This window comes from Puntigrus tetrazona, unplaced genomic scaffold (genome assembly GCF_018831695.1).
Source record: "Puntigrus tetrazona isolate hp1 unplaced genomic scaffold, ASM1883169v1 S000001182, whole genome shotgun sequence".
NCBI lineage: Eukaryota > Metazoa > Chordata > Actinopteri > Cypriniformes > Cyprinidae > Puntigrus > Puntigrus tetrazona.
In genome coordinates, this window is record NW_025048768.1 from 122,249 (window position 1) to 194,337 (window position 72,089).

Genomic DNA, 72,089 nt, shown 5'->3' on the forward strand with positions numbered 1-72,089 from the left:
TCGTCCAATGTTTACTGGGAGCCAGAGCACCTGACATCTTGGCAAATTTAAAAGTGCTGGCTAATGCTAAACGCATATTCATTAAGGTTGTTATTCACGTTGGCGCTGACTTTCAACTTCGCCAATCGTAGATCACTAAAAATAACATTAAAGAAGTGTGTGAACTCATAATTACGAGGTCTGTAATATAATACTGTTATATAATCTGGTCCCCTCCCTGCTTACCAGGGTGACGAGATACACAGCAGACTGTTGTCTCTCAATGGCTGGATGTCTAGGTGGTGCCTGCATAATAACATAGGTTTCATAGACAATTGGATGAGTTACTGGGGTCTTCATCCCTCCTGGGGTGGTGCCGCTCTTCTCTCTGGAAATCCGGCAAATAGTCTTAGAGTTCGTACTTGATTTACTGGGGCCCAGGCCAGGAAGCAGACAAACTGGCTAAATAGACTGTCTGTTAGCTGCATCACATCCCAGAAGGTGGTTAATTCTCAGCACATAAAGGCTATTTTACCTAGATATCACCCTAAAGAGACTGAAAATATAGAAAACCAAACCAAATTAAGAGCAACCATTTAATTGATGTTCAACAAATAAAAACTGTTTATAATACAAGGAAGCAAATTATTTTTTATAAATGTTTTGGTCAACGATAATAACCTAGATTTGCTTTGTTTGATAGACACCTGTCTAAAACCAGACAAATACATTACTTTAAATGAGTCTATCCCCCAAGACTACTGCTATAAAAATGAGCCATGCCCAAATGGTAAGGGGGAGGTGTTGCTATAATTTATAGCAATATTTTCAGTACTTCTCAGAGGGCAGGCTTTAAGTATAACACTTTTGAAGTTATGGTGCTGCATATAACATTATCTAGAAAACTTCTGAAGTAATTAATTGTTGGTGCTTTTAATATTCATGTTCGTAATGAAAAAGATGCATTAGGATCAGCATTCTTAGAGCTTCATATAGCTAAATCCGTAAACTTTTTTACAAGTACCATCACTTCCAGTACAAAAGACTGCTTTGTAAGTAATTTTCCTGATTTATCTCAATTCCTTAGCATATCCAATAGTGCAGAAAAACTTGATGATGTAACAGAAACTATGTACTCTCTCATTTCTAGCACTTTAGATACATTTGCTCCTTTATGCTTAAGAAAGATAAAATAAAACAATCTGACTCTGTAGTATAATGAGCACACTCGCACCTTAAAGAGAGCAGACCAGAAAATTAGATATTTTGTATATCCTATTGGGAAGTACTCTATTGTACAGAAAAGCATTAAAAACTGCTAGATCTGATTTTTATCTCTTTTAGAAGAAAACAAGCAAAATCCCTGGAAGTGTCTAAATAAACAAAAAATGAAGCATCAACAAGTGCTGAAATTCCTTAAGATCATAGCAGTATTGACTTTATGAACTATTTTACTTCCAAGATCGATACTATTAGAGATACAATTGTAACCATGCAGCCATCAGCTGCAGTATCACATGAGATATTGTTCTCTATTATAGAAGAGGAAGAATTGTACAACTTAAATCATATAAACCAACAACATGTATGTTAGACCCTATTCCATCTTAACTATTAAAAGAGCTGCTTCCAGAAGTCATAGATCCTCTCTTGGCTATTATTAATTCATCGATCTCGAATCTCCTTTTCTGTCAAAGATACTAGAAAACGTATGCAACCTCATAACTATATTCCTTCTTAGAGAAAAAATGGTATCTGTGAGGACTTCCAGTCAGGATTTAGACAATACCATAGTGCTGAGACTGCTCTCATTAGAGTTAAAATGACCTACTTCTATCATTTGATCATGGCTGGATCTCTTTATTAGTGCCATTGGAACGAAGTTATGTGTTCGACACTATTGACCACAACATTTTCTTAAATAGACTAGAAAACTATGTTAGCATTAGTGGAAGTGTCTTAGCATGGTACTTATCTGATTACCATCAGTTAATAGCAGTAAATGAGGAGGTATCATATCAATCACAATGAAATATGGAGTACCTCAAGGCTCAGTACTAGGGCCACAATCTGACATTTTGCGCTTAAAATTGAACTTGAAATTATGCGCTGGTCATCCGGCCAGACTGAGACAGTTTTTTTTTCTCCATTCTGTCATGGATGGAGTTTTGGTACCTTGCCACCGCCACCTCTATCTTGCTTAGTTGGGGACACTTACTTTCTAATGTGTGTCAGATCAAATGAACTTAATACGTAACCATCCCAACACCCTGGGTGCCAGGCTTAAGAGGAAAGTCAGTTGCCATGCTCAGTTCCTGCATCAACCTCAGCTCAGAACCACCCATGTGCAGCCTCATGCCGGGAAGGCGGCATGGACTGCAGCACTGTAAGCTTTGGCAAAAGCTGACAACAGCTTACAGGATTTAGTCGGCAGGCGCGGACAATTCCTCCTGGTGGCAGCGTTTTTGCAGGGATGAATGCACTGCAATTGCATGCTCCACCTGGGGAACGTCAACATGAGAAGTAAGGAGTGAAGAGTTTAAAACGTGAACGGCAACCAAGGACTCTAAGAAGGAAAAACTGAAGAAACCGCACAGATCCATGCACCTCTGGGAAGAAATGCACTAGGATGGACCATGGCTGAGAGTAATGACAAGAGCCCAGACACCTATCATCCAGTCTTGAGCGCTCAAGAGATGGTGGAGAATTCACCTCCAACCAGATGTTCTTGGTGGCCCAAAGGTGCATGACCGTCAACTCAGCCTCTGACACTTGACTAAGCAGGCAAGATTGGGGGCAGTTTCGCATTTTGTCAGCCGAAGACGACAATAGCCCTTTCTCTGATGCAACGATAGACATCTTATCTTCTTCTGGATCCCTAAAAGACACACTGGGTCTGTTATGGACCGCATCAGATCTTGGGAGTTTTATGGTGCAGCGCTGGGAGGGTCGGAAGTCCAAGGGCATTGGCCCGGCGGAACATTTCTGGCCATGATCCTGAGGTCTCCTTGCCACTAGCCAGTGGAGCTGTGGATTCTTTACGATCCGTCAAACTGGGCGGGTAGCAAGCGAAGTCAGCGTCATAATAAATAAGAGCCGTGACCTTAGCAAAGACATGGACATGTGCTCACAATGTTGGCACAAGCCATCCACAAATGCATAATTTCTGAGCCCTATCATACACCCAGCGCAATGCAAAGACTGGTTCAACGCAAGTGTTTTTGATAGTTTCAGTCTAACGCAATTATCATTTTCACGCCCTGTACCACATTTTTTAAATAGCAAATGCTCCTGCACCCATCTGTTCGCCTATGGGCGTTTTTGTTTGAACATTTTTGGACCATGTACCTGGTGTGCCAGCATTTTTTTACATAATTAAATTGGCAAAAGTGGATTCAGTCACAACTTAAATGCACCTGCGTGTGCTTCAGACCATGCACTTAGTTAAAATGGGAACAAAATTTGTTGGTGATTTGAAATGTTTAATTTATGTGTTCAGCAAGCAGTTTTTGAGTTTTCAGGATTTCCCATTTAAATAGGACTTCGATGGCCAAGATAGCTGCCTAAAGGCACTGGAAATATGGCCATTCCCTAAAAGCGACTTTGGTAGAACACATGCCATAAGAAAATAACATCTAAGAAGTTAAGAATGACATGAGGGTGGGCAAATGACCAAATTCCATTTTTGGGTAAAGTATCTGTCCCTTTAAGTTCTTTGATAAATCATACTTTGTGCAATGAAATTGTACTGCATTCTGCTGGAATGGAAACTCTGCCATCAAACCTCATGCTATTCAGTGAAGAAATTATTTTCGGTTTGACTGGTTCACAACCCAGCCAAAAAGGACAAAAGGAGTACAGCCATGCATCCTCCTCCTCCGGCTTTGATTCCCTAAAGCCATAGCGCTGAAGCATCAAACTGTCAAGCCAACAAATAACTATTCAAAGCTGAAGACAAGCATTCTCAGAACAAAATCATCACAACAAGCAGAGTAATTGAGTTTGGAGAAAAGCACCTTCAGCTGAGTACACTGTGATTAGTCTCTGACATTTAAAGCCTGATTTAGAAGCGAGAACGATCGCTGCACAAAGGGGATAACCTCATCCTCAGCCAGAGATAGACGGGGTTGACGCAAGAGACAGCACGACTAACAAGTGCTCTTGGTAGAAAAGACGAGGTTACAGTCCAGTGTTTTCACTGCTATGACCTCATACACGGTTTTGGTGAATAAATTTACTGTGGAATTTCACTATGATGAATTGTGGCTGCAGACAGAATTGCATTTGCAGAAAATTGCATTCCCAGTCTACACTGTTTTAGCAGTCCAATTCATTAAAAGAATTGTGTACATTACTGGTCAGATATTTACAATAATTACATTTTTTGTTTAGATTAAAATAAAATGTTAAATGAATTACCAACAATAAAAAATTACCTTGTGCCAAGTTTAAAAAAATAGTTTTCATTGACGTAGAAAATATTGTTTTTATGACTCAACTTAAAAAAAATTATCATTACCCTAAATGTTTTAATTGTTTGAATGAAACATTTTTTCCCAGTACATCTAGACAACTGATTTTAGTAGATATTAAAATGGCATTTATTCCTGAATTCGTGAATTTTTAGCACGTGATTCTTTAGAAATTATTCTAATATGCTGATTTGTGGCAACAATAAACATTTCTCATATCAATGCCAAAAACAACCTGGCTGCTTAATATTTGTGGAAAATCATAATACACTACGATTCAAAAGTTTGGTGAAAAAAGAGAGAAAAACCCAAAAATGTATATTCAACAAGGATAATAAATTGATCAAAAGTGATTGTAAAGTCTTGAATGCTACAATATTACTTTTTCACATAAATCAATAAATCATTTGATGAATTACTTCATTTTATTTACTAATTTATCAGTTTTAATTATTTCTGATTACCACCTGCTCACAGTAAAGAAAATGCATTTAGAAAGATGGGATATTTACGGTAAAAAACTATGAAAATGAATCGAACTATGTATGGTGCACAAATAGTGCTTGATTAAACTGGATCGCGGGTGATTAGTTAATATGCTGCAGATGTTACTGTATGCAAAGGTGATGCAACTATTCAGTGAATTCGGCCCAAAGTCTCAAAGAAACTGAAACTATAATTATTCATCCTTGGTGCATATTGCTTGGGCTATCTTAAATAATTCTACGCTCTTCTCGAATGCTCTTTTAATGTGTCCATCATAAGAGTTATTTAACTGATCTTTGATCATTAAACTTTTTTTAATCTAAGAAGAAACATCTTAAAATATCTGAAAACTTTAAACTGATGTTGGCTTGCAGAGAATTACCTTAAAGTACCAGTCAAATTTTTACAGGCCTATGCAAATGAAACAATTCTGAACAGAAACTGGAAAAAACAGTTCTACTTTTATGTCTACACAAAGTTTTAAGAATATCTTGATCAGGGGAAATACATGAGCATAGGCCAGAAGAAGGCATGATTAGAAATAAAATACTTTACATTATGTAATAACGCACAGTAATTAAATACATTTACATTATAATAACCAATATCAATTTTTATTATATTTTTAATATAGTTATATATAAGTATTGTGCTCTTACGTTTAGAATGATTTAAATTGCTGTTTAAGAATACAAGAACAATCATGTTTAAATGTAACCCTAACCAGCAGTGCATGGGTTCTTGAAATTCTTTACAACACATAATGCAAAGCATTGAGTCTTTGGTTTGACAAAAAAAGATGTCCATTCAGCACTCTTGTAACACTAAAACACTTTCTCTTTGAAACAGAGCACGAAAACACCTTCATTATCTGAGACGAGTGGCCACAGGAGAATCTGACCTGAAAACCACACGCTTATTTTTTGAGCATTACATTTATTCAGTTTTTCACAAAACATTTCCTGCATCACAATGATGCACATTTGCATTAAATTCCGCTATTATAGAATCTCTTATGACATTCTGATCCCTTTTAATGGCTCGGGATTTTTTATTTTTTTGCCCTTTTCATTATTACAGGTCTTAATAAAAAAAAAGCTCAGAAAAAGTGCAAAAAGTTACACACCACAGTTAGGCTTGCATCATGTCCTAGGATTTTGACCCATAAGATTTTACTGTCAACGGCTTCGGTCATAGAAAAAACAATATTACTTTTCCCATGTTTTCACGTAGTTCACATGTGATTTTAACATTCAATTGTCACATGATTCAAAATGTGTCATTTTTCTTTTCCATAAAAAAATCCATAAAAAGCGAAACGCCACAGAAACTACTGTAAGCAAGTAACAAAATGTTGTTACTTGCTCTTTCTCATAGTTGCAGCTGGATATAGGACAAAGAGTAGCTTATATTTCATCATCCTTGCTAGGACACTGTGTTAGGAGTACAAGTGAGGTTTACCTTCCTCGCTATCACTAATAACAAGAAATGGCCCAGAGCTGATTTGTATTTTAACACATCTGGCAATTCATTCTACGCTGCACCCTACAAAACACTCATCTTCTTCCTCAATCCAAGAATCTGTTGCACTATTTGAAAACTGCGGCACACAATCAACATCCACCTGAAGCAAATCTGCCAGGAAGAATGGGCCAAAAATCCTAACTGAACAGCTTTTTGTTCGCATGATAAGAAGACTGTGGATTTAGGTGCAAAAGTAAGATGAGAAATGGGAAGAGTTTGGACATACAGAAAATGGCAAATAAAGATGCGATTTAGAAAATATTGCAGCAGCAAGTTCATACGAGATCACAGCGTTTGGTCTTCAGACGAAATCGTTTCAAATGCTTGGACATTTTGTCCAGAAGTAATATTTTAATAAAGGAATCAGTAAAGAGAATCTCAGCTCAACATTCTCACTAATAAAAATTAATGAAAGGAAAGAAAGAGATGGATATAGAGAGATCAAAGGTTCTGATGTAGCCTGCATGAGGCCAGTAATAGAGTCCAGCACGCAGTGGGAGAGAGCGTCCAATCATCAGATTCCAGACTGAACGAATGCTAGAGGGACGACTCATCCCGCTATATATCGCCTGCATTACCCCACTGAATAGAACATTCACATATTTATGAATGTCATCTGCAAAGCTCCGTTATGACAGTTAGATATCATCAATCATGACAGCCCTGAATCCTTTTAGCAATATCCTGTAGCCTTCAGATGATTTCCTAAAACGGGCTGGGGTTTGGCCGCAAAACCACTGTATCAAAAATTGACAGTTGTTCCTTCGGTCACAATTGAATATGACAGTCCCTGTATCATATTTTGAAAAATATTCAGAAGTATCAAATAAAAAGCAATGCTAAAATATGTCCTAGATTTTTTATTTGATGCTGCTAAAAGAATGTTATATTATGTATTTGGTGTAATGCAATGTGTTTATGTTTAAAAAATTATTTTCCACATATTACAGATTATTTTTTCTCTTCCAAGCCCTGCCTTCTGAAACAGGTCAATTTGTACAAAGCTCATTGTTCTAAAAAAGCAAGCTGTACTCTGATTGGCCAGCTATCCAATGTGTTGCGATTGACCGAATACCTCAAGTGTTTGGCGGGAATGTTACGCCCCTTATCATAGCATGATGCTGCATGCCTTGTAAACAAAACGCCATGTCTGCATTCGTGATTGGAGAAAAGACGAGCGACAACAGCACTACCGCTCAATGCACAAAACTCGCATTCAAATAGTACATAGCAGCTTATTTTAATAAGAAAACGTAACTTACTTAAAGGTTGTGAGTCAGAAGTGCCAAACAGCTCGAACTGCCCCATAGCCTCTGAGCATGGCCAGCATAGGCTGCTCAGATTCAGGAAATGTGCAGAAGACACTCCGATATTTGTGTTGAACTGTTCTGGAAGTGTCGTAAATCCAATTTAACCACTGATTTCTAGTTGTGTCCTCTTTTGGAAGCACAAAGAAAGTAGTTTCACTTTCACAACGACAGCTAGAGTAATAGCTCCGCCTTTTTTCTTTGCGTTAACATTTGGTGTTATGTTATGACGGTGTTTAAACGAGACATGGTTTTTATATTAAATATCTCTTTGTTTTTGAGACTTTAGTGTTTGAAACTTAACAGATATTGTTTATGCGCCAAGAGCTTGTAACACTCTAAAGAGAAAAACTATTTGAAATCCCATCAGATGACCCTTTAAGCAGAAATTTAGTAGAAGTCTTACAATAGTCTGTGTCCACCTCTAACTCATTCCAATGCGGTTTGCAAAGGATTTTTGTCGATATGCAAATGCTGGAAATTAATTCAGACCTCTCTAAGGCCAGAAAAATACTTTAAGAAAGTAGATGGATGCTAAAATGAGAATATGGTGATTAAACAAATAATCATATGTAAATTAAATACAAATAAAAAATAAATAATAACTGAAGTTAGCTGCTATTAAAACAGCATATTATACTAACATCATTTTTGCTATCATATTTGTCACAACTTCAAAATAAAACAATACTATTATTTCCAATTCCTATTCAAATATGGGGGTAATTATATAGAGAGATGGATTATGGCAGCAGATGTCAAATTTACAGTCACTGTCTATGCAGCTCTATTAAAAACTGCATTGCAGCTTTGTTAACTAGCTTCCTGTAAAATAATGCCAGGTAAAATAACTCAGATGTTTAACGATATAAATGCTTCAAATGAATGAGAATTTGTACATTATTAATGTTACTGAATGATAAATAAAGGTCATTTCACACCAAAAGAGATGCACAAAAGTGAATTAAACACAAATTAATGTTTCTTTCACAAACAGAGTGAAATGAATACGTGTCAGGCAATGTAAATTCATGTCTATAATTCTAATACTAAAAGAGAAGCAAGTTCAACTATCTTATTAATATATGTGGTCACTTAAAAAATGAGATTAAATCAATAAAGTATGATTTAATTATTTTGCTAATTATTATAGTACTGCAGGTTTGCATAAAATTCTGTATTTGCATTTCCTTTAGTTTTTTTCACATTTTCTTTTGTGTGTGTGTGTGTGTGTGCAAGTGGAAAGAATAATAAGCACTGTTGCAACAAACAGCATCTGTCTGGACTGTATATTTCAGAAGCATACACATTTATTATGAATACATTTTACTACAGTTTTCTCTTAAAATTACTCTACATAGGATAATGCATTAACTTCAGTAAATCACATTATCACTATTATTTTAATAAAAACAAATAAACAAAAAGAGAAAAAGATTTAAATGGAAAAGCTGTGGTTTGGGGTGAAAGATTTAGCCTCTAAATCAAACACATATTTCAGTTGATAACGGGTTTCAGTACGCATACTGTTAAACCCTCATCCTGCTGTTTTCCAACCATTTTCTCATCTACACTTTCCAACAACAAATACATTCTTACCTGATGAATAATTTCAGCCACTGGAAGTTGGTCCACATACGTCAAAGATTCGATTTGCATATCGCCACTACCAGACCTGAGGAAAAAAAAAAACAACATAATAGATAACAGTTTTAACAGTAGACAAAACAAGACCTTATTTCAATGTAACGTATTCAGACTTGGCCTGCGGTAAAAACTAAACAAATGACTTGTTTTGTGTTCCATAAAATTTAAGCACCCTCTAATCTAGCTACATTACTATGCAGTGGGCTGAAGAAGCCAAAGTCTCACCACCATCAAACCATCCTCTGCAATTGCCTACAGTCTGTTAGTTTGAGTGGTGGGATGATGTTTTGCCCCTCGTGTAGGCCAGCAAAGCTCAGGACCAGACGAAAGAGTCTGCTTCAGCCCGCTGTCTGCAACTTCATACATGAGTGGCTACTGAAATTAAATTCAGTATGCAGCTCTCAATTCCACACAACAACTGACTGAGACCGAGAGTGATCTGGGTGGAAGGTATCAAAACAAAAACAAATTGTCTCTGATAATGAATGGAGGGACGTAAAGAGAATGTGGTAGAAAACTCCCATGTAATCCCATTGGACTGCATATTTATGGTACCTGTAATTTGTCTTTGAATAATATGCATCTCTATATTTCGGTCAAGAAAACATGCGATCAGACCAACACAAATAAAGCTAAACATTTAAAATATCCGTTGGGTGACGTGGGGTGATGATTGACAGGTAATTTTAGAGGTGTCTTTGCTATTCACTGAACAAACAGCAAACAAACTGAAAAGTGTTTGCATGAAGAATGAGGACCGGAGGTTAACAAAATGATTCAAGTGCAGCTATGTGTTGAGAGCGGAGGCAATTGGTAATCCATAGTGGAGCACAGCATTTCAGACGGCAAATCATTCTTGTATTTCAATGAGTGGCCTGGGCAGCCAATTCACAGCTCACCGGGATGAGGCTTTTTTTTGTTAGTTGACAAAATGGCCTGTCATTCTAGCCATGTGTATAGCATAGGCACATTGCACCACTTTTGGTCTCAGTTCAAATGGCTAGACTTGAATTACTGCAAAACGGAAAAAGCAACAAGAGCAGAGCTAGATTATTTACTGTGAGCCTGTCGGCTAGAACATCTGCACTCGAGCAATGGAACAGCAATAAAAACACTGCAGTAGCAATGTAACATTGTTTTTTCACTTTAATACTGACAAGTAATAATATAACTGCATTTTTTAAATGTTCTTTTTCAGAAAAATATTGTGAGTGGTGTTTATGCATGCTAAACTCGACATTGTCAGAAATAACTGGTTTTTAGCATGCTGCTATGCATTAGATTTTAGGCATTTTGGATTGAACAGTGGTTTCTTACTTGGCCGAGTCAAACGAGCCTACCTTCTTTATGAAATTATGATCTCAAGATGCATACCAGTATGCCAGATTCAAACCTTAATGAGAATCTCTTTAACAAGCTGTCCAGTTCAATATGTATTTCATGTATGCAATTACACCTTAAAACAAAGTGTTACCCAATTAGGGTCACTGGAGGTTGCAGAGTATATGTAGAGTTTCTGCTCAACTTCATTGTTGTTATTGCAACACTGCATTTAAATAAAGGCCCAGACAAATCAAAGCGATCACACATTGCCTGCTTTTAGCCAGAAAGTTGTGTGTCATCAGACTGCAAAGACTACATTGATTGGCCTGTGTGAACAGAAATCCTCTCCATGCCAGCATGTGGCAGTAGTCTGTATTTATTTATTATAGAACATCCTTATTCCTTGGTCACCAAGTAAGTTTAAATTATTACTGAGCGATAAATTTAAAGTTTAGTTTAAAATTATTGTGATATAATTTTCTTTGATAAAATGATAAGTGTTTTTATAAATGTTCAATATTATGTTTGCACCAAAAGTTGTGCTATTCCTTTGAACCACTCCACACTGACCATTTGCTGCACAGATCAAGCTTACAATAGAATAAATGCACTCTCTCACTGATGAGTTTCTGTCATGTCATCAATTTTACTTTACTCTGAAATAAAACACTAATTGAAGTAAAGAAAGTTTTGTTTATACGCAGACTTTAAAGTGAAGAGAAGTCGTTCTTGCATAAGCCGCTGGTAATTGTCAACTCACATGGAAAGTTAATTCTTTCCTGTCGATTTACCACTATAAATTGCTGTTGGTGTGAACATACTTTCAGATTCTTGTTGAAAACTACAAGCATGAGCATTAGTAATGATACTTGCCTTAGCAAACACCACTAATAAGCGGCAATGCATTTTGGGAAATATGTGCAATGCAAGCTAATGAATCATTTAAAGAGACTCAAAATTATTCAACATCCATCCCAGCAATTTTGCAACTATTTTTCAGGATGAACTTTTAATCAAAGAGTTTTAGTAAATTTATAAGAAAAACCATCAGAAGGTGTCTAGAGAGGGCTAGTGTGTACTGAGAGTACACTTTCATTTCCCTTTATGCCCACTTTGCACCTCCTGATTTATTTTTCATTCCATAACATCACCTGACATTTAATTACTTTGAGACTTGAGACCTGCGCAAAGCAGTCAACATCATCACCCTGGGCAAACCTGAATTACAATACAATCTCGTAAAGAGTGGGCACGTATCATAAAGACGAGTGGGGAGTCTATTAAACCGTCCTCCTCTGTAAAACTTAATTTACCTAATGGAAGCCCTCTGATACAGCAGCAGAGACTGTGGAGGAAAGGAGGCGTAAAACAGGATGGCTGCAGAAAGATTTAGTGTCGTAATGCCTCTACTGTCATGCTCAGAGAGATGTCTCATGGAGAGGGAAAATAAGAGTTGTGTTGCTTTTAAGCACACTGGAGAACATGATGTTCTGCTATGCTGAAGCCTGAAGGGGTAATTCACCCAAAAAGGCTGTCATCATTTACAATCCAATCCAGTATGACCCCTTTTTTTAGTTTTTTTTTTTTTTAAGAAGAACAAACATTTTTGGAAAACAACACTTTTTTTTTTATAAATAAGCTAATGCTGGGGTTCAACTGAACTGACTTGAGCTGAATAATGACTAATATAGTTGAACTGAACTTGTTGCATAACTCTTCAATACTGACTTTCTAAATAAAGTAAATTAGATCAAAATGTAAAAAAGAAAAGATGAATGACACTATTGTCTTCTGTAGAGCTGCTTTTTTGTTTCATAATTTATTGTTTATTATAATGTGAAGTAGCTTTGAAACAATATGTATTGCATAAAACGCTATATAAATAAATGTGACTTGACTATAAAAAGTAAACCCGCGGCTGTCAAATTATATTTGAAGTTTCCCTGAACCAATACAATAGCCTTGTGTGAGGAAAAGATTAAAATGTTTTCAATATGCAATTTGCAGGTGTGAGTGAGTCACTCTTTTAAGAATGGTTCACAAAACTGGTTATATTTTCAAAATTGTTTTGAAATAAGTCTATTATGTTCAACAAGACTTCATTTATTTTGCCAAAAACATAGTAAAAACTGTAATATTGTGAAATATTGCAATTTAAAATAATGATTATGCATACATACACACACACATACGCTCACTCACACACACACACACACACACACACATATATATACACATACATTTACATCTATAAACATTTATTTATTTTTTTTACATTCATAATTCTAAGAAATGTTTCTTGAAGAAACTCTTTGGGAACTTGAAACCCCCAGTTTCACTCTTTGGAAGAAAGACAGTCAAAGTCGGTAATGAAAGAAGGTTAAGTGAAAGCTGTCCATTTCTAATCGCACATGGGTATGTTGTTCCCACATGACAGCTCCAGATGTGACACAACTAGTCCATACTGTCACAGGCTCAGACAGAGAGAACAAGGTGACCAGGCATTAGAAACCGGACACATGTCCTTGTCAAGGCAGTCTGATGATAGAAGAGAGCAGAGACGCCAGCCATGCATGACAGCTGTATAAGACAGCAAGAGACAGGGGACAGAGACCTCCCCTCAGGTGCATATGCTGCCGTTTCACCCACAGATGTGCCAGTATAGTGAGTCACGACAGCCTGTGACGGTGGGGAAAGAGAGTATACTTCCATTTCTCAAAGCAACAGTCACCGTTGGAAACTAGCACCGGTTTGACAGCTTGTTCAGTGCATAGGCTGATGAACCAGTAACCTAACCTTCTTTGGTATGCACAAAATGTCAGTTATTAAGAACGAAACTAAAACCATTACCTTTATTTAGTATTATTTTAGATTTATTTTTTTTCTTGTTATGATTCCTGCAACCGCAATGAAACAGCAGTAGCATATATTTTCTTCCCTATTGTGACATACATTTGAGTAAAACCGACTATCAAACAAGAAAAAACAAATGTTGAGTAAAAACTGGTTTCTATTCCTTGGTTGTTGATTGGACGGAGGCAGATTTGAATGCGAGCTTGCAGATGATTTTAATAAAGGGTGTATTAGCTAAATGTTTGGAAAAGTCTGGCATACATCACCAGAGAGAAATCTGTGATTGCAAGGAAGATGGTTCACGTTTAGAAATGTAGAAAATACATACATTTTTATTCTATGCTGATTTAGTGACATACAGGTGCTACACAGTCTGTCAAAAAGATACCTATATCTGCTGTTGTGGATTGTGCATTTAAACTGTAGTTCACGCAAAAAAGTTTGAAATTTACACTCAGTCCATGTAAAATCAAAATGTATATTCGATTTTTGGGGGTTTTTTTGGATTGTCTGCAGTGAACGGGTGCCATCAAAATGTTCAAACAATTGATAAAAGCATCACAATAATCAACAATGCAAGTGATCCACATGCTTTGTAATATGTTGACCTATTTCACTGGAGAAAGCAATATTATGGATAAAGTTAACTTTTCAGAATCAGGAATCAAGGACTTTTTCACCAAAGTAAGAGTTGGTATGAATAAAGTGACACAGTATTTTTGCCAGAAGCAATGTTTTATGTTAGGACTCTTTAATAATGGATTTGTTTTTCATGAAACACAGTTTTTCACTTTACAATTGATTGAGTGGATTGCTTGTGTATTACTGTGATGTTTTTGATCAGCTGTGAGGACTCTTATTCTGACGGCACCCATTCAATGCAGAGGATCTATTGGTGAAAACATGATGAAAATGCAAATCTGATGTTATTACCCAAACATTTTGATTAATTTTCTTAATCTATATCGTTAAACCTTTATTAAAAGAACCAATTCCCACTATTAGAGCGCATAAAAGACTAGTGCATTGGCTGCTTATTTGTACTGATAAAAGACTTAATTTGCATGACCATATTTTAGATGCCTTAAAGACCTAAACTGAACTAGTTTTATTGAAGGAAGACTCTTAATAGTAAATGTGTACCCTAATTTAAAGTGTTACGGAACGGCTCCCTTAAATCATGTGATGTAAACAAATGACACAGGATAATTTGACTGGTTTAGCCTGAGGAAAAACAAATAGTGATTTTCATTAATTCTACTGGGAAAATAAAAGTAATTTCAATTAGATTTAGTTTAGACAACAACAAAACAGAGGCTTGTTTTGCCATTCTTATTATTTTTGGCATATTAAATAAACCAGACTTTTTCCTCCTCCAACTAATAAACAAACAAACAAAAAGCTAAAAGAACACTTCAGCGGATCCAAACAATTCAGCCTCAAGATGATAAGGGATGCCTGTGATCACTTATCTAATTGTGTATGCCTGCAGCGGACTTTACTTTTGCTCATTGAACAACCAGCAAAATAAATAAGCAAGACAATACATTATTGCGATATTAATGAAAAAGCCAGTAACACTTCAGAATAGGGAACAATTATTTACTATTAACTACTCTACAACTTTTCCATTTAATAAATTACAAATTTGCTGCTTATGAATATTTAGTAAGGTAATAGGAATGTAGAATAAGCCATATTCATATGTGCTTAATTACTACTAATAAATGGCTAATGTTCTAGCAATATGCATGCTAATAAGCAATCAGTTAGAGGCCATATAATGAAGTGTTACAAAAAAAAAGTACATGGAAAGAACTGAATGATTTAGCTAAATTACATTTACATGCTAATTAGTCATAAATTATCTTTGAAGATTAGTTTGAAGAAAGGCTTAATGTTGATTACATAATCTGACCTGTACTGTAAGTAACGAAATAATAATGCGATAATTTGTAACGCTGCAGTTTTAGGAGAATTAGGATTCAGATTTAGGTGTAAATGTAATTTGATTTTAATCATGTGCTGCTGCTATTCCAATACAGCTACACTAGATAAAGTTAATTCACTTTACTATGATGCTGAGGAATCTAATATGCGTTTATCTAGTTTTATCCACATGCTGACTGCATTACAGATTAGTTTGACAGCAGAGAAAACCTAAAATATGTTTTTCTTTTTCAGATTAGCAAACCAAGACATACTACTGCCATCTTGTGGCCTACATGTTTCACACAACGCAATGTTATTACAGTTTTTTTCCGGTCCCTGGCACCTATTTATCAGTACTTGGATCGCTTTTTCCAAACCCTTCTAACAGCGAACACAACGACTTTCTTCATGGGCTAAACTGTGGATCATTTATCATCGCTTTGGCCCAAAATGCATTCAATGACTCCATCGGATTTAATTATTTTCTCCCATAGACAACCACCACCAAAATTTCTATAAAATAACACCTAAACGCAAATACTCTTTGTAACACTGTTAAACCTGTGTTCAAAACATAACGGAGCAATACTAAACTGAACAAGACAGCAATATGCTACATTTCTACATTAATACTGCAGTGAAATATATTTCAAACTAAAAATGAAACCTCACTAAAATTACATAACCTCGTGCATGGTGTTTTGAATTTCATTACCATCTGTACAAAAGGCTAAACTTAAGAATTGTGTTGTATATAGATCATGTAACGTACACAGCAGTGAATTCTGATAGAAACAAAAGAAACAACCTTGGTTGACAACCTTTGCTTTTTTGAGTTGGTATTAATGCATTTCGGTGAATTTAACAGCTGTGCTAAGATGAAGGTTTGTTAGAAGAACAGTGTGAACCGTTTTAAAATAGGGACCTAAAAAAATGAGAAATGGGTCCTGATGATTGTTCATTAAAAAACCAAAAACAAAGAAACTAATCTTAAATCTATGTCATACTGCAAACCTCATACCATTAACTCAAAATTAGGCACCGACACTTTGTTAAAAATATACACGACCGAGAATCCGAGAACCGAGAGTTAACATTAAGGCAAGTAAACCAGTATTGTTTTTTTATATTTGTGCTTATTTTGTAAAAAATAATCACTAGGATCACTAGGAAAAGACAATCCCTGTAGTTCTGGATGTGACTAAAATCCATCTAAAATATATGTATAAAAAAAGAAGAAAAGTGTAACTCTTCAAAAACAACAACAACAAACAATCATCTAAATATTCAGAATTGTCTGGAGTCTGGATACAGGATCAGATCTACATCGCAGGTAACTGTTACTGTACTGTAGTCAGAAACCCCTGTGCAATCTCTTTCATATTACTTTCAGCCCACCACAGAAAAGGTCGACTGCAGTAGCACAGATCTCATCAGAGACAAGGCTTTTCTTATTTTTGCCCTCCACCCTCTTGTACATTTTCCTCTTGTTTTATTTGAGCACTTTGTTTGGACTTGAAGCTGATGGAGCCTTTTGCAGCTACTTTCTTCACAGTGAGGTTCTGAAGGACGCTTAAATAATTCCGCTTGCTAAAGTTCACACAGTGAGAACTTACACTAAACATGTTCAGACCGGGAGGACGTTGCGATTGTTTTGAAGAGAAGGTTTGTGGATTTGAAACTTAATAGCTTCTATAAGAAATAGCTTCTATAAGAAATTCACTTTACAATTTGATATATCTATCTAGCAAAATGGATTTCAGCAGATGAAAGAGAAAAGAAAACTACACCATTTATAAAACAAAAAAATGTTCAAAAGGTATATGAAACTTCTCCTGAAGTCTTATTAACATTAAAAGTGAACAACAACAGTAGTTATAATTATCTTACTGGAAACGTGTGTGATCTGATTTGACAGGTATCACCATAACCATGGTGACACAGCATGCGTAAATCATTAATGGGTCATTAAAGGAGTCAATATTCCTAATAAGGTTTTTATAGTGAACAGCCACAATGCTCCCAATGCTTCATTAAATTAGACTGTTTGCTCTGGAACATTCAAACTGGGTTAATTAAGGCTGCTGCTATAACCGTTAAACACTCATTTAAAAACATTAATTATGCCAGACCAAGAAAGTAAACAATTATCTTACAGAATTTTACTGTTATTATCATTATTATAATATTGTAATATAATATTATATAATGTTTTTTTACATTAAACTACACATTATGAAAGACTGTTTCTGCCATGGTATAAAAACACAATTCTAATTTAAAGTTAGTACCAGCCATCCATCCATCCATCCATATGGATAGACAAGCTTCCATATTACAGGATAGTCCATCCATCCATCCATCCATCCATCCATCCATCCATATGGATAGACAAGCTTCCATATTACAGGGATAGTCCATCCATCCATCCATCCATCCATCCATCCATATGGATAGACAAGCTTCCATATTACAGGGATAGTCCATCCATCCATCCATCCATCCATCCATCCATCCATCCATCCATCCATCCATCCAATGAACAGAATGTAGCATGATTCCCGGCCCCACACACATTATACTGCAAATTACTGTCTATTAGTATTTAGGCTTTCAATGACTACAAAAGCAGTATAAGCCAACTGCAATATATTATATACAATCGTGCTTTGTGTCCAACAAAGACAACAATGAATGGGCTAATTAACTCAATTCACTAAAGAAGATACATTGCATTTTCCCAGGAAACTGTGATGCTCAATATCATTTAGAGTCTAACGAGTCTCACCTCTGTATTGGCGGCTTTACGGAGGACGTCAGATGGATAGTGTCCTTGGTGATCTCCACTTTGCGGACACTTCCAAAAAAGTCAGTGATGAGAACGCTCCCGGGATCCCTCTGGAACAGGTCAGTACGGTGACCCGGAGTGGACACGCACTGACTCTGCGGGCACACCTTAAACTGAAACAAACACGCAGCTATCAGTCAAATGAGACTGAGACGCACAAACAAAGAGATTAATTACGGGTTGCCGGGTTCTAAAAGCGCCTTCACTCCCAAATGGATTTGCAGTTTAATAGAACTGCAAGCTGTCAGAAATGAATACAAAGAAAAAGAACAAAAATTACCATTTAAATAACATCTGTTCCTGCACATTCAGCCATGGTGTGCAAGAAAGTGCCGTTAATATGTGATCTTGTGAATTCTTATAAAAACAGACAAAATTCTTATAAAAATCAGCTTGCAGAAGAAATATACGCATGAAAAATGCAACCACCTTTTTATAAACGTAGAACAAGTATAATCAAAATTTTACCCTATATACATTCAATTCTAAAGGATTAAACATTTGTTTCTCAGTGTGTCCACATTCTAAGGTTTAGGCCATTATTTAAACATTTAATACATCTAAATTTGGACTTTACTCTTAATCCACCTAAGCTCTAAATCATCTTTTTTTTTTTTTTTACTGTGACCTCAGGATAAAATATTTTAATACTCAATCCTGTCCAGCTGGAACGAGGTGTGTGCTGAAATTGCATTCAGCATTCACAATTCATTTTTTTCTCTTCCATAATATGACACATTTCACCGAATATCCCGAAACTGCATATTCAATGAGATTCAATAATGTCTGATTTTATCCACTGGGAAATGATTGGATTGTGAAAGGTGGACTTTCTGTATCAGAATGGAGCCAGACTTGAATGAGAGTTTACAGTTGATTGTGAAGAGAATGGAAATTTTGACCTGCTGGGAACCGAGATCATGACTGGGAAATGGATAGAGTTTTTTTTTCCGTTGGAATATTGCATGCGCATATGAATAATGATTTAACAGGAACATGTCCAAAAAAAGAAAACGACTGCATAGTTTAGTCTGCAAAACTGTAAACATGTCAATATATTACTGTTTTTAAAATGATTCAAGAATTTAAAAAAAAACTTTAATACAATTTACCCAAAACATCTGAAAATGTTTGCTAAATCTATGTTAAAACATTTGAGAAATAATGCAATAGATAACTACTGCTAAAGCAACTGCTAAATCAACAAAAAAGACAAAAATCAGGATTAAAGACTAGGCAGTTTTGTAAATTATTGACTATTTGGATGAAAAGAAAAGCAGCTAAATGAAAACATCACAGTCAAGCAAGTCCACTGTGAAGACAGCCTATAATTAACATCAACAGGAAAATAATAATAATAAAAAGTGAGCAGTGATGTGACATTTCACCCTTTACATTACTGTTCAAAAGATTTTTAAATGTTTTGAAAGAGCTCATCAAGGAATTTATTTGATCAGAAATGTTACAGTAAATATTGTATATAATATATTGTGAAATATTATTTTATTTGAATATTATTATTATTATATTATATAATATATTGTGAAATATTATTATAATATAAACGTTTTTATATCTGTTAATATAATATCAAATACAGTTTGTTTCTGTAATGGCAGAGCTTAAGAAGCTATTAGGCTACCAATTACTGATGAACCTTCAGAAATTATTCAAATATTACTCTACATTTAAAAAAAAAGAAAAAAAAAAGCTGCTTAATATTTTTGGACATTTTTTTTTAAGATAGAGGGAATTCAAAATAATATCTATTTGAAACAGATATTTTTGAAAAATGTCTTTACAGTCACTTTGATCAGTGTTACTCATTTATCTAGCTAGTGTTAAAATATCTGTTAACAAACTAAGGCATGATTTTGACAAGCTAAAAATAGTATCTAATGCTAAAAATGGAACTAAATTTATGCAGCGTCTTCGTCAACAAGACGAGATGGGGCTAGAATGTTATTTGAGGACTATGGGACATACAAAATACATCCTAAAGGCTAAGCTAACTGTCTTGTCTTTCAAAATGTACCCTGTCATTGGATTGCGATTGGATTGCATATCTAGTCTGAGGCTACTAAAAGGCAAACTAGCGATCAGAAACAATGGCCTCAGGTTTGAGATAGGGTGAGCTGAAGAACCTCAAGTAAATACCGTTATGGCTTAAGTGAACATAAACAGGTGGGTGAACACCGAGTGTGTTTCAGTAACGTTATAACGCGGATGCATTCCATCTTAAATGCATACATGTTAAGTAAACCTACCTAGTTTTTCCTAATTCAGTCATTGATTCAAACAGAAGATCATTATTTTTTAGCAAAACCTATTCCCAGTGCACAGTAAAAGCCAGAAAGACATTCTGCAATCTTTCTGATGACAGCGAAAGAGAGATCATTCATGCGAGAGATCATTCATGAGAGTTCAAGTGGCCCTTTTCTATCAACATTAAAACCCCTCTCTTTCTCCCACGGGAAATCAATAATATCGTTGCTAATCCAGTAGAATGGAGAGAGAGAGCGAGAGACGAGCAAGGGGAACAAAAAAGCACTAGAAAAGAGGCTGTTGTTGGACCTGTTTGATCTAGGAAGCACTGTGCCAAGCCGAGAGGATGTGGAGGGCAGGAGAGATCAAAATGGATTGTGGGAGTTGGTGGGACTCCAACCACTCAGATGAATGGAAGAGAAACTCAGACTCACACAGGCCTTCAGAGAAAAGGTCTCCCTCCTGACTGTTTCAAAGCTGTCTGACCTACAGCTGTATTAGCCACTCTGTTTAAAGTGACATGCTAAGAGTGGTCCACTAAGGCCGTTCTTTTCATCTGAGGCTACAGGATGTCTTTGTGATGGACGCTTTTTAAGTTCAATTCTTACTACTAGATAAGGGAAATGCTTATACAAAACCTTGCATTCTCCATATAATTTGGCTAGAATTATACAAAAACACCACACACACACTTACCAGATCGTTCATGTTGGCCTGGCTAGCAGGGTGAACTTCCTCCAAGAACTCCAGTAAGTAGAAGGTGTACTTGTCCATCAAATGGACCCCTATTGCCAAGTCTGGCTGGTGCTGTATGAACAAAACAATACAGGTGAACCAATTCCAATTTTATTTCCATAATCTGTATTAACTATACATGTTCAGGGTTTTCTAGTGAATCACTGGTCTAGTCTAGTTTAGTCTGTTCACAACAAATGCAAACACATTAAACAATAAAAAATTTGCTATAGGTTTTTTGCAACAAAAACTATTACAGTTTCTCTCTTTGAAACAGTATGCTTTTATTAAAATTATTGCCATGATAGTGTGAATTTCAATTGTAAAAATACAATTCTGGTCAAAACTTTGAGGTTGGTTAATGTGTTTTTTTTCTTTAAGTTCAAACTTTAAGGTAAAAAAAAACCTAGAATATTGTGAGATGTTACTACAATATCAAACAGTTATTATTTACTGTAATATCTTCAGTGTCACATGATCCATGAGAAATCATTCTAATCGTAATTCTACTACGCTGATTTGGTGATCAGAAACAGTTCAGCTACTTAATATTGACAGCTACTTCTGATGAAAGCCAATCAGAATCCATCCTGTTCTTAAATTTATAGCAGAAGAGAATAAACATACGATATAGTTCGCTGGTGTGGACGGTAATATTATTATCTTACAGTTATCTTTTATCATTGTGTTTGGTGTGAACTGGGCCTTTAAATTACCACTTTTTATTAATAAAAATTATTAATTTCTTGTAAAAATCTGAAATATCTATATTTGAAGACTTTCAATTTATTTATTTTTTTTCATTTAAGCTACAAAAATCCTGTTGTCTATGATATTCATCTCAATGACTTTTTTCAAAGGTCCTGCGGAATTGCAATAATATTTGGACCGCTACAATATTAATTATCAGATAAGAAGAAGATCAAGAGCAGAAGGTTTGACTCACTGAGAGCGAGTCCTCTCCCACTTGGCTGCTGGCCAGGGCCATGAGGTTTGGTGAGTAAAACCTCTCGTACATGGAGGCCCCCTGGCATGTGTCTATGATGAACAACAACTCGTTGTACCTGCAAAGAATGGAGGCAGTTTTAGAGCTGGTTGATTCTCGTCCGATTCAAATCGCTTTGCTTGGATAATGTTGCAATCTTCTACCGCTTGTAATTAAAGCAGATCATGAAGCAGTAAAAGCTAGAGCTGACCTGCAGTACAGGGCTCAAGGCTGTCTGAGCCACGGTCGCAATACAACCAACACAGTACCCTCTGCCAGCTGTTGCCACGGTAACCAAGAACCTGGCATCCATTAATGCTCCATTCACAAAATAAAATTTAGAATAAAAATTAGAAACCACTTCTGGTCATCACTGACGAGCGGGAGAGAGAGAATGAGAAGGTTTGGCATCGCATGAACCTGAGATGTAATGGGGGAGCAATGAAGCACAAAAGGGGCTTCAGTAATTTATTGGATCAAGCCTGCAATTACCACATTGACAGGCACAAAACATCCTGTGCTGTATGCTCTACGGGAAGAGAGGAAGCTCTCGTTGCACCTCACGCTAGCCTCCCACAATATTTACACTGCGCTGGAGCCTAAACAGCCTATTAGAGCATTCATAACACACAATTAATACGTTACGCAGCTGCAGCATGGCCTCGGCTATGTACATCAATACCGTGGCCAAGAGCCACACGATGAAGGCTAGACTGCATGTTTTATGTTCAAAATCGTTTTAAAGGTGTGTTTTGGAATTTGTTCTGGTCAATCTGCAATTTGCTATCAAAAGCGCAAATTATATAAATGATTAAGCTGTACAAAACACATTTGCTGATACGACTGGATGTGTGGTATTGCTTTTATTCAGCGGATGAATAAGCATTCAACTAATTTTTTTTTTTTTTACATTTAGACGCAATGCTGTTAAGTAAGACCTTTTCAAATGAAACCAAGACACTACTAATCAGTTGAGTGAATGCTTCAATGACTTACTCTTAAATATTGTATTGAACAAGCAGAGTCTTCAGAAAAAAGATGATTTGCATCCCAGGTTTGTGGACAAATCAATTAAATGAATGATTCATGACTAATAAATAGATATATTTTATATCCCTAGTAGGGAAATTTGGAGTAGACTCAAAACCAACATTCCAGCATCAGCTGGTACACCTAAAAATATTTGAAAATACTGTACATACAAAATTAATATATTAATAATAAACACCAAGACTCATAAATTGATTACTATTGTCAGGAATGGACTTACCCTATTAGAGAAGTAAGAAGACAATTAGGGCCCTAATTGATATTGGCAAAACATTTCAAATACATATGTGCATATAAATACAAGACTCAACTCGAAACTCGAAAAAATGAGATTATTTTTAAAAGTGGTGTGCTCCTTTAAGTGAAAATGAAAAGTCTCAGTGCTCTTGGACTGTTATATGAACATTCTTTAAATGCCGCTTGGTCGGTCAAATTTGAAAATCAGAACTAGCAATTGTATGAAGACGTTTTGAGAATTTTCGGAATAAAATGCGAGTAGTGCTTGCTTGCAGATAGTTGTCGGCTTTAATTTGTTCAACTTTACTACTAGTAGGATAAATTGAATTTGATTTTTCATTTATCTTAAAGTATACTCGTTATGGTGGAAAGTTCCCTGGAACAACCCAAAGTTAAGTGGCTCTGTCAAGCGCAAAAAGTTATATCCATGGACATCCGGTGGGATTAATACTTACAGCCATTCGTTTAACAGAACAGATCTTTTACAAGATTGTGATTGTAAAGAGATATAATATATATATTGATTAAAATTCCAGAGTTACTGCGTGTTCACTGCAGCTCTTTCTAAAATTACCTCCTCTTTTGCCACATCTGCTCAAAGGCATCAGCCAGCTCCATGTTGCTGATCTCCTCCGAGTCCTGGAACTTCAGGAAGCCGTTTCCGCCGTGACCTGTGAAAATGGAGACCCACAGATTCAGAAAATAGAGGAACTGAAAAAGCCAGTAATGAGGCTGTTACCGCTCTGACCTGTCAGGTAGATGAGAATGTTGCTGCGGTCATCGGAAAGCAGACGTTTGGATCGAGGGGTGCTGGGGGGGAGGCGCCCTGTCAGGACTCGCAGGAAATTCTCCACTGTGACCTGCAAAATAAAAAGAAATGCTGTGAAAAGAGGACCTGCCACAAAAGGCAAGTGAAGACTGCAGAGACAGAGTCTAGGTTTGTGTCTCAAAACTCAAAAGTGACTGTCCTTTAAAGGATTGAATCGTTCACTTAACATGTTCGAAAAAATGTAGTGAAAATGAAACATCACTACTCAGGGACATTCAAAAGTTGATTCTTCTTTGACATTGTTTAGAAACATTTTGAAGTGCCCCTATAATTGGGTTTCCAACAACAGGTTGCAAGGTCAAAAAACTATTTATTTGCTTTATAATATGAATTTTCTTTGCATATTTGACTCCAAAACCATTTGTTTAATGATTAGGTTTTCCAAACCCCTCCTTTGCATGACTCTGCTGATGGTGATTGGTCAGATTGGTCTCATTTTCATTTCATCACTGTAGCATTGTGTTCAGCGTTACCGGGGAAACTGCTATTTTTAATGCTCCAAAAGTGGCACCTAGTGGCAAAGAATGAATTTGCATTTTCATTTAGACCAAAGTGAAAAGACCAACAAGTGGGCTGGCGATATGCTGATGTTTCATGTTGACATCTATATGAAACGGCTTGGGATTCATTTTTAAAACAATTCGTTTCAATGATTTAGAGTCGACTCTTTCACTTGAGAGAAGTGGGCGTACGGTCATTTCTAGAAAAACAGATTTTTTTCAACTAAGTTGTTATGTTATACACTGCATGAAAGGTCATTTTCAAAATTATTATTAGGGGTACTTTAATTGACAGAAAAAAAAAAAATTCTGGCAGAATTGATGACAAGCCTACTAGTATCCAATATTAGTGATGGTTTGGTTAAAACCAAGAGCAGCTTCACCTCATATCCACGGTAATCCACCTCCACGTCATCTCCATACACGTTCAGCTCCATGTTCTTATGACTGAATACAGTGGCTGGTTTGGGGTTTCTATAGTTACAGGCCATATCATCGGCTAGCATCAGCACGATGTGACTGGGAAAGCAGAGCAAACACATCTAATCAGAGTAGACAGGAAGACTTTTACTGCGGCTAGAGACACAAATATCACTGCCTCGTTGTGACAAAAGAGTACACATGCAGCTATCTGTAAAGAAAGCAAGTAAAGTAATGGAAAAACAGTGGGTAAAGACTATTTAAATAACATGTCAATGTGTAATGAGGATGCCAGGAGGGAATATAGTTGGTATACAAAAGATTGATCCAATTATACTGTGGTTCAACAAACCACGTTTTTTTTTTACATGCGTCTAAAGAAAATCAGCAATGCATAGAGCATTATTGAAGAAAATGAGATGGCTTACCTGTCTGGAATGCCCAGTCTCTTTACGCTTCTGTATACTGACAGTGTGTTTGCCACATGCCGATAATTAAACCAGAATCTAGACGTGCAGACCTAGAAATAAACATGATTTAGAAAGACTGCTGGCAAGCTGCAATACATTCGAAAATTATTTCAGACAGCTAATTTAGCTTCTTGTCTTTTTTATTATTGGCATTACATTATATTGCTATTTTAATACATCTTTATGTTCCTCAATTACGTTAATGCTAACATAACCGTGTTAGCTTTGACCAATGTGTTCGCAGTGATGTCTGGTTGTTTCGCCCATTTATGTTCAATTTATCTTAATTTTACTTTTAGTTAGTAATTGTACTCCTTGAAAATTTAACGTTTGGTTTGTCTTACATTAGCCTACATCTAATATGCACATTTTATTTAGCTTTATTTTAATGATAAAAAAATGTTTATTCATTTAGTTTCAGTTCTTGAACAGGGGACAGGGCCCACTAGGGGCATCAGCAAACTTTTAATTTATTTACTTTATTATTTAATTATTATTATTTTTATATTTAATTATTATTATTTTTATTATTGTTTTAACACAAGCTATTTCTAATTATAATCCACTCCCTGCACCACTGTTTTAAAAACATGATTTTAAAAGTGTGATTTGTAAACCTGGAAAAGTCATCATAAATTAATAAATTCATGTAACTCCATGGGCAATTTTATACATTTTGATGCATGTACTAAAAATCCTTAAAAATGTTCCTTATCTTAAATCACAAACAACATGGATGTTTGAATATAAATATCTTTGCTACGTTTTTCCATACTGAGAAACATAGCAAAATTAAATTTAATAGTCTTTTATTTTTGAAAAATAATACAGATAATTTCACTGTTTGTGCACAACTATTTTTTTACTTACCAGGACCGCCCAGTTGTTTGTATGACCACTGCTAAAAACTGTCCAGCTTTGTTCTAAAAAATAAATAAATAATGCATTATTAATTTAATGAAAATCTCAATACAGAATGTGGAAATTCACTTTTTCACGTAAATCCAAGAGTAAAAGCAATATAAACTGAAGAGTCTTGCCCATTTTAGCTACTGTATAAAAGCTTATGAAAGACACTTAAATTGTAGAATTAATATGATGGCAAAGTGCTAACAGTGAAAACCTGTGTTGAATTAATGCTGGCCGTGATGCACTTTATAGAGAAAAATAACAAGGAACATGAAATTATTGCTCTGAAATGCATTTGCAGGTGGTCGTGTGACATTAAACATCATGCCCAGTTTTTGAACTGTTCTATATCTGAACATTTATTTTCATATCTATCTATTAGATAGATAGATAGATGCTAGATAGATATAAACATAAATCATATTTATAAATATAGACATACAAGCAGTTGTAATTATTTTCTAAATATATACTGTATGTGTATATATATATATATATATATATATATATATATATATATATATATATATATATATATATATATATATCGTGATATATATATATCGTATACGTATATATATATATATATATACACAGACGTGGACAAAATTGTTGGTACCCTTTGGTCAATGAAAGAAAAACTCACAATGGTCACAGAAATAACTTTAATCTGACAAAAGTAATAATAAATAAAATTCTATAAATGTTAACCAATGAAAGTCAGACATTGTTTTTCAACCATGCTTCAACAGAATTATTAAAAAAATAAACTCATGAAACAGACCTGGACAAAAATGATGGTACCCCTAACTTAATATTTTGTTGCGCAACCTTTTGAGGCAATCACTGCAATCAAACGCTTCCTGTAACTGTCAATGAGACTTCTGCACCTCTCAGCAGGTATTTTGGCCCACTCTCATGAGCAAACTGCTCCAGTTGTGTCCGGTTTGAAGGGTGCCTTTTCCAGACTGCATGTTTCAGCTCCTTCCAAAGATGCTCAATAGGATTGAGGTCAGGGCTCATAGAAGGCCACTTTACAATAGTCCAATTTTTTCCTCTTAGCCATTCTTGGGTGTTTTTAGCGGTGTGTTTTGGGTCATTGTCCTGTTGCAAGACCCATGACCTGCGACTGAGACCAAGCTTTCTGACACTGGCTAGTACATTTCTCTCTAGAATTCCTTGATAGTCTTGAGATTTCATTGTACCCTGCACAGATTCAAGACACCCTGTGCCAGACGAGCAAAGCAGCCCCAGAACATAACAGAGCCTCCTCCATGTTTCACAGTAGGGACAGTGTTCTTTTCTTGATATGCTTAATTTTTTCGTCTGTGAACATACAGCTGATGTGCCTTGGCAAAAACTTCGATTTTTGTCTCATCTGTCCACAGGACATTCTCCCAGAAGCTTTGTGGCTTGTCAACATGTAGTTTGGCAAATCCAAGCTTGCTTTTTTATGATTCGTTTTCAACAATGGTGTCCTCCTTGGTCGTCTCCCATGTAGTCCACTTTGGCTCAAACAACGACGGATGGTGCGATCTGACACTGATGTTCCTTGAGCATGAAGTTCACCTTGAATCTCTTTAGAAGTCTTTCTAGGCTCTTTTGTTACCATTCGGATTATCCGTCTCTTAGATTTGTCATCAATTTTCCTCCCTGCGGCCACGTCCAGGAGGTTGGCTACAGTCCCATGGATCTTAAACTTCTGAATAATATGTGCAACTGTAGTCACAGGAACATCTAGTTGCTTGGAGATGGTCTTATAGCCTTTACCTTTAACATGCTTGTCTATAATTTTCTTTCTGATCTCTTGAGACAACTCTTTCCTTTGCTTCCTCTGGTCCATGTCCTAGTGTGGTACACACCATATCACCAAACAACACAGTGATTACCTGGAGAGCCATATATAGGCCCAATGGCTGATTACAAGGTTGTAGACACCTGTGATGCTAATTAGTGGACACACCTTGAATTAACATGTCCCTTTGGTCACATTATTTTCAGTGTTTTCTAGGGGTACCATCATTTTTGTCCATGCCTGTTTCGTGAGTTTATTTTTTAAATAATTCTGTTGAAGCATGGTTGAAAACAATGTCTGACTTTCATTGGTTAACATTTATAGAATTTTTATTTATTATTACTTTTGTCAGATAACAGTTATTTCTGTGACCATTGTGACTTTTTCTTTCATTGACCAAAGGGTACCAACAATTTTGTCCACGTCTGTATATATATATACGTATATATATATATATATATATATATATATATATATATATATATATATATATATATATATATATATATATACATACGTATATATATATATATACATATATATATATATATATATATACATATATATATATATATATATATATATATATATATATATATATATATATATATATATATATATATATATGTATATATATATGTATATATATATATATATATATATATATATATATATATATATATATATATATATATATATATATATATATATATATATATATATCGTATATATATATATATATATATATATATATATATATATATATATATATATATATATATATATATATATATATATATATATATATATATATATATATATATATATATATATATATATATATATATATATATATATATATATATATATATATATATATATATATATATATATGACAAAAAGAATTTCTGGATTTTAACGTGTTTGAAAGACAAATGCCTTCTAAAGCAATCAAATTTGTAAATTGATGAAATAGCGAAATTAATGACCATTACAATAAAAATAATGTGTTCATCAGTCGTTGATGCGATGTTGACACTTTAAACCAGAAATTATTTTTGTTGTTAAATTCTATGTAGACAGGAAATAAATTATTGCTACATAAATTATATGTAAATCGTGAATTCATAAAAAGTAACTGTAGAATGATTAAGAGTATTTTAAATTAATCTTAATAAAGTACTTTGCTTTTGGAATCTGATTACATCAGCCACATTTACATTTATTAAAAAGTGTGTTAGATTTAAAATCATATTCATGTTTTATATTGTTTAGCATTAATTGCGAATATACTGCCCTCTTTTGTTGACATCTGGCCCTATATTGTTAAGTGTACTTAAATATTTAAATATATCAAATGTTTTGTAAGAGAGTAGTGAAAGACGCCACAATATAATGAACTGCACTGAGTGAATAACAATAAATATCAAGATACACTTAGTCATGTATTAAAGCTACACAAATGTGCCAGTTAGATTACAAGTATGTGCTTTGTTATCATCTGAACAGAAATGTTAGCCATCAGTGTAAAAAAACAAGTAACGTTAAACTGCCTGCCGTACTGTCCTTTTGGGGATTTATAACGTGTATTTATGCATGTATGTCTGTGCTTATATATAGCAAATCTCAATAAACATAGAAATAAAATATAAACATTTTTAAGCGAAAGAACATTTTATGCTGAGGTGAGAATATTACTGCTGAAAGCTTCACTGTCCATTCAATGAATCAAACAAACGCCTTACAACAGCAATGAATAAAGACACTTACCTCAACATAATTACTGTATGCTTGTGGTATAGAAACAAGCAAATTAATAAATGCACATATTGTCATTAAATTGTAATAATCCATTTTGGTTCGCCACCTGACAGGCTAGACTTGCAACTACAACCAGGAAGCGTTACACTTCCGGTATAATTAAAAGTCCCATTTTCCGACATAAAAGTCTCACTTCTGATCTTTTTTCGGTACTTTTTTGTCTCAGGTTCCATAAATTTAAGCAACAACCGCGGTCTTATATACAGCAGTTGGACGTAGGCTATTATTTATTTTAAAAGGCAACAACAAGCATCAAGCAAAAACAATGCATTGAAAAACGTTCAAATTCAGAATTGTTCTATAAAAACATTTTCCCCATCTACAAATAAGCCAGCTCAATTCCAAGTACTCCAAAAAAGGATTATGCACCAGATTAATCAGAAATGCTGTTTGTTTATACCTACTTCATTTTTTTTTCAATCACTTTAGACAGCAGCAGATCATCTCTTCTCGTGGATATCTCGAAAGCATTTCCAAACGTTGCCTGATTTACACAATAATATATTTCTAGGACCTGTTTATAAGCAGGCGCCGGGACACCGGCAAAGGATTTAGTGAGATTGTAGAACAGATGGCGGGTAAAAACGTCAAAATCCAGCAGGAAACATTTGGTGCCTGTGTGGCATTTATATAAAAATGATTTCAGAGGTAACTACATACTAGTCTACATAACTTGAAGTAAGCTAATGTAGGAGTTAGACACGCCAAAACATTATTATTCATTATCATGATGGTTCTTTTGTAGCTTCATATCTAGTTGGAATATTAACTGTCAAATATTGCAACATAACAATCTAATTAAAAGGCTGAAATTCTTTAAAAACAATTTTTAAAGCTCGTCAAAATTAGCATTAATTCATAATAAACAGTAAAGCGGTTATGAATATCTGGCAACATTATGCCTACCAAATCAATACAACGGGTGGTGTAACATACAGGAAACCATTCCGTGGTCATGTTGCAATAATATCATAAACGAGGAAATTATATGATATAAACAAGAGCATTATTATAATTATAAACATATGATCATATTTTATCGGTTGTAATAATATATTTTAATTTGAATATAACGGAATATAAAATAATAGAATAAACTTCTCACATCTCACACAAGCACGACATAAATAATATTGTATATAATTTTAAATCATTATAAAATACATTTATTAGGCTGTGTTATACTATATATGAATAAGTCATTATTTTATTTTTATAGTCTATTATACAGTATGTATTGCGAAAATCGACTTATCAAAATGTAAACGCTTACTCTGTAAAACGGCACATATGGGATTTACAACGTATGAATTACATATGAATAACAATAATGATAAATATTAAGATCTGCACACAGAGATGCATTTAGCATATATATTTAAACCATATGCATGTGGCTAAATCTAAAAGTGATTTTGAGAGACTGCTCTAGTTTCCTCCTCTGAACTCCAGGACGCGCGCGTCAGCGCACACACACACACACACACACACACACACGTTGAGTCAGTCGATCAGCGCGCGGGCAGCGTGCAGGTGTCTCGCGCTGTGTTGGCGGTTTCAAACACTGAAGAGAAACGTTAAGAGCGAGACCAGAGGAGAGCTTGGGAGCAGCATGTAACGGGCGCAGCCGTCTTCATCCACCCGGTTCAGTAGGCACTTGGAGAATGCGTTAAGATCGCGACAACATCACGGATCCGCGAACCTGCAACGCAATACATCCCACACTCAACGCAACAGGACCGATAGTTTTTCCCCCGACACGAAAATGAACACCAACGACGCGAAGGAATATCTCTCCAGAAGAGAGATACCTCAACTGTTTGAGGTGAGCGTTTGCGAACTTTTGTTTCTGTGGAGACGTTTCCGCGGCACGAAGAAGTTAGACAGCTCGCCTGGACACATCTGATGTGTAAAATCGAGTAAAAGGGTAACGATTCGTTTAAAGGTAACGCGTGCTGTAAATAACGCAAAGTGAGTTGTTGCACCGGGTTAGATTATATGGAAATTGTCGAGAGTTATTAATGTGTTTAGTTGCTAGTGCGTGGCGTTTTTACTCACAAAGCTGAAAACGTCGAACGTTTCTGAAAAGCTAGTCAACGTCGCTTACTGCCCGTCGTTGTTTATTATGGTAGGCGTGCTGTCAGAAACCAACACATGCTTTTAAGAGTCAAGCGTGATACGAAATACCAGGACATAACGTGTTTAATGGTGTCGGTTTTTTTACAGTGTGACCTGTTATTACTATTATTACTAATTTACCGTCGTATTGTGAACAGTGCTGTCTCAGACGCGCAATAATGAAAGCTAGGAGAAAAACGGTCTGTTTGGAGAGTTTGGTCCAACTTGGTTGGGAATATCCTAATATCCTTGAGGAGATGAGGGATGTGGAGGAATATGTAGGTTCAGGAGCTGTCATTTTTCAAAGTTTGGGTTTCACCATTTTAATCATTTTTGCCTTGACTGGTTTATTTTAAACTGTCCTGCGGTGTTTAAATGTAGCTTACCATGCATAATAATTATAAGAAAATGGACAAAATGATTAATACTTTAAGTCATTTTAAATGTTATCACACAAAAAAAAAAAAAAAAAAAAAAAATAATATATATATATATATATATATATATATATATATATATATATATATATATATATATATAAAAATATATATATATTTCTAACAACGTTTCCTGTGAACAGATAAACACAGTACAACTCTCTGACCTGTCACTGTTTTCCCAGAGTCTGCTGACCGGTCTGATGTACTACCGACCAGACGAATTCCATAGACTATCTAGAGACCTGTCTTAAGAAAGTGAGGGAGCTCGGCGGGACTGACAAAGTTCGGTGGGACACGCCTCGTCGGGCAGGAGAAGAAGTCGTTACCGCCTCTCAATGGTGGGCAGTCACGCCCGATCTTTTTCCGCAATGGTGAGTAGGAGGTGTTGTCATCAGCCAACGCAACTCCAAATTGTAGGCGATGCTGAAATTCATGCAAACTAGAACCGGTCACAGACTGCTGTGTTGTTGTGTATTGCACACAGCAGGCTCATTCTTCATCATTATTTGGGTGTTGTTAGAGCATGGAAACCATCGGGTAGGGTTTTCTTTCTTTGTGCTGGGCAACATTGTTCTACCCACCTTGAGGCAATACAAAGAGGCAAATGAATGCAAAGCACCTGTGCTGTAAAACATAGCGAGTTTGTCCTCTCAACAAAATCTATTTCTCCGTTGATGCAGTTTTATAGGATTTCCTGTAAACTTTTTGCAATTTGTTGTTGAGGATATCATGACTAACTATTTGCATTCTTCCATGCAGTTCTCCGGACAGTCCCAATTTCCCCTATCGGAGATATGAACGCCTCCCACCCATCAACCAGTTTTCCTCCATAGAGAGCGACTCAGACTTGTCAGAGACTGCTGAGCTCATAGAGGAATATGAAGTGTTTGACCCATCTAGACCCAGACCCAAAGTCATCCTCATTATAGGTAATGGCAAAAGAACTGGGTGCACTATCACACTCGGAGAGAAACACCAGCCTCAGTTCTGTTTTGTATCTGAAGTATTACTTTTAATTCAGTAGGACTGCATAAAATGTGTCAAATGTGATAGAAAGACATTTATAATGTATGAATATTTAATTTTAAATAAATTGTTAAATTCTTTATCAAATAATCGGTTTTTCATTAAAATTTACACTTTTGATAATCATAACAATAAGACTTAATAATATATATATATATATATATATATATATGAATAAAAAGTAATTTTGTATGTGTATGTATATATATATTTATATATATGTGTGTAAATATATTACAGTTTCAAAAACTTTAATTAGTTTGTATAATACATAATTAACAGTCACTTCCAGTCACTTGTCTATTATTATTATTATTATTATTATTATTATTATTATTATTATTATTCAGAACAAGCTTTTTAAACAAGCTTTGTGATTTAAAAAAGGTCACCTGACAAATGAGAGGAAATACAGTTGTGCAATAATACACATTACAATTAAATGCAGAAATGAATAACTAATCTTTTAATTGTACAATTTTGGCTAATATAGATTATTTAAATATGCATGCTCACCTACCATATTTTTGCTTGTAGATTATCATTATTTAACACTCGCTTATAGTTACATTAAAAATAAAGTTAGATAAAGACAGTAATGATGTGAATATTCCAAATTAAAATCCAACTTATTTAAATGTTTAATTGTTACATCTAAAATATATCGTAAAGTTTCAATTGTTCATTTAAAATAAATAATATTGAATGTTAATTTTGGCCGAACATGACAATAACTATAGCTTTATTTCTATTAGGGCAAAAAATGATTAATAAACAAAAATATTCTGTTTTAATTTTAACACGCATAAAGCATTCAACTGAGTATTTGGTTCAAATCATCGTGTTTGTGGTTTAAAATTCGAGTAAGCTGCATTTAAGAGCTCCGCTATTGACTTTCCTGATCAGCATGCAGTAACATACTGACGTAATGAACGATGTGATCACAAAATCAGAGACCACCCTCTCATCAAAATCCAATTACGTGTGTTCACTGGGGATGCATCTGAGATGGATACCTGCTGTAAACAGGGACGCTGAGTGCTAGGGATGCTAATAGTTCAGACGGAGCTATCTGATAGCTGTACATTTCCCTCCTGCCTTATCAGACTTCCCTGAACAGCATGCATGTCTCTTTAAGTTGACTGATGTAATTAAGTAGGGAACGTTATCTGTGCTGAATGTGACCCACAAGCAAATAACTTGCATGATCCCATCAGTCAAGTGACCACCCACTTGCAGTATTATCTTGGTGAGATATTAGCTGTACCTCAGTAATTGTTTTCCGTCACTGCGCAGCTTTCTGTTTTGTTTATAAAAAACCTTCAGGTTTGTAGTTCTGTATCTCTCGTGGTCGACTTATATGTACTTTAGCATTAGACACTGATACTGATAACCAAGTTTGTTGGGCATTCGCCTGTAATACTGCATTGGTTTAGGGACAGTATTTTAATATGGTACGCTTATTAATTATCATTATACAGCAGTTAGTTCTAGATTATCGCTTTGTTTAATCCACTCTGTTTTGTATGGAAAACCGTTGCCGTTATTGAAGTAAAAAAGGTAATACTGATTTTTTTAAACTCACAATTGCATGATAATTATATATAATTTAACAAAATTATGAGATAAACTTGCAATGCTGAGAAATAAAGTCAGAACTGGCGAGATATAAACTCACAAATCAGAGTTTTTCTCATAATTGCGAGTGTATTTCTCATAATTTTGAGTTTGTAACATGCAACCTTGAGATTATATCACCCAATTCTGACTTTATAATTTTCAAGTATAAATTATGAGTTTAAATCAAAGGGGTCCTAATGTGTAACTCAATTGTGAGTTTATATCTCACAATACATTCAATTGTCAGAATTGTTCATTTTTATGTTTTTATGAAACTTCCATAGTTTTGGGAAAAGACAGACAAGTGGTGATATTTTTTTTTTTAGATTACAATGTTTCACTAATAGGTGGCGATAAATAACTGTCAATAAATGAGTAATACTGAATCATAAACTTCATAAAATTCTGAATCATAAAAACTTCATTCAGGAACAAAACCGATTGTCTGTATGAGTCATTGAATTATTCATCCAACAGATTGAATAAAAACTTTGTTCAGGTACAAAACAAATGACTGTCTATATGAGTGAGTCATTCAATTTTTAACCCAACTAATTTGTTCAAACCACTGATTCATTCTGGAACATAACATCCGGAGACAGTTAATTCTGCTTTTGTTATTTTTGGAAATATTTTCTTTTAGAGAGAACAAATAGGTGAGCTGTCTGAAATGATTTAACATTAACTTATTTACTGAAATGTTACACAAAAGCAATATAAAAATTGTTGTGTAGGTCTGAATATGACAGGGTCTTGCATATGGCTACGTTTACTCTTGGCAGGCACTTTTCTGGAGCTTTCTGCGTGTGAGTCAGTTTGAGTTCATAAGTCTTGCCACGATCTGCCCAAACAGGTGGCCCAGGCAGCGGTAAAGGTACACAGTGTCTGAAGATCGCCGAGCGCTATGGCTTTGAATATGTCTCAGTGGGTGAGCTACTCAGGAAGAAGATGATCCATAATGCCACCAGCAACAGGAAATGGAGTCTGATTGCCAGGATCATCACCAATGGGGAACTGGCACCACAGGTATTTGGATGAAGACAGGACGATAGGACAACGCACACACACGCACGCAAATAGAATTTGTTTTACAGATTTTGGTCTCTGGAATGTCATGTCGGCGCTGATAGCCTTGTGGTTTGAGTGCTGACATATACAGAGCAACGGAGCTCATGGCCGGAGTCCTCGAGGTCATGTGCTACCTCTATCTACCCAATACTTTCCTGTCATCTCTCCAGTGTCCTATCTGGAAAATAATGCAATAAGAAGCCCAAAAATATGTGTGTGTGTGTGTGTGTGTGTGTGTGTATATATATATATATATATATATATATATATATATATATATATATATATATATATATATAATAGAATGTCATATTTAGAACTGAGTATGATTCTTGCTTTTGAAGTCTTCCTATTTATACTATTTATCACATCAAAGAAGACTGACCCATTTTTGGACAATTTTTTTTATCTATGCGAAGACAATATTTCTTTTACTTCAACATTTAACACATTTATACAAATATATTTATTAGCATATAAGATTTACATAATTTACATACTCACAGAGAATTACATGTCTTTGACTATAGTAGACGCTATACGCTTAAGGATTGTTATGTAATGTATGCTATAGCAATTTTCAAAGAAACCAAAGAATATGGCTTTTTTAAATCATTAACATACGCAAATATTTACTATAAATTGGAATCTTGATAATGAAATATCCAGTGTAAAGTACCAACATCATTTAGGTTTAAATAGTCTTAAAATAATCATATATAACTCTGGTTGGAAATTTATTTAAATTAATAGCAAATTAAAGGTAGTTGATATGAACATATGAAAATATTTCAACATCAACATTTTTTGGAAGGTATATAGTATATAGCAGTTGATTTAGTTTGAGGAAATATTATATTTTTAACAGTACATCTGCAAATTGATGAATAAAGAATGTGCATTATTATGTTTTGATTTCTTTCAGTTTTTCACTTTATGAAGATGATGTAAACTGAATCATTATATATTCTATGGTAATTATACAATAATATAGTATTTTGTATATGTTAATTTTAGTGTTAGTTTTATTTATTTTAGTGTTATCTATTGTACATTACAAAAAATAATTATTTTATTAATTTCAAGAAACATACCATCAATACAGATGCTGCATATCTATAGTCTTTGGCTGTCCATTACATCCGATATGTTTTCTCACTGACACACCCTCAACTAGGAAACTCAGGGCTTAAAAACATTTAGGAACATTGAATTTCCCACTTGTAATAACAATTTATTCGTGCCATTCATGTGCATTCAACTAGTAAATACAATCTATTTTACATGACTTGAACACACCATTAAATACAAAGGGAAATGTAATCAAAGGAAGGAACAGGTATGAGGCTATTAGTAACTGTATGAACAAACTAGGAAACTCAGGAGGGCAAACGGGAACAGAAAACCGAAACAGAGCAAATGTAATAAACACACGACATATGCGGTGTTGCGAATACTTTTACAAAGCACAAATATTCAGTGTAGCCTTTCAATTAATGTGAGATCATGAAAGTTGCATTTAGAATAATTATAGAAAACAAAATGTAAAATGTTTTAGATAAATTACATCATGAAACTGTTAGAATTCATGTCAACAACCCAATCTCAAAACTTCAAAGACATGTATACTTTAATGAAATTCTTTTTTTTTAAGATTTTATTTTGTTTTGCCATGCTGAATTCATCACACATTTCAGGAGGAAACTTGAATCCATTTTGAATCAAAATGAACGGTTAAACGTTATCACTCATGTTTGATTGGATGTAACATTGCAAGCCTGTCCTCCAAAAAAAAACACGCCCCATTGGTCGTTTGTGCAAGCACCTTATTATGACTTATTTTTACATTTTAAAGTTAAAAATAATGACAGTGTTAGGTTGCGCCATCGTGAAATGACGTATGACTGTCATTACCACTCAAAATGCGTGTTTATTTAAATGCAATGAATGGACTTTTTACACAAATCTCATCGTAATTCATACATATTTTATTTTTTATAACCACATGCTCTACCAACTGAGCTACACGAAGCCAGAGTCGTGACACAGATAAAAGAGTACAAAACTAATAAAATTAATATGGAAATGTTTTGTTGCCGATAGGGGCCCAATTGATTGGAGGACAGGTTGAACATCACACCCCGAAGAGTTAAAATAGCTCGTAGATCTTTAGACATGGCTCCAAATGAGGTATTGAAATTTTGGTGAAAGTAACTCAAGTACTTACCATTTCCTCGGCCTGTGTATATTACCAGTCTTAACAATGAGACCACTTCCTAAATTCCGTCCCTGTAACAATGTACCCACACTCCTCTTCCTGCGTATTAACTTTCCATTTGAGAAGCGAGCACAGAAGTGCGGTGCTGGAAATGAGGGCACTGCATTTTAGCGAGGAGGTTTTTTGAAAGAGAAACAGAAGATAAGAGGCCCTACTGAGTGTTGATTCCCAGAAGAACTCCAGAAATGCTTTGTACATTTTTAGAAGAGGCAGTCTATCTGCAGAGAAAAAGCCTTGTCATTTAATCCTTAGTCCATTGCGCACAGGTCGAGTCAAGCTTCCTGTCACTGTCGGAGAAATAATGCCACCTTCCACAAATGGGATGTCATAATAAAACACCTGTACAAATCAGACATATGGATTGTATCATGAGAGTGCTTAGAAAGTGAATGGGAGAGCACAAAAATTTATTGAAATAAGCTACCAAATCAGTTAGTACCAAACATCTCACCAAAACACATGCACTCTTAAAAATGAAGTTCTTCACAGCTATGTCATAAAATAAAAAAAAGAATTATTCAAAGGTTTTTAAAAGAACCATCTCTTTCTTATCTTTTTATAACATCTTATGAACCTTGCTATAAAAGATTATTTGTGGTGAAAGAAGGTTCTTCAGATATAAAAGGTTCTTGGAACCAATTAGACAGGTTCTTCTATGGCATCGTGAAGCACCTTTATTTTTAAGATTGTGCCTGTTCAGTGTTCCGCGACGTTCCCCGTCTATTCTCAGTACAGCAATAGGCAGGAAGTAATGATAGATGCTATCAGACATTCTGCTACGAATAATTACTATCCATCATTTTGATGGACTGGGTTGTAAATTTCCCGTGACGTTGTATTTTTAGTCATCAATTATATATAATATTGCATGTGATATTAATACCAGACTTTCAGTCTTGACAAGCGCTGTGTCGCTGGTTCTTGAATTCATCTTTCCATTCTGGAAAGACAACAGTGTGAAGACAGTGTTTTTTTTGTGGCATTTCTTTATACCCATTTTTTCATTTCTATTCAAATCTCAGTAACGCTTTGAGATTAGTTGATGATTTAGTTGAGTTGTAGAAAGCAAAGCATAGGATAACATCAGTGTTGAAGTTCTCAGTAAATATACTGACACTATGCTATGTGCTGCTGTCATTGCTTTAGAAGTTGCTGTCATTGCTTTTTTATTATTAATGGTAATGGTAATTAACGTTGTTAATTAATATGAATGGAACCGTATTGTAAAAACGCTACCAACATCTTTTACTAGAAATTTCTAAAGAAGAGAAACACAATATATCAGATATAAAATGACTTAAGTACTTTAGCTAGTTTAACTTTTAGATACTTCTAGAACATTTTTGGTTTAGCCAAGAAACTATTTTCTGTAAAATAATGTTCCCTTTTGGTTTGGAGTATGTTTCCCTAACATTTAATGTTGCAAATATGTGTAAAAGGGATCTTACTTTAAGAAATCATATTTTCTCGATCTCTGAGTAGAAACCCTGACTGTCCATTATAAGCCAGTTATGGATGAATATATATCTTTGTATACATGGAGAATCAAACTGCATATAATGTGTGTTTACTTTTGATAAGGCAACAGACTCACATCATGCACTCGAATATTGATTGCTAATTCATGTGCACAACAGGATGAATAGGAGACTTTGTCAGTTCAACTGCTCTCCTGTGATGTAAATAAAACTTTTGAAACTTCAGCTCTTTTGCCCATAAATGGAAAGTCAGTGGGGTCCAAAATAGCAGTAAATACCGCTGACCTTTATAATAATAACACATAACTCGAGATACCACTTTTCAAGATACCACTTTTGTTTGAGTAAAATATGACATTCATTTTTAATTCTAAAGGCCAGAAAGGGTGAGTCATGATAAAAAAAAATGTAATGAAAAGATTGAATGACGTGACTGTTTGAAAGCATTTCACTAGCTGTGTCTAACTGAAAATGTGTGCCTGTTAAAAGAGTGGCAGATACAACTGATTCACAATTGCTGCTGGAATGATTCAAAACATATGAATTCTCGCTCATTATTCTTTGAACTCCCATATATTTTAACATCAGTTTGATCAAACCATATACAACTTTGCATATAAGGGAGATTGGATGTGATGCAAGGCAGCATTTTGGACATTGACCCTTGGGTTGTGGTTAGCGGGCTGTTTTCTAAAATTGTTTTGAACCATGCCTGGATCGCTTCAGATAGTGGTAAATACTGTAAAAAGAGCATTTGGTCACACAAAAATGGCATCCCATACTGGGCAGCAAATGATGTCTGATGTAAGAGTTATTTTTAGAGCAATCTGGCATTAGATCTTCATCGTAAATGATGCCATCCACATCATTAGATTTGGCACGCTTGAATATGTTCTCCTCCAGTGCTCGTGAGCATTACATTTATCCGAAAATGCCGCTGCACTTCTCAATTACACTAGAAATCACCTAGAATAGAATATGTCACCAAGTCGATGAGTGTGGGTTTTAATTATATAGCTTAATCGCAAAGCGCATTAGAAAAAGGAATATCTTTTAAAAATAACTTACGCCTGTCAGTCAGATGCTTGAAGAAATTCAGCGAATGTTCCAAAATACTTTTGTGAATTATGTAATGTTTGAAGCTCGACTGATCTGAGACCACATGATTCAGTATGCTGTTTAAAATAGCCCAGAATTACAAAGCACATTTTCTGCTGGTACTTGATCCGAGGACTAAATGAAAATGAGTTTCCTGAAATCGGAAAGCTGTTTGTTCAAAGAGCAACCATGTACGCTATGGAAACAGCTAATCAATTGCTACTGAAGTACAGTAATTAGAAAGTGACTTTAATGTGATGATTTCATAATTGTAACAGCAAAACTTCCACGGTAAAAACCTATTAATTGGTTAACAGTTCATTTGCTGCTTTAAAAACATGCAAGTGATCAAATGGGGAATTTCATGTGATTTTACAGCAAAATACTGTTAAGTAGATGGTTTTGGAAGTAAAAAAACAAGTCATCTTATAATTTACAGTGGAAAATCACAATAGACATCATAAGAATCCTCTGTGACAGCTCACATTTGATAGTTCATATATTGAAATATCTGTTTCATCTTAGTTTGTTCTTACTAATTATGTATGTTTGGATGTTATGTTACATTTTATATATCATATTTTGACCTGTACGTTCTTCCTGCCCATTAGAAACAACCATAACCGAGATCAAGCAGAAGATCATGAAGATTCCAGAGGCCAGCGGTATAGTTATAGATGGCTTCCTCGAGATGTGGACAAGCTCTTTCTTTTGAAGACCAGGTGAGTGCATTTTATTAGTGGTGCTGAAACAAGACTGTTACTTTGTAGATCCATTAATGTGGAAAAAACAAACACATATGCAGTTTGAAAATTTTTAACAGTTATAAACTCAATTTAACTTGGTAGGTATGTGATAAAATTATATAATTGCTTATGACAAAATATGTGGAATGCTTATGACAACCCTCACTGCCTTCATTGTATTGATGGGCTCTCACTAGTTCCTTTGCCTCTTATTTGCATGTAGCACAACGTTTCTCACATTTTTGACTCGCTCACCACTCTCCTTCCCATAATCCTGTGTGAGAGATGTCACTCAGCACCAATAGAGAATGAACTGGAAACTCTCCTCCAATACAGAGTAGATTACTTATAAATGTTAGTTTGTTATAGATTCCAAATTGATGATAAAAAATTGTAACTGTAAATTGTAACTCCATTACATTACATGTATAAAGTAATAAAAAATAAGACTACCTTTTGATTACTTTTGATCTAAACGATAAAGCATAATGTCAAATGAAAAATAAATATTTTAAAATAACAGCAATTAAAAGAAAAATTACATATTTTAAATAATACAGTAAATATTAATTTACATGAGCTAATTGTGAATGTGCAAATGTGCTATTTAATTAGGCTATTAACTTAGTAAATATAAATAAGGTTAGGCTAACTAAAAAAGTTTGGGAATCCCTGCATTACATGTAAATAAGAAATAATGTGAAATTTTGATAAAAATGATGAAAAGGATAAGATAATAAATAATTTTGTGGTTTTATTTTGCATTTTACTCGGTTATTATTTTACATTTTTTACAATTTATCATGAAATATAAGATCAAAAGAATTAGAATCAAATAATTAAATAATGAATTAATTGTGTGAATAATATGCGATCAATTAAAAAGTACCTGTAGTCTGATAATGAATATTTTAAGATATAATCTCATTACAAGCAAGTTGTAGAATCTGATTACATGTAATCTAGATTACATATAATCACTACCACACTGCATACACTGCATATGGTAGTTAATATGAATCTTCTAATATGGCATTTGAACAAACCCCTTAAGTATTAAATTGGGGCGTTTAATGTGTCCTGTAGCACTTGATACCTGCTACGAATGATTGATACCACAGATCACAGGCAAAAAATCTGAGAGACTAGGGATCAGAATATCACTGGATTTGGGGCACTACGATCATAGGCTTAGCCTGATAGCCACTTTGAATGATATAATAGAAACCAAATACAGTATCCTAGTAACCACCCATAGCACCCCTAACAGTACCCTACAAAATACCCATATTAGCGATACCCTTGCAATAATTTATTTCACCTTAAAGGCCAATTCACACTGCACAGACAAACAACAACAAACACTAATAAACAATTTGGCTTAAGGCGCCTGTTGGATTTTAGAATGTCATGTTGATACTGCCCCATCAAACACCTAACAAACTTCGAGTCAAATAACACACCAGTGCCTACACCAAATGTGAAATCACATCACATCCATTGTAGACAGCTTCACTGATTATAATCAATAGAACCTAAGTTGTATTTTGTTGCGCTATAGCGCCGCACCACTGTGTCCGGTGTAGAAGTCTGACTGGGTAAGAAATGGATGATCCTCTATAGCCACAATCAAATTTTTACTGTTATTGACGTCTTTATAAGTCAATTTTTCCAGAAAACACAGCAAATAAATGATTGGATGAAGCACACTTTTAAGTGAAACTTGTGCATTTTCATTGGCAACAGAGTCATGGTCAGAGTTTGTTGTCATTTGTTGGAAAAACCCTTTTCAATTCCAACAGGGCTAACACACTGATCCAACTAACTCCAACAGACTAGTTAGTTGGAGCTTGTTGATGTTTTTCAGCGTGTGTGAATTGACCTTAACAATGCAACCACCCAAGCAACCACCTAAAACACTCTAGCACTGCCATAAAAAAAACTACCAATAACATTTTATCAGCATCTATACGTGAGTATCATTTAAATATAAGTGGACTGCGAAATGCACTTCACAGGGTATTCTGACATCTTAAGTGAGATTCCATTCCGGCGGGCATAGGGAATAAGAGAACATCGATACATCACTTCACAGGAAGTGGAGAGGAAAATCACCCAACTGTCTTTGCACACCGTGCCACCAGTCAGAACTAATTTTTATACACATAATTGTATATGTATTTTATATGTGTTTAAATTTGAGAGTAAAATAAATTACAATTGTATTAGTGTAATATCAATAACATTGCAGGGCATTCCGAATGAGCGATTATTGTCAGCTAAGCCCACTTCAACAGAGAGCAACTCATGTTAGAGTAGTAAAGTACACTGGTATAGTTTATGTAGAGCCCTCATTAGACCTCCAGCCATGCTGATGCTATACCCATCTCTAAACGTCAACTTGACATCATTCACTATTCTGCAGGCTCGCATACGCTGGAGCAGTTCCTGGGCAAATGAGGTATTTTTTTAATTAGTGAATGATGTCAATTTAAGTACATAAATTTAGGGTTGTTTACATATAAATGGCCATAGAAACATTATAATGAGTCTTCTGGGTATGCATATACTAGCACCACTCATAAAATCTCACTTACAACACGCTAGCAGTCACCTAAGGCAACATCAGGCAACAAGTAACGTCTCGTTACGTATAACCCTCGTTCCCGAAGAAGGAATGGAGATCGCCACGCCGATGACCGATTTAATTGGGATCTCGCTCGAGACCAATCTACTTTAGTGTATTCCAAACGAGCCACCAGACTGGCATGCTAATCGTAACCAGCCGCCGCTGATCAGCAGCGTATAAAGCAGCGGTGCAGCGATATTCAGGCTTTCGCTGAGGAGCCGAAGCAGTGACCGCCCTTCAGCAGAGGTGCAGCACCGCGCGCGGACGCGGACGCCTGCCTTCTTCAGGAACGAGGTTACATAATGCACCGAGACGTAGCCTTTTCAGCCGTCACTCAGTCACGCCGATGACCGATGAGCTGATTCAAATAAATGCCAGCGGATTTAAAACGCGCCTAGTACCTGAGCTCATTAACTGTCGGGCGAGGTCGCTCAACTACGCAAAGCCAGCCACTTTTGTAACACCACCATTGCGAAGACCGGAACATTGGGAATGCCCCACGTTTAGCGAATAGGACGCGTTCATTTTCCAGATAACCGAACAATACGCAGGATAGTACTGTGCTTGCATATGGAAATTGAGGCGTGACAGAATCCCAGACGGCAGCAAAGGTTCGCCACGGGTTTCCAGCAGTTGGCGCCGTGAAATACACACATAAAGTTTCCGGGGCAGCCTTTACATGCTTCCCAGCACCTCATCACCACGACCAACGCAGGTTTCCGGCGCCGATTTTCGCCAACATTCGGCCGTCGAAAATGGAGGCCGACAGTTCACGTCGCTGAGCCGTTACATCGGCTCAAATCGGCCTTCAGTTTCTACCGCTTGAGGCAGAACACAGGAGTGATTACCGCTCACACGCAGGCTGGCAGGACTCCAGCACGTAGCTCGGGTCGCCAGCTCGCAGTTTCACAGCCGTCACAGGCGCCACAGTCATCTGCCCAGGACGATGCAACACCGCCGAGCGCCCGAGCGGGGGCAGGGCATACCTCGTGCGCTTCGGTGCGGCCAGGGTAACGGCGCCCACCATCCAGCGAGCCATCCTCTGCCGCAGGCGCTCCGTCGCCTTCAGACAACGCAGCTGACCGAGTTTCCAGGCTTGCAAACCGTCAATAGCATTCAGTGTCGACGGGACGTTAACGCCAGCTGGGTCTGGCTTCCTCCAGGGGCAAAGCGCCGAAGGCTCATCACCGTCTTTCGGAAGGTGCGGGGGGCCTAAGCACGTACGTCGCGGCCAGTGTTCGGAACCTGTTCAACCAGCAGCACGGTCGTCGGTCGAAGCCGCAGGTCCTCTACCTCGATGAGGCCACGCGGCAGAGCAACATAGATGCCAAACTTTAAGACAACCGCCGCGTCCAACGAACTACTGCAGCATGCCGTCAGCACTACAGACAGTGTCCCGCTAGTGGCATTGTGTTGGGAAGCCGCGGCGATTCAACCTCCCGGCTTTCCTCAGAACCCGATATTCGCCATGCTTGCTCACAGACCTTCATCTACGGGGTCATGTAGCGACAGCCACCTGTATTTTTGTGCAAGAGGAGCCTTCCGCTCCAACTCCTCGCCGCAGAAGAGGTTAATGACAGGGCACTGGCCGAGAACACCACCGACGGTCAGTGTTTATCAAAGAGCAGGACGGCATTTCAGTCGAAGAAATGGTAACACCACTTCGAGGTAGGTCACTCAGGGGAGCCTCTCAAGATCTCATCTGCTGTGAGCTCCATTACGCTTCAGAGGTTCGGGACGCCGGCGCCAAGGGTGCCTTCCGCTCGATCAGAAGACCTGCAGATCGCCGCAGGGCTGCGCGCTGGGAACTGTTCATCAGCAGGGTGCTACAGCGCCATTCAAGCCCTGTCCTCCCGACCTGCACAGTGTTCGTACATAAAAAAAAAAAAAAAAAAATACCGAAATACAGCCAGTGGCGTCAAGAGCTGCCGTGTGTCAGCAAGCACAATGGATTTCGGAGCAGGCAAACAGTGTTCGTTTTCGAGCGGTCGAACGCTCTCAAATCAGCGATTCGCCCGGGATTCCATTCTCCGGTAGCGCAGTCAGCGAGTTACCAGTTGCCGCTCGGTGCCGCGTCACTCCGAATGGCGAGCAGTTTGAACTTCCCATTCGCCGAGAGAGTGGTGGGCGTTGCGCCACAACGATCGGGACGCAGACCTGCCGGGCCGACGCAACCGTCAGCATGTTGTTCGCGCGACTGCATGCCGGTCGCCGCTTCGAGACTGCCCAGACCAGTACGTACGTCAGCACCAGGCAGCCGAGTTGAAGAGGGTCCGCTCACCTTCGACCACGCATGCGCCGTTTTGACGCAAAGTCAGCGCGGCGGATATCCGAAACCGTCAGCACACCTGGCCGCACTCCGCCCGAAGCGAACGGAGGCCCGACCATCGGGAGGCGTTTGGCGCAGGTCGGGCAAGTTTGTTTGAACCGGCGAGTGCCACTTACCACCACCGACACGATCGCGGGTCACCGCTGAAGCCGTTCATACGGAGAACCAGCTTTCGCACTGTGATCACAAGCCACATGAGGTCGTATTTCTCGAAATACCAGCGGGATCGCCGCCCGCTCTGAACATATTCGCCAGGGCTCAACATCGGACTGGCACGCCTTCGCAGGTGCCACCCGATCGTATCGGTCCAGCTCATCTCAAGAAAGAACTTTCCGCGTTGACAGAGTTTGCTTTTCTGCCGACGGAAATCTCCACCGGCTGAAAGCTGCAGCCAGATCCTTCGTGTTCGCAGGTTGAAAGCCCGATCGGTTAGTCATCCAGTTGGTTGAGCATCGCGCACGCTTGATTTTTCAGCAGCAGCAGCTTCACACTTGCAGGAAGACGCCGCCGTACATTGGAGCCCGCGGTAGGACTTGCGCCGACGCCGACCGCCAACTCAGAATATGCCTGCGGCACGAATAATGCACGAGCGGCACGCAACTGCAATGATCGCCATCCATCTCCGGGATGACTGACGAAGAGCGGCGATCCAAGACAGTCACCACCGCCGCACCGCGAGCATGGGCCGTAAGTCTCTAATTACATCGTTGGAGCGAAAGTTGCTTGATCGAAACACTAGAGCGGATGAAGCAATCTCCGCCCATAGCACATAGCGCCGACGCACCACCGATACGATCTCACGACGAACCGAACATATACGGTCGCATGAGTCGTCGATGGCTCGGGAAGATAACCAGGCATCCAGACATCGAATTACGCTCGAGCAGCCAGGGGAGTAGACTGGTCAAACGCCGGCAACGTCGCCGTTCGGAGGTGCGTTAACTCGCATCCCCGTTAGCAGCGAGAGCGGTAGGTCGAGCCTGCTCCCAGTGTCTTCACCTATATTCGCGAAGAACAGCGAGTGGCTGACCGGCCTCGGCCATCCTCCGCCCCGGGACCACAGAGGAAACGCCGCTCCAGTGCCTTAGGTACGCACACGCTCGCGAGCAGCTCCCTTCATCCTCGACCTGGGCACCGCGCTTTCTCCAGTGTTTGCAGGAGCCGAGAGGTCGGTGGCGCTTCGGTTGCCAGCCTCACGCGCCAGCCTAGATGCATGCGGCAGCAAAGCAGTGGGCACCTTCGCAGCTGCCGAGGTACGTCGGGCCGCCGGGCGAAGGCAGCAGCCGCATCGCCTAGTGCGCAGACGTTTCACCAGTTCAGCCAGCAGCGGAGACGCAGTTCACTGTCGTATGGTCGGGTTGGGTCATGGGTGGGTATTCATGTTCAGCCCGCCGCAAATGACCAGACATTGCAGCCACAGATGCTTTCGACCACGCAGGTTATCGCGACGTCTCCAGAGATCGCTGCTGTGAGGCCGGGCCGCGGCGCCGAAACCAGTCACAGTTCTTTCAGAACTCCGGAGATTCGTGCAGACCAGTGCCTGTCGATGAAACCTGGGAATAACGCCAGCAGCTGTGCAGATCTAGTTTGCGCCCATGCAGCCAGCGCACTGTCGCCAGCCGACATCGTAGTATTCGGAGGGGAGCACAGGGATCATCGCACTGTTTAGGGTCGCATTAGACACACAAAGTCGCATCCTGACCGATCGGGCTTCACCGGCGAGATCACGCATCTTCGGCTGCGTCGTCAAGGGCGGCGGAAGGAGGAGGAGCCACCGGGCAGTTTCGGCAGTGAAAGGCGCTTCACATCCTTGAAAGAAGCTCCCTCACGCACTTCCGGGAAGAGCGTCAGATGGGGCCCTGAATCAGCGCAGCCACCTCTTGGGCCTCGAGCAGAGTTTCACGATCCCCGATCACCGGCAAGCCCGGGCAAGATAGTCACCATTTCAGATCTGCATCCAGCAAAGATCAACGCCGGCAGTATTCCAGCCAAATCGATCTTCACTCGCAGTCACCCGGCTCACCTTCTCCGATGCATGAGCTGATTCCCGATCGGTCAGGGAAGCCTGCAGGCGATACCACGCGAAGGTTCAGACTTTCTTTGCAGCCCACCGGCCGCAGAGTTTGCCAGCGTCGGCTCACTCGTTCGCAGCCAGAATGAACCAGTCGCAAAGCAAACACAGCCCCGCCTCCCAGCAGCACAGAAGCCCGCCCATCACTTCCGAGACACCGCCGAAATGACTACCACACCGCCGTCACCAGGCAACGGCCAGACCATCACTCAACAGGCCACCGCATCCAGAAACAGCCACGGCAGTCGCCGCCGAGCAAGACTCACGCCACCAAGACGCTGCCGAAGCCACTTAACGTCGTTTTGCAAGACGCATCGCTAACGCTTCTTAGTGCTGCAGCAACAGGGGATACCGCTTGCACACAACAGGGGTAGTGCAGCCGATTGCGGCAATCCACTCATCGCTAGAAAACCACTCTGAAACGCCGCATTCGCCATCGCAGATCGTTTGAGCAACACGCCGCTCCGGAAGCTTAAAGTTGAATATGCGCAGACCGCCGTTGCTTATACGCCGCCAGTCAAGCGGTAGCTGGCGAGTTACGCGATGCCAATTTTTTCTTCAATTGGCTCGTTTAGATAGACCGGCAGATTGGTCTTCAAAGCGGTGATCTCACTCGCCGTCATCCGACGCGACCGAGTGACCGATCGAGCCTTCATAACACACTAGCAATTCCTGGTCGATCACTCCAGCAATTAACTCAAAATGAAAAAATGCACACCGCAGCTTACGTGAAAGGTCGGAACAAAGTTGGACCTTTGCAACCGTTCATTTCACACTGCACATCGGCGCCTTTTGGCATGCCAACATCATCATTGCTTTCTCTGAAAAATCCTCCCACCGAACATCATCACGTCGCCATTCTGCCCAGGTTTAGTCAGCTTCGGGCCTTTCGTTACCTCACCATTTACAGCATGTCAATCCTTTGACGCATTAGTGAACAAGTTCGTTTTCTTCGAAAGTGATGCTTCAGCTTGTTTTCAATTGCAGTGTTTCTGATGTAGCAAGACTGCTGCAATAGAAACAAGTCAGAATTGGAATAGGCTAATAGATTTTGTGGTCGCTGGGTACTGTAAGAGATGATGCAGTCAAGCGAGTTGAATAAAGATCAGGTCGCCATTGCAAGTTTGTGCCACGTTTAGCTTTGCCGGAGCCCATTTGTGATGCTTTCTGTGATTCTGAATAAAATAATTTATCTGATGTCAGACAGATGCTTAAAGAAATTAGGCAAGCGTTCTAAAATACTGCAAATTATGAATGAGCCACTTCGAAGCGCCATCATCACTTATCAATCTCGACGAGTGCCGTCAGGCCAGCTCAGATCATAGTTTATTTTTCCGCAGTACTATCTAGAGATTACCGTTACAGAAATTAGTTTTCCGTGATAAAGTTGCTTGTTAAAAGAGCAATTCAAGTTGATTTATTGGTTGTTGTTGGAGTACACACTTGCATATTGTAAAAGTTACTCACCAAACACCTTTAAAAAAGACAAACATAACTGTGTTGGTGCGTGAAACTGATATCAACGCAGCCGTATTGTTGATGGCGGTCGTAAGCTTACGCAGCCGGGATGATTGAATGCAGATCGTTTTATGCCGTTGATTTCCCACGACACACTGCCGCCGCCGCCGAGCCTGGCACCCGCGCCAACGCATTCCAAAGCTCATCGTGTTTGCGCCGGCGCCACCGCTTGTTAGGGAATGAGATGTTTTTCGCGATGCATTCACGTGAAGACTCGGTTTGCGGTAGTTTCTTTCAGCCAGTGGAAAGCAGCAACGCATTGATAAAAGCTTCTGTCATTCTTGAATTGTGCTATTTCAGTCCTAATGAAACAAGTGACTATTTGAGCCCACTTGGATATTCAGAGGTTTATAGCGTGGGCATTACATCATCACTTTCAGAGCCCATTTGAGCCACGCCAGCCATCAGGAATGATATTACAGCCTGTATTTGACTAAATTAAAAACATATTTGCTCTTTGAACCAACTTTTAGAAACAAGCACTTTACGCTCACTTTGCGCCTTGTTCTTAAAAGTTGAACAAAAGGCCAAACATTGACAGTTTGAACCAATCTGGCACGCTGGTAGACCAAGCATCACTAATCATTCCTGCTTGGCTTAGAAGAACAAATGCATTGGATTCTCCTCTGACAAAATCGATGATGTATTACGTACGCTTATAAGCTCCTGAATATCCAAATTAGACCACGAATCTCCACTTGAAGCCATTTCGATGAAGAATGATAATCAAAATTAATAAACATCAGCACGCTTGCCTTCCACTGGCTAGAGAGCTACCACAGAGCAGGTCTTACGTAACTGAATACAGCATCTGAAACATCTCATTTCCCTAATAAAGAGTACAGCACCAAACACGTATGGGCTGTTTCGAATGCATTGGTAATTTGGTAGATGGTCACAGCTACTGGAGTGTGCCATGGGAGAAATCCAACAGCAAAGAGCGCCTGCAACAGTCGCTCACGCCGGTGTCATGCATCCCAAAACAAGCCTGACCACCATCAACAATACAGGCACTGTGTTGATACTGATACAAGAACCTATGAGTAGGCTTCACTACAACATTCCAACTGGTTCGTGGTTTGGCTGCACATTCACACAGCAGCTGCATGTTTGTTGGGCTACGGTAACCTGGGCAGGTACCAAAGTGTTTGCTGAAATTAGCACACACAAGTCATCACAAATTCATTGTACTCCAACAGCAGCCAATAGTGCTTAGTTGCTCTTTTAACAAGCAGCTTCAAATACAGGAAACCAATTTCAGCAATTTAGTCCTCTAGATCAAGTACCTGCAGGAAAAAATGCGCTTGTAATTCTGGGCTATTTTAAACAGCATACTGAATCATTTTGAGAAAGACAGGCATGACGTTCAGATGAGTTTAGGGTTTCAAAGGCAATCATTCCATAATTTACAGAGAGTATATTTTAGAACCTTGCCTGAATTTCTTTGGGCATCTGTCTGACATGGATAAATTATTTTATTCAGAGTCCTTTAAACTTAAATGCCCAGCAAAGTAAAACTCCAACAAACACAGTAGCGTGGTCTGGTTTCACATCATCATCTTCGGTATTAGTCACCACTTGATCAAACTAGAACAATAGCTATCCAATTCCACACTTTATTATATTGCAATCTCGTGCTGCTTTGCATCAGAACACACTGCAGCAGAGCGCTTTGACAAGCCCCGAACGCCATCGGAGCAGCATGAACTTGTTCACTAATGCGCTAAAGTTATTTATGCTGTAGGCTAAAGGCAGAATTGGCAGAAAGATTTGAAGCTGATAAACCTGGGCAGAATGGCGACAGTGATACATCTTCCAGGAAGATTGCATCATATAGAGAGTTTAGAAGAAACTGTGAGTAGTGTTTAAGCAAGCATGCATCGGTATGTAGTTGCAGGTCACGGTAGGTCATTACAGTGTGAATGACAGTTTACCCAAAATTGAAAACTTATCACCACGTAAGCTCGGCAGAGTTAATTACATTTTTTTCATTTGTTAATCACTTTAGAGGTGGCATTAGGGATTGCCAGTGGTTATGAGAAAGGTAATGAGTTCCTTTCAGTCGGTCACTTCCGAGTCACGTCGGATGACCGACGAATTAGATCTCGCCGAGAGACCAATCTACTTCGAAGATTTAAACGAGCCAATTAAGATTGGCATGCGCTTAATCGCATCCAGCCGCCGATCTACAGCGTATAACAATGTTTTGGTGCAGTTATATTCATTTTTCGCCTGATTTTAGGTGACTGTTCCACCCAAAGATCATCATTATGCGTTGATAATACGCCAGTGGAGGTCGCTTTCCCGCCGAGTGCGGATTGCCACAATCAGGCTGTACCAATTTCCTGCTCGTAAAACGCTGAGTCCTGCTGCCGCAGCACTAAAAGATATCTGGTGCGCCTTTAAAGACGACAAGTACGCTCATAAACTCACGCTGGGCCTTGGAAGACAGCGCGGGTCTTGCTTCAGACGACGAGCACCGTGTGTTTCTGGATGCAGGTTGTTACCTGCGTTAGGTGAGGCTTAAATCGCCCTGCGCCTGGGCTGGAGCATGCTGAGGTGCCAGATTGAACTATTTCAGAGATGGTCATCTCGGAGTGATGGGCGGGCTTCTGTCGCCTGAAAGAGTGATTGTGGCTGGGTCTGACTGGCTCATCGGCCAGCACAGGTAACGCATTTCGTTGTGACACAAAGCTTTCAAACTCTGCACCATGGAGCTGCAAGCGGTAGTCTAAGACCTTCACGCAAAATAGCCAAATTCTCTGGGCTCCCTGATGATCAGAAGTCAACTGCATCAAAGGTGAGCCACATTTCTAAAGTGAAGATCCGTTGCTCTGCGTCTACTTTAGTGCTGAAATGCACGATACAGATCTAGAAATGGTATTGTTGTTCAGGCTGTTGCGTGATCGGGACCGCGGAAACCCCATCAAGCCCCGGCCCTCGAGGCTGACGACGGTGATGGCGTGCTTCGCGCTGGCTCAGGGCCCCATCCGGTAATCTTCCGGAAGTGCATGAGGAGCTACTGGATGTGTTACCTTTCACTGCCAGAAACTGCCTCAGTGGCTCTCCTCCTTCACCACACTTTGAATAGCGCCAGCCAGGAGCGATGCAATTTTCCCAGTGGAGCGGTCAGCTGGGATGCGCTGTGTCCCAATGCCGCTTTCCGCTTAGTGCAGATCCGGTGCTCTCCCAGTTCGTACGGCTGCTCTGGACCAGGCTTGGTGGTCGACAAGCCGCGCCCAGTACACGCTACGCTGTTGCAGGTTCATCAAATGATACACTGAAGGATCTGCACAGGGTGGTCATGACCGAAGTTCTGGCGCGAACTCTGATCGTGATGACTCGCACAGCTTGGCGTGAAGGTCACAACGCGTTCTAAGCAAAGCATGGTCACTTGCGTGGTCCAGAATCACACCGTGGCTGGTCATCAGATACGCGCGAGGTAGACACACACGCCTCGAATGCCCCCATGACCTAGACCGCCACGCGATTTGCGTGAGAACTTCGCTCAGCAGTTCTCCGCTGCCCAGAAGCAGATCGAGGTAAGAAACATCCTTTGCCCTACAGCTGCCGCCTTCACCCAGCTGCTGGGACGGCCCACCACTCAGCCAGGCCATTGCCGAGGTGCCTCCTGCTGCCACCGCCCATCTAGGGCAGCACTGGAGCTGGCAGCAGGGCAGCCACCCAGCCCCGTCCAGGCTCTCTGCGCAACCTGCAGGAAAGCGCAGGTGGCAGATCCGTATTGGAGGGAGCCTAACGGGGCAGAGAATGTTGCCGCTACCTAAAACCTCGACAAGGGCGCTTCTGTCTCTGGTCCCGGTGGTTTATGAGCTGAGCCGGCTGCCCGCTGCCACTGCGCCTCCTTGGGCTAATACAGGAAGACTGGGAGGACGCAACTAACGCTACCCGCCTGTACTTCCCCTGGGCGGATGCAGGCAAGAGTTGCACACACCAGACCCGCTCGACCGGCCACGAGACGCCCGAGCCGGGTCCCTGCACTCCTCGCTGCCCCATCTGCGCACAGCACGCCTGTGGCCCCACGGAGCCGCTATCTGGTCCTCGACGCCCGGCTGAATCTTCCCAGGCTATCCCGGTGGCTCCTAACCTCCTTCGACTTCGGGCTATATGATTCAGTTCATCCGGCGTCAAGTTCAGTGTGGATCCACAGGCGTCAGTGAATGCACGCGCGTGCCCTGTCTTGCGGGCGGAGATTGCTGTCCTTCTAGTGAAGGTACGATAAAGCCGCTCTCCAGCCGGCGAGAGGTCGGGGCTTACAGCCCATACTTCATAGTGCCTAAGAAAGGCGTGTGGGTTGTGACCAATCTTGATCTGCCTTCTATTCAGTGTCTAGCCTTGCGGATTGGCTGGGTAGCGACGATCTGAAGGACACGACTTCATGTGTCGATTTCCTCTTCCGTACTACAGGCTATTCCTGAGGTCTTCGCGTCAAGGTCGAGTATATCAGCATAAGTCTCATTTCCTCTGGCTCTCCCTGTCGCCACGCTGCCTTCATGCAAGTCGCGAAGCAGCCCTTTGCTCCACTGAGAGAGGCGCCGTGATTCTCAACTAAACTGGATGACTGGCTCAGTCCCGCTCCAGCTGTGCGAACACAGGATCTGTGCTACAGCACTCAGCCAGTTGGGGTTTCAGGTCAACCAGAGAAGAGCAAACTCTGGTCCAACGAGGATCTCTTTTCTGGGATGGAGCTGATTCGATCGATCAGATGGCACAATTCCCACAGAGGAGCGTACAATTCGTGTTGAACTGCTTTGGAATATGTTCAAGAGCAGGACGGGCGGTCCCACTGGAAATATTTTCAGAGGCCTTGGGGCATGATATGGCAGCCGCGCCACATGATGCCGCTTGACTACTCCATATGAGGACCGTCAACATTGGCTACATCATCGAGCCCGCAGGTATGCAGCAAAGTGGCACTCCACCGGGTCTACAAATAACACCGGCCTGCCGCCAAACCTCCCCGTGGTCAGACCTCCGTTCCTTCGGGCCGGAGCGCCTCGGAGCAGGTCCCAGGTATGCTGTGGTTTCACGGATGCCTCTACCACTGAGGGGCCACGTGAAACGTGGTGCATGCAGTGTCAGGGGTTTGACGGGCTCTCAACTGCAATGGTACATCAACTGCCAAAGCGCTGGCAGTACATCTCGCCCCAGGCAGTCTCAAGAACTGCCTTCGAGGCCAGCATGTACTAGTCCATGAGACAACATACTGACCGCTATGCATATCAACTAACAAGGTGGCCCACGCTCCCGTCTATGTCGCAATTCAGCCCACCTACCCTCCCTCCTTTGAGTCGGAAGTTCTGAGGCCGCCCGCCATTCAAGACTCCAGGAGTGTGCAACCAGGCAGCCGACGAGCTGTCGCGAGCTGCACTACCCGAGAACGGGAGATCGATCCTCGGCGTGACTGGCTGATTTGGGGAACGCTTTCCGAGCCACCAGGTAAGACCGTTATTCTCCAGAGACTTCGCCACCACCGGCACACAGCCGAAGGCGGGCTTTGCAAGTATGTATTTCCCAGTGAGCCTTCTTGCACAGACACTGTGCAAGGTCAGGAGGAAAAGGAGCAGGTCTTGGCTAGTAGCAATCTCTACCGGTGAAGACTGTCCCAGAACAGTTCTCATGACAGCGCTCCCCTGGCCGACCCTCTGGAGGAAGGATCTTCTGACTCAGAGACGGGCACCCTGGCACCGCAGCCCAGACCTCTGGAAACTATATACGCCTGGTCCCTGGGATGGATGTGGAGGCTCTAGGTGACTCACTCATGTGTAGTTGACACATTTCTTCTTCGGGCTAGAGTGTCAGCTCCTACGAGACAGGCCTCATGCCTTAAGAGCCTGTTCGTCGAGTGGTGTCTCTTCCTAGGTGAAGACCCCCGGAATTGCTCCTATCAGTCAGGCTTATCTTCTTGCAAGTAAGCGGTTGGAGCGAAGGCTGTCTCTCCACCCCAAAATCTAGGTGGCTGCAATCGCGTAAATCATGACCAGATGGGAGGTCTGTGGGTAAGCATGGCCGGATTATCAGGTTCCTGGAGGGAAGCTGCAGGTTGTTCCTCCACGGCTCCCAACAGTACCTCCTCTTGGACCTGTCTGTGGTGCTGATAGCACTGCAGTAGGTTCCATGGACCCTGCCAGCAGTTGTGCTAAAGTTCTTTATCTATGAAGACGCTTGCTCCTGCCTCGCATTGGCCCCATCAAGAGGGTAGGGACCTGCAGGCTTTTCTCGCCGACGATTCGCGCCTATAGTTTGGGCTCGCGTGATCTCAGGTAACACTGGAGGCCACGCCCGCTGATGCGCCCAAGGTTCCCACTACCCCCTTCAGAGACCAGGTGGTGAACCTTCAAGCGCTGCCCTGGAGGAGGCAGACCCAGCTCCTGACGTTGCTTGTCCTGGCCCGAGCACCAAGATGCCACGCTGACCGACACAAAGCTTCATGACCTCAGTCCAGTTCAAGCACGCAGAGGCCGTGAGTGCCCCAAGCAGAGAGGATGGCTCACTGATAGTGGACGCCATTACCCTAGCCTACCACACAGGGTATGCCCTGCCCTCAGGTTAAGTGGCACACCGGCAAGTGTTGCATCGTCCTGGGCAAAGACCTGTGGCACTCGCTGACAGATTTGTAGAGCTGGTGGCCATGTAATTCGAACACGCATTGCTAGATTCTATAGCCTACGGTGGAACTGCATCCTCCCGTGCTCTCACCTCAAACGGGTAGAAGCACTGAGAGGCCCGGCTTCGGTCGGCTTGATAACCGCCTCCAGAGCTCCATACAGCAGACTCCTGTTTAGCCCTCCATTCCCCCGGGCAGCCAGATGTCATGGAGCTGTCCGCGCCAGGCTCCTCTCGGCGAACTGGAGAACCGTGAGGGCTGGGAGCCATGTGTGAAGTACCCCAAGAGGACTTTATGTGTGTATTTCCACGCATAGCCTTAGAGCTCCCGCAGGTTTCTCGGCAGACCTGCCCGCCTAAGAGGGTTCAATCACCTCCAATTTTCCATAGCGCAAAACTGAAATACTGTCCATGACTGCCCGGCACCTCCCACGGGAAGGCTGGACCCGCGACGCCCCTGTCTACCAGAACGCGGACGCTTCCGCGTTCCAGCTCCTACGCAATGTGGTGCGTTACAAAAAGTAGCTGGCTTCTTGTGGCTGAGCCCGGGCTCACGCCGACAGACTGAGGGGGCAGGGATTCCTGCCAGGACACCGGGCGCAGCGTCCATGGCGTTTTGGTAGGGATCTCACCGTCATGGTCATCCGACGCACTCGGAGTGACCGACCGAAAGGGAATGTCTCGGTTACGAGATGCAACCCTCGCCTCAGCTGAAGGGAACGGAGACGCCACGCCTACGCCACGGTAAGCGTACCTCTGAAGGCCGGGTCACTAGCCCGGCCTCAGCCGGAAACTCCGAATATGCGCTGCACCCGCTTATTTATACACGCCAGATCAGCGCAGCTGGATGCGACAGCGATGCCAATCTTCACCGCCCGTTTAGATACACTCGGCAGATTGGTCTCTCAAGCGAGATCCACCCGTCGGTCATCCGACGCGGACGCCTCCGCTCCTCTTCAGGAACGAGGGTTACATACATGCAACCTAGACGCGCTTGTTTATATGATGCTATGGGTGATCATATGTTATATGAGATTTTATAGGTAATTGCTAGTATATGCATACCCAGAAGATTCATTAGCAATGTTTCTATGGCTCCGCTTTTATGCATGTAAGCTGTCCCCTAAATTGTATACACTTAAATTGACATCATTCACTAATTAAAAAAAAAAATAATTTCATTTCTGCCCAGAACTGCTCAACGGCTCTGTGTGAGCTACAGAATGACAGTCGTTGACTGCTCCAAGATGGTAATGATCAACATGGCTGAGAGGTCTAATGGGGAATCTATACATAAATATACACCTATGCAGTGTACTACTTACCCCTAAGCATGGGATATATCTGTTAAATACTTATTGATAATAATCGCTATCTCGAATGCCCTGCAAATGTTATTGGATATTACACTAATACAATTGTAATTTATTTACTCTCAAATTTAAACACATATAAAATACATATACAATTATGTGTATAAAAATTAGTTCTGACTGGTGGTACGGGTGTGCAAAGACAGTTGGGTGATTTTCCCTCTCCACTTCCTGGGTGAAGTGATGTATCGATGTTCTCTTATTCCCTATGCCCTTCGGAATGGAATCTCAACTTAAGATGTCAGAATTCTGTGAAGTGCATTTCCCGCAGTCCACTATATTTAAATGATACTCACTTATAGATGCTGATAAAATGTTATTGGTGGTTTTTCTATGGTGCTAGGAGCAGTTTTTAGGTGGTTGCTTGGGTGGTTGTGGATTGTTAAGGTCAATTCACACCTGCGCCAGAAAAACATCACGTGCTTCTCCAACCAACTAGTCTGTTGGAGCAGTTGGATCATGTGCAGCAAATCTGCTGGAACTTAGGCGGTTTAACAAATGACAACAACCTGACCATGACTCTGCTACAATGAAAATGCAATAAGTTTCAATTATTAATTCCAATCATTTTATTTGCTGTTTTCTAGTACCATCTATAAAGACGCTAATAACAGTAAAAATTGATTGTGGCTATAGAGGATCATCCATTTCTTACCTAGTCAGACTTCTACACCGATACAGGAAAGGCAGAACGCAACAAAATACAACTTAGGTTCTATTGATTATAACCAGTGAAGCTTGTCTACGCAATGGATGTGATGATTTCACATTTGGTGTAGGCACTGGTGTGTTATTTGACTGAAGTTTGTTAGGGTGTTTGATGGGCAGTATCAACATGACATTCAAATTCAACAGGCGCCTTAAGCCAAATTGTTTATTAGTGTTTGTTGTTGTTTGTCTGTGCAGGTGAATTGGCTCTTTAAGGTGAAATAAATTATTGCAAGGGTATTTGCTAATATGGGTATTTTGTAGGGTACTGTTAGGTGCTATGGGTGGTTACTAGGATACTGTATTTGGTTTCTATTATATCATTCAAAGTGGCTGTATCAGGCTGGGTTTCCTATGATCGAAAAAAATTCCAACCAGTGATATTCTCTGATCCCTAGTCTTCAGATTTTTTGCCTGTGATCTGTGGTATCAATCATTCGTAGTATATCAAGTGCTACAGGACACATTAAACGCCCCAATTCTAATACTTAAGGGGTTTGTCTTAAAATGCCATATGAAGATTCATATTAACTACCATATGGTGTATGGTGTGGTAGTGATTATATGTAATCTAGATTACATGCAATCAGATTCACAACTTGCTTGTAATGAGATTACATTCTTAAAATATTCATTATCAGACTACAGGTACTTTTAATTGATCGATATTATTCACAATTAATTCATTATTTAATTATTTGATTCTAATTCTTTGATCTTATATTTCATGATAAATTGTAAAAAATGTAAAATAATAAACTGAGAAAATGTAAAATAAAACTACAAAATTATTTATTATCTTATCCTTTTCATCATTTCTATCAAAATTTCATTATTTCTTATTTACATGTGTACTTGTGATTCCTAAAACTTTTATTAGTTTAACCTTATTCTATATTTACTAAGTTAATAGCCCAATTAAATAGTACATTTGCACATTCACAATTCGCCATGTAAATTAATATTTACTGCATTATTTAAAATATGTAATTTTTTCTTTTAATTGCTGTTATTTTAAAATATTTATTTTTTATTTGATAATATGCTTTATCGCTTAGACTGCATCAAAAAGGTAGTCTTATTTTATTACTTTATACATGTAATGTAATGGAGTTACAATTTACAGTTACAATTTCTTATCATCCAATTCTGGAATCTATAACAAACTAACATTTATAATCACTCTGTATTGGAGGAGAGTTTCAGTTCATTCTCTATTGGTGCTGAGTGACATCTCTCTCACACAGGATTGGTAATGAGATGGTGAGCGAGTCAAAATGAGAAACGTTGTGCTACATGCAACAAGAGGCAAAGGAACTAGTGAGAGCCCATCAATACAATGAAGGCAGTGAGGGTTATTTACAAGCATTCACATATTTTGTCATAAGCAATTATATAATTTTATCACATACCTACCAAGTTAAATTGAGTTTATAACTTTGTTAAAAATTTTCAAACTGCATATGTGTTTGTTTTTCCACATTAATGGATCTACAAAGTAACAGATCTTGTTTCAGCACCACTAATAAAATGCACTCACCTGGTCTTCAAAAGAAAGAGCTTGTCCCACATCTCGAGGGAAGCCATCTATAACTATACTGCTGGCCTCTGGAATCTTCATGATCTTCTGCTTGATCTCGGTTATGGTTGTTTCTCAATGGGCAGGAAGAACATGTACAGGTCAAAATATGATATATAAAATGTAACATAACATCCAAACATACATAATTAGTAAGAACAAACTAAGATGAAACAGATATTTCAATATATGAACTATCAAATGTGAGCTGTCACAGAGGATTCTTATGATGTCTATTGTGATTTTCCACTGTAAATTATAAGATGACTTGTTTTTTTACTTCCAAAAACCATCTACTTAATAGTATTTTGCTGTAAATCACATGAAATTCCCATTTGATCACTTCTGCATGTTTTTAAAGCAGCAAATGAACTGTTAACCAATTAATAGGTTTTACTGTTGGAAGTTTTTGCTGTTACAATTATGAAATCCTGTCACATTAAAGTCACTTTCTAATTACTGTACTTCAGTAGCAATTGATTAGCTGTTTCTATAGCGTACATGGCTGCTCTTTGAACAAAACAGCTTTCCGATTTTCAGGAAACTCATTTTCATTTAGTCCTCGGATCAAGTACCAGCAGAGAAAATGTGCTTTGTAATTCTGGGCTATTTTAAACAGCATACTGAATCATGTGGTCCTTGTGATCAGTCGAGCTTCCAAACATTATAATTCACAAAAGTATTTTGGAACATTGGCTGAATTTCTTCAAGCATCTGATAGCTGACAGGCGTAAGTTATTTTTAAAAAGATATTCCTTTTCTAATGCGCTTTATGATTAAGCTATATAATTAAAACCCACACTCACTCTGACTTGGTGACATATTCTATTCTAGGTGATTTCTAGTGTACTGGAGAAGTGCAACGGCATTTCGATAAAATGTAATGCTCCACGAGCACTGGAGGAGAACATATTCAAGCGTGCCAAATCTAATGATGTGATGGCATCATTTACGATGAAGATCTAATGCCAGATTGCTCTAAAAATAACTCTTACATCAGACATCATTTGCTGCCCAGTATATGGGATGCCATTTTGGTGTGACCAAATGCTCTTTTTACAGTATTTACCACTATCTGAAGCGATCCAGGCATGGTTCAAAACAATTCTTAGAAAACAACCCGCTAACCACAACCCAAGGGTCAATGTCCAAAATGCTGCCTTGCATCACATCCAATCTCCTTTATATGCAAAGTTGTATATGGTTTGATCAAACTGATGTTAAAATATATGGGAGTTCAAAGAATAATGAGCGAGAATTCATATGTTTGAATCATTCCAGCAGCAATTGTGAATCAGTTGTATCTGCCACTCTTTTTTTAACAGGCACACATTTTCAGTTGAATACAGCTAGTGAAATGCTTTCAAACAATCACGTCATTCAATCTTTTCATTACATTTTTTTATCATGACTCACCCTTTCTGGCCTTTAGAATTAAAAAAATGAATGTCATATTTTACTCAAACAAAAAGTGGTATCTTGAAAAGTGGTATCTCGAGTTATGTGTTATTATTATAGCAATCAGCCGGTATTTACTGCTATTTTGGACCCACTGACTTTCCATTTATGGGCAAAAAGAGCTGAAGTTTCAAAAAGTTTTATTTACATCACAGGAGAGCAGTTGAACTGACAAAGTCTCCTATTCATCCTGTTGCACATGAATTAGCAATCAATATTTCGAGTGCATGATGTGAGTCTGTTGCCTTATCAAAAGCAAACACACATTATATGCAGTTTGATTCTCCATGTATACAAAGATATATATTCATCCATAACTGGCTTATAATGGACAGTCAGGAGTTTCTACTCAAGAGATCGAGAGAAAATATGATTTCTTAAAGTAAGATCCCTTTTACACATATTTGCAACATTAAATGTTAGGGAAACATACTCCAAACCAAAAGGGAACATTATTTTACAGAAAATAGTTTCTTGGCTAAACCAAAATGTTCTAGAAGTATCTAAAAGTTAAACTAGCTAAAGTACTTAAGTCATTTTATATCTGATATATTGTGTTTCTCTTCTTTAGAAATTTCTAGTAAAAGATGTTGGTAGCGTTTTTACAATACGGTTCCATTCATATTAATTAACAACGTTAATTACCATTACCATTAATAATAAAAAGCAATGACAGCAACTTCTAAAGCAATGACAGCAGCACATAGCATAGTGTCAGTATATTTACTGAGAACTTCAACACTGATGTTATCCTATGCTTTGCTTTCTACAACTCAACTAAATCATCAACTAATCTCAAAGCGTTACTGAGATTTGAATAGAAATGAAAAAATGGGTATAAAGAAATGCCACAAAAAACACTGTCTTCACACTGTTGTCTTTCCAGAATGGAAAGATGAATTCAGAACCAGCGACACAGCGCTTGTCAAGACTGAAAGTCTGGTATTAATATCACATGCAATATTATATATAATTGATGACTAAAAAATATACAACGTCACGGGAAATTTACAACCCAGTCCATCAAAATGATGGATAGTAATTATTCGTAGCAGAATGTCTGATAGCATCTATCATTACTTCCTGCCTATTGCTGTACTGAGAATAGACAGGGGAACGTCATGGGAACACTGAACAGGCACAATCTTAAAAATAAAGGTGCTTCCACGATGCCATAGAAGAACCTGTCTAATTGGTTCCAAGACCTTTTATATCTGAAGAACCTTCTTTCACCACAAATAATCTTTTATAGCAAGGTTCATAAGATGTTATAAAAAGATAAGAAAGAGATGGTTCTTTTTAAAACCTTTGAATAATTCTTTTTTTTTTTATGACATAGCTGTGAAGAACTTCATTTTTAAGAGTGCATGTGTTTTGGTGAGATGTTTGGTACTAACTGATTTGGTAGCTTATTTCAATAAATTTTGTGCTCTCCCATTCACTTTCTAAGCATGATTTGTACAGGTGTTTTATTATGACATCCCATTTGTGGAAGGTGGCATTATTTCTCCGACAGTGACAGGAAGCTTGACTCGACCTGTGCGCAATGGACTAAGGATTAAATGACAAGGCTTTTTCTCTGCAGATAGACTGCCTCTTCTAAAAATGTACAAAGCATTTCTGGAGTTCTTCTGGGAATCAACACTCAGTAGGGCCTCTTATCTTCTGTTTCTCTTTCAAAAACCTCCTCGCTAAAATGCAGTGCCCTCATTTCCAGCACCCCACTTGTACTTCTGTGCTTTCGCTTCTCAAATGGAAAGTTAATACGCATGGAAAGGGAGTGTGGGTACATTGTTACAGGGACGGAATTTAGGAAGTGGTCTCATTGTTAAGACTGGTAATATACACAGGCCGAGGAAATGGTAAGTGCTTGAGTTACTTTCACCAAAATTTCAATACCTCATTTGGAGCCATGTCTAAAGATCTACGAGCTATTTTAACTCTTGAGGTGTGATGTTCAACCTGTCCTCCAATCAATTGGGCCCCTATCGGCAACAAAACATTTCCATATTAATTTTATTAGTTTTGTACTCTTTTATCTGTGTCACGACTCTGGCTTCGTGTGCTCAGTTGGTAGAGCATGTGGTTATAAAAAATAAAAATATGTATGAATTACGATGAGATTTGTGTAAAAAGTCCATTCATTGCATTTAAATAAACACGCATTTTGAGTGGTAATGACAGTCATACGTCATTTCACGATGACGCAACACAACACTGTCATTATTTTTAACTTTAAAATGTAAAAATAAGTCATAATAAGGTGCTTGCACAAACGACCAATGGGGCGTGTTTTTTTTTGGAGGACAGGCTTGCAATGTTACATCCAATCAAACATGAGTGATAACGTTTAACCATTCATTTTGATTCAAAGCAGTTCAAGTTTCCTCCTGAAATGTGTGATGAATTCAGCATGGCAAAACAAAATAAAATCTTAAAAAAAAAAAGAATTTCATTAAAGTATACATGTCTTTGAAGTTTTGAGATTGGGTTGTTGACATGAATTCTAACAGTTTCATGATGTAATTTATCTAAAACATTTTACATTTTGTTTTCTATAATTATTCTAAATGCAACTTTCATGATCTCACATTAATTGAAAGGCTACACTGAATATTTGTGCTTTGTAAAAGTATTCGCAACTTACCGCATATGTCGTGTGTTTATTACATTTTGCTCTGTTTTCGGTTTTCTGTTCCGTTTGCCCTCCTGAGTTTCCTAGTTTGTTCATACAGTTACTAATAGCCTCATACCTGTTCCTCTTTGATTACATTCCTTTTGTATTTAATGGTGTGTTCAAGTCATGTAAAATAGATTGTATTTACTAGTTGAATGCACATGAATGGCACCTGAATAAATTGTTATTACAAGTGGAAATTTCAATGTTCCCCTAAATGTTTTTAAGCCCTGAGTTTCCTAGTTGAGGGTGTGTCAGTGAGAAAACATATCGGATGTAATGGACAGCCAAAGACTATAGATATGCAGCATCTGTATTGATGGTATGTTTCTTGAAATTAATAAAATAATTATTTTTGTAATGTACAATAGATAACACTAAAATAAATAAACTAACACTAAAATTAACATATACAAAATACTATATTATTGTATAATTACCATAGAATATATAATGATTCAGTTTACATCATCTTCATAAAGTGAAAAACTGAAAGAAATCAAAACATAATAATGCACATTCTTTATTCATCAATTTGCAGATGTACTGTTAAAAATATAATATTTCCTCAAACTAAATCAACTGCTATATACTATATACCTTCCAAAAATGTTGATGTTGAAATATTTTTCATATGTTCATGTCAACTACCTTTAATTTGCTATTAATTTAAATAAATTTCCAACCAGAGTTATATATGATTATTTTTAAGACTATTTAAACCTAAATGATGTTGGTACTTTACACTGGATATTTCATTATCAAGATTCCAATTTATAGTAAATATTTGCGTATGTTAATGATTTAAAAAGCCATATTCTTTGGTTTCTTTGAAAATTGCTATAGCATACATTACATAACAATCCTTAAACGTATAGCGTCTACTATAGTCAAAAGACATGTAATTCTCTGTGAGTATGTAAATTATGTAAATCTTATATGCTAATAAATATATTTGTATAAATGTGTTAAATGTTGAAGTAAAAAGAAATATTGTCTTCGCATAGATAAAAAAAACTGTCAAAAATGGGTCAGTCTTCTTTGATGTGATAAATAGTATAAATAGGAAGACTTCAAAAGCAAGAATCATACTCAGTTCTAAATATGACATTCTATTCTATATATATATATATATATATATATATATATATATATATATATATATATATATATATATATATATATATATATATATATACTCTACACACACACACACACACACACACATTTTTTTGGGCTTCTTATTGCATTATTTTCCAGATAGGACACTGGAGAGATGACAGGAAAGTATTGGGTAGATAGAGGGTAGCACATGACCTCGAGGACTCCGGCCATGAGCTCCGTTGCTCTGTATATGTCAGCACTCAAACCACAAGGCTATCAGCGCCGACATGACATTCCAGAGACCAAAATCTGTAAAACAAATTCTATTTGCGTGCGTGTGTGTGCGTTGTCCTATCGCCCTGTCTTCATCCAAATACCTGTGGTGCCAGTTCCCCATTGGTGATGATCCTGGCAATCAGACTCCATTTCCTGTTGCTGGTGGCATTATGGATCATCTTCTTCCTGAGTAGCTCACCCACTGAGACATATTCAAAGCCATAGCGCTCAGCGATCTTCAGACACTGTGTACCTTTACCGCTGCCTGGGCCACCTGTTTGGGCAGATAGTGGCAAGACTTATGAACTCAAACTGACTCACACGCGGACGCTCCAGAAAAGTGCCTGCCAAGAGTAAACGTAGCCATATGCAAGACCCTGTCATATTCAGACCTACACAACAATTTTTATATTTCTTTTGTGTAACATTTCAGTAAATAAGTTAATGTTAAATCATTTCAGACAGCTCACCTATTTGTTCTCTCTAAAAGAAAATATTTCCAAAAATAACAAAAGCAGAATTAACTGTCTCCGGATGTTATGTTCCAGAATGAATCAGTGGTTTGAACAAATTAGTTGGGTTAAAAATTGAATGACTCACTCATAGACTGTCAATTGTTTTGTACCTGAACAAAGTTTTAATTCAATCTGTTGGATGAATAATTCAATGACTCATACGGACAATCGGTTTTGTTCCTGAATGAAGTTTTTATGATTCAGAATTTTATGAAGTTTATGATTCAGTATTACTAATTTATTGACAGTTATTTATCGCCACCTATTAGTGAAACATTGTAATCTAAAAAAATATCACCACTTGTCTGTCTTTCCAAAACTATGGAAGTTTCATAAAAACATAAAAATGAACAATTCTGACAATTGAATGTATTGTGAGATATAAACTCACAATTGAGTTACACATTAGGACCCCTTTGATTTAAACTCATAATTTATACTTGAAAATTATAAAGTCAGAATTGGGTGATATAATCTCAAGGTTGCATGTTACAAACTCAAAATTATGAGAAATACACTCGCAATTATGAGAAAAAACTCTGATTTGTGAGTTTATATCTCGCAGTTCTGACTTTATTTCTCAGCATTGCAAGTTTATCTCATAATTTTGTTAAATTATATATAATTATCATGCAATTGTGAGTTTAAAAAAAATCAGTATTACCTTTTTTTACTTCAGTAACGGAAACGGGTTTCCATACAAAACAGAGTGGATTAAACAAAACGATAATCTAGAACTAACTGCTGTATAATGATAATTAATAAACGTACCATATTAAAATACTGTCCCTAAACCAATGCGTATTACAGGCCGAATGCCCAACAAACTTGGTTATCAGTATCAGTGTCTAATGCTAAAGTACATATAAGTCGACCACGAGAGATACAGAACTACAAACCTGAAGGTTTTTTATAAACAAAACAGAAAGCTGCGCAGTGACGGAAAACAATTACTGAGGTACAGCTAATATCTCACCAAGATAATACTGCAAGTGGGTGGTCACTTGACTGATGGGATGCGCAAGTTATTTGCTTGTGGGTCACATTCAGCACAGATAACGTTCCCCTCGCAAATTACATCAGTCAACTTAAAGAGACATGCATGCTGTTCAGGGAAGTCTGATAAGGCAGGAGGGAAATGTACAGCTATCAGATAGCTCCGTCTGAACTATTAGCATCCCTAGCACTCAGCGTCCCCTGTTTACAGCAGGTATCCATCTCAGATGCATCCCCAGTGAACACACGTAATTGGATTTTGATGAGAGGGTGGTCTCTGATTTTGTGATCACATCGTTCATTACGTCAGTATGTTACTGCATGCTGATCAGGAAAGTCAATAGCGGAGCTCTTAAATGCAGCTTACTCGAATTTTAAACCACAAACACGATGATTTGAACCAAATACTCAGTTGAATGCTTTATGCGTGTTAAAAATTAAAACAGAATATTTTTGTTTATTAATCATTTTTTGCCCTAATAGAAATAAAGCTATAGTTATTGTCATGTTACGCCAAAATTAACATTCAATATTATTTATTTTAAATGAACAATTGAAACTTTACGATATATTTTAGATGTAACAATTAAACATTTAAATAAGTTGGATTTTAATTTGGAATATTCACATCATTACTGTCTTTATCTAACTTTATTTTTAATGTAACTATAAGCGAGTGTTAAATAATGATAATCTACAAGCAAAAATATGGTAGGTGAGCATGCATATTTAAATAATCTATATTAGCCAAAATTGTACAATTAAAAGATTAGTTATTCATTTCTGCATTTAATTGTAATGTGTATTATTGCACAACTGTATTTCCTCTCATTTGTCAGGTGACCTTTTTTAAATCACAAAGCTTGTTTAAAAGCTTGTTCTGAATAATAATAATAATAATAATAATAATAATAATAATAATAATAATAATAGACAAGTGACTGGAAGTGACTGTTAATTATGTATTATACAAACTAATTAAAGTTTTTTGAAACTGTAATATATTTACACACATATATATAAATATATATATACATACACATACAAAATTACTTTTTATTCATATATATATATATATATATATATATATATATATATATATTATTAAGTCTTATTGTTATGATTATCAAAAGTATAAATTTTAATGAAAAACCGATTATTTGATAAAGAATGTAACAATTTATTTAAAATTAAATATTCATACATTATAAATGTCTTTCTATCACATTTGACACATTTTATGCAGTCCTACTGAATTAAAAGTAATACTTCAGATACAAAACAGAACTGAGGCTGGTGTTTCTCTCCGAGTGTGATAGTGCACCCAGTTCTTTTGCCATTACCTATAATGAGGATGACTTTGGGTCTGGGTCTAGATGGGTCAAACACTTCATATTCCTCTATGAGCTCAGCAGTCTCCTGACAAGTCTGAGTCGCTCTCTATGGAAAACTGGTTGATGGGTGGGAGGCGTTCATATCTCCGATAGGGGAAATTGGGACTGTCCGGGAGAACTGCATGGAAGAATGCAAATAGTTAGTCATGATATCCTCAACAACAAATTGCAAAAAGTTTACAGGAAATCCTATAAAACTGCATCAACGGAGAAATAGATTTTGTTGAGAGGACAAACTCGCTATGTTTTACAGCACAGGTGCTTTGCATTCATTTGCCTCTTTGTATTGCCTCAAGGTGGGTAGAACAATGTTGCCCAGCACAAAGAAAGGAAAACCCCTACCGATGGTTTCCATGCTCTAACAACACCCAAATAATGATGAAGAATGAGCCTGCTGTGCAATACACAACAACACAGCAGTCTGTGACCGGTTCTAGTTTGCATGAATTTCAGCATCGCCTACAATTTGGAGTTGCGTTGGCTGATGACAACACCTCCTACTCACCATTGCGGAAAAAAGATCGGCGTGACTGCCCACCATTGAGAGGCGGTAACGACTTCTTCTCCTGCCCGACGAACGTGTCCCACCGAACTTTGTCAGTCCCGCCGAGCTCCCCTCACTTTCTTAAGACAGGTCTCTAGATAGTCTATGGGAGTCGTCTGGTCGGTAGTACATCAGACCGGTCAGCAGACTCTGGGAAAACAGTGACAGGTCAGAGAGTTGTACTGTGTTTATCTGTTCACAGGAAGCGTTGTTAGAAATATATATATATTTTTATATTTATTTTATATATATATATATATATATATATATATATATATATATATATATATATATATATATTTTTTTTTTTTTTTTTTTTTTGTGTGTGATAACATTTAAAATGACTTAAAAGTATTAATCATTTTGTCCATTTTCTTATAATTATTATGCATGGTAAGCTACATTTAAACACCGCAGGACAGTTTAAAATAAACCAGTCAAGGCAAAAATGATTAAAATGGTGAAACCCAAACTTTGAAAAATGACAGCTCCTGAACCTACATATTCCTCCACATCCTCATCTCCTCAAATACCTAGGATATTCCCAACCAAGTTGGACCAAACTCTCCAAACAGACCGTTTTTTCTCCTAGCTTTCATTATTGCGCGTCTGAGACAGCACTGTTCACAATACGACGGTAAATTAGTAATAATAGTAATAACAGGTCACACTGTAAAAAAACCGACACCATTAAACACGTTATGTCCTGGTATTTCGTATCACGCTTGACTCTTAAAAGCATGTGTTGGTTTCTGACAGCACGCCTACCATAATAAACAACGACGGGCAGTAAGCGACGTTGACTAGCTTTTCAGAAACGTTCGACGTTTTCAGCTTTGTGAGTAAAAACGCCACGCACTAGCAACTAAACACATTAATAACTCTCGACAATTTCCATATAATCTAACCCGGTGCAACAACTCACTTTGCGTTATTTACAGCACGCGTTACCTTTAAACGAATCGTTACCCTTTTACTCGATTTTACACATCGAATGTGTCCAGGCGAGCTGTCTAACTTCTTCGTGCCGCGGAAACGTCTCCACAGAAACAAAAAGTTCGCAAACGCTCACCTCAAACAGTTGAGGTATCTCTCTCTGGAGAGATATTCTTCGCGTCGTTGGTGTTCATTTTCGTGTCGGGGGAAAAACTATCGGTCCTGTTGCGTTGAGTGTGGGATGTATTGCGTTGCAGGTTCGCGGATCCGTGATGTTGTCGCGATCTTAACGCATTCTCCAAGTGCCTACTGAACCGGGTGGATGAAGACGGCTGCGCCCGTTACATGCTGCTCCCAAGCTCTCCTCTGGTCTCGCTCTTAACGTTTCTCTTCAGTGTTTGAAACCGCCAACACAGCGCGAGACACCTGCACGCTGCCCGCGCGCTGATCGACTGACTCAACGTGTGTGTGTGTGTGTGTGTGTGTGTGTGTGTGTGCGCTGACGCGCGCGTCCTGGAGTTCAGAGGAGGAAACTAGAGCAGTCTCTCAAAATCACTTTTAGATTTAGCCACATGCATATGGTTTAAATATATATGCTAAATGCATCTCTGTGTGCAGATCTTAATATTTATCATTATTGTTATTCATATGTAATTCATACGTTGTAAATCCCATATGTGCCGTTTTACAGAGTAAGCGTTTACATTTTGATAAGTCGATTTTCGCAATACATACTGTATAATAGACTATAAAAATAAAATAATGACTTATTCATATATAGTATAACACAGCCTAATAAATGTATTTTATAATGATTTAAAATTATATACAATATTATTTATGTCGTGCTTGTGTGAGATGTGAGAAGTTTATTCTATTATTTTATATTCCGTTATATTCAAATTAAAATATATTATTACAACCGATAAAATATGATCATATGTTTATAATTATAATAATGCTCTTGTTTATATCATATAATTTCCTCGTTTATGATATTATTGCAACATGACCACGGAATGGTTTCCTGTATGTTACACCACCCGTTGTATTGATTTGGTAGGCATAATGTTGCCAGATATTCATAACCGCTTTACTG

At 38.4% G+C, this 72,089-nt stretch overlaps 2 protein-coding genes and 1 pseudogene across 2 annotated transcripts; 1 reads left to right on the plus strand and 2 right to left on the minus strand.

Moving 5' to 3' along the window:
• Positions 1–2,890: 2,890 nt before the first annotated feature.
• On the minus strand, positions 2,891–30,497 carry LOC122341252 (GPI-anchor transamidase-like). The gene is made up of 12 exons (XM_043234622.1): positions 30,337–30,497; positions 30,129–30,132; positions 26,733–26,785; positions 25,821–25,912; positions 25,356–25,491; positions 24,392–24,503; positions 24,218–24,314; positions 22,318–22,435; positions 21,333–21,443; positions 18,312–18,484; positions 9,368–9,443; positions 2,891–3,082 (listed from the first exon to the last, which is right to left on the minus strand). The coding sequence occupies exons 1-12, from the start codon at positions 30,418–30,420 to the stop codon at positions 2,891–2,893; spliced, it is 1,248 nt and encodes a 415-aa protein (XP_043090557.1). The 5' UTR covers positions 30,421–30,497.
• Positions 30,498–33,468: 2,971 nt separating this feature from the next.
• Positions 33,469–36,644, plus strand: LOC122341253 (adenylate kinase isoenzyme 5-like). The gene is made up of 3 exons (XM_043234623.1): positions 33,469–33,482; positions 33,705–33,874; positions 36,445–36,644. Exons 1-3 carry the CDS (start codon positions 33,469–33,471, stop codon positions 36,627–36,629), a joined length of 369 nt encoding a protein of 122 aa, XP_043090558.1. The 3' UTR covers positions 36,630–36,644.
• A 30,035-nt stretch (positions 36,645–66,679) lies between these two features.
• On the minus strand, positions 66,680–71,474 carry LOC122341255 (annotated as a pseudogene).
• Positions 71,475–72,089: the final 615 nt, after the last annotated feature.

Coding starts and splice junctions, on each gene's coding strand:
- LOC122341252 (XM_043234622.1), bottom strand. CDS start 30,420: ATGGATTATTACAATTTAATGACAATATGTGCATTTATTAATTTGCTT. Junction 25,913..26,732: donor CAAACAACTGGGCGGTCCTG/GTAAGTAAAAAA, acceptor GTTTATTTCTAG/GTCTGCACGTCTAGATTCTG. Junction 9,444..18,311: donor GTAAAGCCGCCAATACAGAG/GTGAGACTCGTT, acceptor TTTTTTCCTCAG/GTCTGGTAGTGGCGATATGC.
- LOC122341253 (XM_043234623.1), top strand. Junction 33,875..36,444: donor CAAAGTCATCCTCATTATAG/GTAATGGCAAAA, acceptor CTGCCCAAACAG/GTGGCCCAGGCAGCGGTAAA.